The sequence below is a fragment of the Dreissena polymorpha genome, chromosome 9, assembly GCF_020536995.1.
Source record: "Dreissena polymorpha isolate Duluth1 chromosome 9, UMN_Dpol_1.0, whole genome shotgun sequence".
Lineage (NCBI taxonomy): Eukaryota > Metazoa > Mollusca > Bivalvia > Myida > Dreissenidae > Dreissena > Dreissena polymorpha.
The window spans coordinates 99,800,088-99,872,176 of NC_068363.1; the positions used below are offsets into that span (position 1 = coordinate 99,800,088).

Sequence of the window (72,089 nt, forward strand, 5' to 3'; positions counted from 1 at the left end):
ACAGAAATTCCAGAAGGCCGTGAATATATTATACAAGAATATATCAAATGTATTGTCTAAATGTGATAATAAATGTTGCGTTATGTTGTTTTGTTCTGTAACACCTTTCAAAACATGAACTTGGTAAAATAAACTTGGAAATTTGATTTTATAGTACGATTTAAACCACAAACAGATAACGAGAAAAGCTACCTTATTCATCCGAGAGGTCAACTTGTATATCTTGATTAAAGAGTTGCATAGGTCTGTTAATTAGAACTCGTTAGGAAAATAGTCCAATGTACCAATGTCACATTCCACTTAAAGTTTACGTCTTACGCCCTTACATGAAAATAAAAGTGAATAAACAAACATGGATTACCAATATATCATGTGATTGATTACCTCTAACTAAACATTAAATCTGGTAACATTGTAAAATGTTTGCCGATACGCATATTGTGTACTATTTAGAATATTGTTAATTAAATAATATATTTTGTTACATCGACATTCAAATTGTATTTGATGTAATGTCGGATGGGCAAAGATATCACGGTTATTAGAAGTTTTCATCTCCACATACAAAATAACCAACATGTGTGTGGCTGTCTGCAACACATCTAAGGGGTTGCGTAATGTTTAAAAAAAACAAATGCGCCACATATTTCAATAAATGTTCAATATTATGCTTGGTTTTGTTCCTATGGCAATGGTGTATATGATAAAAGAGACTCAATGACCAAAGAAACAGATTGAGAGGGATTTAATGCACGTTTATGTAAAATGTGAGCTTTTCTAAGAGACTTATTATCTGGGCACGTACACATTTTTGAATGAGGGAAACGCCGTCCGACGATCGAGTGGTGTTTCCAATGTTTTCTGAACTGAAACGCCATGCTTCAAACGAAAATAACCCACAATGCCGTTTGCTGACAATTAGTTTTTGACCTTTGGTTAAACAGACGCCGTCCGGCTGCATTTCATTGTTTTTCATGTTGTATATTACACACAGTATTGATGATAACAAACAAGCAAATATTTGGTATATATCATGTGGCAGATATTTACAAACCTGTTTGTTCAAGTTCTACCTTTCAACATCAACTGTATGTGTTTTATACACGTTTGTAGGATTCACAAGTATAACCACTGAATATTGCTCATTGTAGCATTGTTCAATAGTATCAAGTAAATTATAATAACATTATAGCTGATGTAAGATTGATTGGTCCTACATATACTCGTTTTTTTTATTTCAAACTGATTATGTGCATTTAGGTTCTTTTTTAATACACGTGTATCGTCCAATATGTATGTTCTTCTATTTATTAGCCTCCCTACCAGCAACAAAATAAGCTTCTTGATCATAGTTTCCGATTCCCAACCAGTTGCTAAACAGTAGATCATTGATGATGAATGACGCTTCGAGGTTGGAGTTTGACAAAAATCGAGGGAGAATAGCCAAGGTATGTGTTCAAACGAATGCAGTAGTCATATATATATATATATATATATATATATATATATATATATATATATATATATATATATATATATATATATATACAGAGAAAGGGAGAGAGAGAGGGAGAGAGAGAGGGAAAGAGAATACATTTATTATTTAATCACCTGCGTTATGGGCTTGGGTGCATCGGTTTTCTGTTGCATTTCTTGTTGAGCATGGCTTGATTTTCAATCAACTAGTTGATAGTTTCAAGCATGAGCAAAAATTGTCGCGCTAAAATCCTCAATAACAAAGGAGAATTCAATATGAAGGTCACATGCAAAACGTTTAAAATGTAATCTTTACATTGTGTCGAAAGCAAACTCGTGAAAGCGCAGACGACTTTTAAACGTAAATATAATTATGAGACTCAATTTGCTATCAACAATCAGTTCAAGGTAACAATTCAATATCAAATACCACATTCAAGATTCGTAGAATTGAGAAAATAGTCAAATTTGATGTGATATTGTTGAGACAGTCCTTAACACATCCAGAGTATTACTTTGTTAGCATTGGTGGATTTTCAAGTATGTTGGAAGACGTGATAACTAATACATATCGCGATCAAGGATCGAATCCCTTACTACAAGATAATGCCAAATCAAGGTCAAAATACATACAAATAAATCAGTCCAAAACATATTATCCAGTGCATTACTTACTATAGCGTGGATAAATGTTCATATAACTCGACAAAAGTAATTGTCATAGTACGACGACGTTTTCCAAATCTTAGGCCTAAAGTAACGGTCATAATGTACGTTCGAATGCAGAAGCAACATCCAATATCAAGACTCATACGTTGGACATCAGTTTATAACACGTATACTTTATCATAACCTAGATGCATTTTCTTATAAATTTGCTAAAGTTTAAGGATCATACGACCATAGTTACCATTCCAATTTATGGTAAAATGTGTAATAAAACACAAATTGTCCTAAACAGTTTACATCAAATACCCGTGTGACAAGCATGATTGAATTTTTAAATAGCTTGGAAAAAAAACTTGGGGAAAAACAGGTCCTCATATTTAAGGTAAAAGAAACAACTTTAGGTCTAAGAGGGAAAAAACAAGCCCCACAAATTCGTTCAATACACATACAAAAATTCCGAAAAAAATGACAAGGATGAAATTGGAATTGTAAAACCTTTCATCTGGATTGAAAGGGCGATTTCACAATAAAATATGAATGTCAAGTCAGAGAACATATATTTTTCCAGCATGTTTTGCTTTCTAAAAATCTTGGCAGTTCTAGTTGTCTTCGTGCGATGACATGCCACGCGCATAAGTCTTGTCTATACGTTAAAAGTCAAGCTTTGTTCAATGTGAAAGATGACTTTTGTCAACAACCTAAATTTGTCAAGTATGTACGCATTTTCGAAAAGCTTATGATAATCATTAATAAACAAGAGTGTATGACAGGGTTTTACGAAAAAGATACGCAACCATACTGCCTTTTTCTGGTTCTTGCGTGTTGTTTATGGTAGGGGAAAGTATGAGGACCCTTGGCGCAAGACCGATGTCTTGGTGTCTTCATCACCTCTTTAAACCTTAATTTTAGACAAATCTACACATAACATAATCAGCTATAACCATACCGTAAACATTTAGTATGATTTAGAAAACCATGTGAATTACACATTTGCCACAAATTTATTTCGAAAATAAACACAATACACACACAACAAAAGCGTCACGCATACACAGGACATCAACGGAAAACAAACACATTACTCAAACCACACCGTCTACAAACCCATACCCCAAAATAGCGTAGTTAAATCAGAAGTACTCGAATAATATATATATGCATAAGACAAACATTTTTGAAACAGCTGCAATATACCATAATCAACATCTAACTAGACACACCTAAACGAAAAGATAAGAATATCCGTCTTAAAAAATAGAAAATAAGAATAACGTGCTACCTATAACTTTCAGTACATAAAAAAACAAAAATGATTGCACTTTAAACACGATTAATGCAGCAAACATTTAAACATACTTAACTTTAAAAAATTATACGCATAATTATCTCCAGGACGTAGATAACACAACACGTAAAATTAAAAATCGATTTAAAGCTCAATTGAAATGACGGATGGATCAAAATAATCAAGAACACTTAGCTGCGTCAGACTTAAGCCAACATTCATCCATTTACCTCCAAAGTAAAAGACTCGGTTCGTGGTAAGATCCCAACTCACATGAACTAAACAACTGGACTTTAAATAAAATATAATTTAATGTTCTCCACTATCTGATAAATCTTTCGATCTGTGCTTTAACTGACAATATAACGTTGCAAACGTCTATACAATAATATGTGTGTTTCAACAAATCAGGCACACTGGTTTTCAACAAACAGTAAACCGACCACACACGCAAACTGGTGGGCTAATCCTCATCAGGCACACTGGCCTTCATCAAAACGGTCAACTGATCACTCAAGCAAACTGTTGGGCTTATCCACATCAGGCACACTTGCCTTCATCAAAACAGTCAACTAACCACTCAAGCAAACTGTTGGGCATATCCACATCAGGCACACTGTCTTTCACCAAAACGGTCAAAAACACTCAATCAAACTGTTGTGCTATTCCATATCAGGCAAACTGGCCTTCATCAAAACGAACAAATGACCACAAAAGAAAACGGTTGGGCTTATCCACAACAGGCACACTGGCCTTCATCAAAACGGTCAACCGACCACACAAGCAAACTGTTGGGTTCAGCCGTATCAGGCACACTGGCCTACATAAAACGGTCAACCGACCACTCTAGCAAGCTGTTGGGCTTATCCACATCAGGCACACTGGGCTTCATCAAAAAGGTCAACTGACCTCATAAGCAAATTGTTGGGCTTATCCACATCATGCATACTGGCCTTCATCAAAACGGTCAACCGACCACACAAGCAAACTGTTGGACTTTTCCACAGAAGGCACACTGAGCTATATCAAAACGGTCAACTGACCACACAAGCAAACTGTTGGACTTTTCAACAGATGGCCCACAGGGCTTCATCAAAATAGTCAACTGACCACACAAACAAACTGTTGGGCTTATCCACATTAGGCTCGTTGGACTTAATCCAAATGGTCAACCGACCACATAAGCAAACTGTTGGGCTTATCCACATTAGGCATACTGGGCTTCATCAAAACGGTAAACTGACCACGCGAGCAAACTGTTGGGCATATCGACATCAGGCACACTGGCCTTCGTCAAAAATGGTCAACTGACCACTCGTTCACACATGCAAACTGTTGGACTTTTACACAGCAGGCGCACTGGGCTACATCAAAACGGTCAACCGATCACGAAAGCAAACTGTTAGGTTATTCCACATCAGACACACTGGCCTTCATCAAAACATAACTTTCTTTGACAAAATGGTCAACTTACCACTCAAATTAAAACAAGAGATAATAAAACATATAATATTATACAAATGACAAAAATAAAATTAATACAATAATACTTATTACAATAATACTTATAATATTAATAATCACAAAACTTGAAAAAGCATACCTTTACTGCTCTTCAATATACCATTCGAACTGACCAGTTACTATGATTTTAAATTCGCCAATAACTAATAAACCTTTCGAACTGTCCTCCTACAAACGGTCAAATGGCCACATACGCCAACTGTTGGGCTTATCCACATCATCTGCACTGGCCTTCATAAAAACTGTCAGCAGACACCAACAGCAAACTGTTGGGCTATTACACATAACGTTCTTTCACAAAACGGTCAAATTACCACTGTAATAAAACATGAGCAATAAAACAGAGATAATATACTCAATTAATGATAATCTTACCAATAATAATAATTATTATTATAATACTCGTTTCAATATCACTAATAACAGTTTAAATAACAAAGCTTGGAAAACATACCTTTATTGTTCGAACTGCCCTATTAATGAATAAATAAACTTGCAAACATTGTAAATTCAATATCGACGTGCGTTTAAAGACAATTTCAGTCAACTGACCACATAATAAATCTGGCTTCCTCAATGCTTTCTTTCTCCATCTCTTATGCCCGTCAAATACATACCGCGAATAGCAAATCAGTAGATTTGAAACACGTTTAAAGCCCAAAACGAGAATCCCGTGCTTTTCGCGCTAAACTCTAAACAATAAAACCCGATACATCATTACCGTACTTTCTCTCCTAAATAACGTGAACAATACCAAAACGATTCCGTATTTATCAAACATAAAATAATTTCATTCATCAATTGATATGGCATTTACTGAAACGTGAAGACCAACTATGTTTCGACTCTTCAACACATGGGCATACGTACTGTAAATACGCGTTCCGTGCGCTCTTTGAATGTCCTCTTTGCATTCGAACTAAAATGAAGCATTTGTATTATCGGTATAGTGGTCTGACATATCAAATAACATTGATCAAATAAATTGAAAACTAATAAATTGTATTTATTAAACTAGCTGCCTTGCATTAATTCCTATTATTTAATGCAATTGAAATGTCATAGCTATTACAAGAACTTATTGCTAAGGTCATATATTGCAATTTGTTTTTACCTTCTTAAGGCTGAATGACTGTTTGTACATACTCAACTGAGTTCGGGTTAGTTAGGTTGACATGATGGAACAACAGTTGTCTATAGGTCTATAGATCTTTCCTAAACTTGACGCACATGTTTATAGTTACACTATCTTTGAAAATTGCATATTCAACACAGCCTTTCCTGTTTTTGTTGAGTTATTTCACTTGAATTTTATTTTGGAGTGGTTTCCTGCTTTACGTGCCAAATATTTTTCATCCGACCTTCAACTAACGTTATACATATCTTGTTGACCATACATTAAGGCGAATGTTGCTAGCCGTCCGAATCGTATTGTTTTATTATTTACTTGCATTGTGTTAATTTTAAGTCTGACATGTTTCAGCCTTTTATTACCATAGTTACTTAGTGTTTTGTAGACACACAATATATAGCAAATTCAATAAGCAGCCATTCTTCATCAGACTACATTATTTAGAAATTTCCATTAGCATCCAATGAACTACTTTTACGCTTAGCCTGTTATGTTTGAATGAATTAAAGGGATTCGTTCGAAAATTTAAAGATGTATTAAGGAGCTGTGAACATTATATGGATTTTATAAAATAAAGAGATTGATAGCCTTTAATAAAATGTTCTTGTGCAGATCAAACATTATTTTTGATGTATTTATTAGACTTGTAGATTGAAAGTTAAGAGTGCAAGACCTTTATATCTATTGACAGTATTTTTGGTGTTTTTTCCAGTTGTATTGTATTTATTATGTATCTTTTGATGATTATCTGGGGTCTAATTTTGAATTTATTGAAGTTATTCACATGAACATGCAAATAATTTTATATAACTCTCTAGACATCTCCCAGGGGAGGCCCCTTCCTTCGCAGAGGAGAGCGGGCAGCGAGAGAAGCGCGCTAGCTCTAGCGAGCTCTATCGCTTCGAGCTACTCAGCTCATATAGCTATCTCTATGCCTCTCTCTCTTCTCTCTCTCTCTTCTCGAGCTCTCGCTATGCTTCACTCTATCTCTCTCTTATCTCTCAGAGTAGGCCGCGAATTACAATCCAAGTACCAATCATGGGATTTCAAATAATCATGCAGTCTAATATTACTAATTGTAACTTATATTAGTGTTGTATTGTTATTATTTTTCACAGCCAAAAAAATAGATACTTTGGAAATGTTGAGAAGGACCATTGTTTTAAACCGAATTGACGCTGCAAAAAGTTATATTTTCACCGAAGAAAATTACGGAAATTATGGAAAGGTAACGATTCTACGCTAAATTAAATATGTTGCATAAAACGATATTGCATAATTCGAATTTTTATCTTTTAATACATTTTATAATAATAACAGTGAAAAATACGTTATGTACATTAGATAAAATGGATGTGATGTTACTTGATTTATTAGCACGTTTCTTTCAGAGTGGATGTTTAGACGAGTTGATGCTTACTTCTATTCAGCTCAACCGTTGTGACTTCGTCAAATTATTTCTAGACAATGGGGTCAGCTTGGAAACATTTCTTACCAAACAAAGACTTCTTCAACTCTATAAAATGGTACTTATTAAACGGAAGCACATACGTTTGGCTTACCCGTTTTAATTGTATGCGTTATATATATTGATATCGATGATTTAAGAGGGTAGTTATTTTCAAAACGTAAATAATAAGGCTTGTTTTTTTAAAGAGGTCTTAACCGGGCGTGCTGTGGTCTTTGCTTGAGAATATAAAGAACACAGTAGACCAGGTAAGTAGTTTTGTTAGTTTCATGTCATTTCAAGCTTAATTATAAATATTGCAAATACACGTGTTTAATTATATAATTATAAGAGCTGATTAGTTCATTCGGCATAGAATCAAATTAATAATAGCTGAAAAAGTTTCTTAAAAACGTAGAAAGAGATAATTTGTTATTGCTTGATTTCCAAGTTTAGACTTACGATGGTTTTGTTGTCAAAATAAACATCTTTTTCTAACAACGGATACGTTCCGTCTTTACATGAAAGGCCTTATATTAACATATGGTATTTAAAATAAATTCTTAGTGAAAATTGATTATTTATGTATAAAGCCATTTAGATAATGCGTGATACTTATTTAATCAATACAAGCGTATCATTGGTTATATCGCGCATTTCCGCATACTACCAAATACAATGCTTTCCTGTGTGGAGTGTCATACTGAACGACTAAGCCATTGTAGTTTTAGAATAGGCCAGTAATAAACCAATCACGATAAAAAACTATTGAATAAACATACATAGTTTACTTAAGTTTCAGTTTCAGTTAAGAAGCTGACAAAATAATTTTTAAAGAGTCCAATTTTCGCCAAGGTTATTAGTCTATAACGCTAATATTTGTTTCTCGAATCCATCAGCAATTTAACATACGACATACATTGCATATGTTTGCGCACACATATTGTTACATAGTTTTAAGAAAAACAGAAACACTAAACGTCACACAATAGTTTCGCGTTTAAAACCCTATATGATTTTGTTAATTTTATACGATTATTACTCGAAAACGAACACATTATTTTCACTCAAGGTCGACTTCAAAAGTTATATTTCACTCCATTGTATTACATTTTTAATCTGTTACAAAGCATTTTAGTCAAAGTGTGGACTGGTCTTTTTGATGACTAAGAAATTAAAATTAAGTTTCGGCGTTCAAGATCTTACTTTTAATTTTTTGAATATTCGAATACTTGTTTTTATTATATATTTTATTTTTGCCATTCCTGTTGACATTAAAATCATAATTAAAATGTATACGTCTACCAGAGGATATTCAAGTTTTAACACGTTTTCAAAGAAGGCATTCTCCATGTTTTCTATATAAATGATACAACGAATTCCATGCGCCGGTGAAAAAAGTGTCACTATGATTGTGGGAGTAAGATTATGGATGTTGACACCAAGAGATCATTTAAGGCAAAGTCTTTAAATAATTGTTGAAAATTGACCCGGTTAAGTTTTTGTTTTACTTCACGTAACCGTGATATGACCAACACATAGTCAGACTAAATTTAATCGCACACGGACAAAACATTGTGCATTTCAAATATTTTTTATGTTTTTATTAGATATGTCGACAATATCAGACCCAAATTCAAGCAGTGGTCAAGACATCGTTAAGATCAAAATGTTGATCCAGTCACACTAAGATTGAAACAAAGACTATTTAGTGTTTTCAAGTTTGTTTATCTTTCAAAGATCTGATTTTAATGCAAATTGGACTCAAATGTACGTGTTTTAGATGGTTTTCATATAAACAGTGTGACCAAGATTCATCAATATTGAGTCGTGAATGCCTCATCGAGAGTTGGGAAAGGTTTACATTAGACTTGGCCTAGGGACTTAATGTTGTACTCCATCCCGAACAAGGCCTGAATATCAGCGATGCAACGAGTAAAATTTCGTTTTCGGTTGGCCTAGAATAGTTATCATTTTGCATGTTATTTATTTTTGGGTCGGGTGCGGAAACTTTCTAAAAAAATATACATGTACTTCCAATTGATTAATCCACCCAACAATAGAACAAACACTTCCAGTGAATATGAACAACTTATATCTACGAAAAAAAGTTTATGTAAGCTGTTCTGTATGGGATCTAAGAATTGTTAGTTTTCCCAAATTAATGATAATGTAAACATTTGCATATTTTCATTATTATGTTAAGATTAGTTATTAATACTTTTAAAGTTAAAGTGTATAATTGTTATTCTATGGCATGTAAAAAGTTAAAAGATTATAACTGTACAATATAATTAAAATTGTTAGACTGACTATTTTTCGCAACCACATGTGGATTTCGGAATTTGCTACATATTATAAACAAAAGATCATGTCAATGAGTCAGAATTTGCTGTAAGATTCTTTTACAAAAACAGAGTCCCTCATCATGCAGACGTTTAAAAAAAATCTTTAAATGACACTAAACGAATTTTAAGTTGTGTGAGTCATGCGTGCATGCGTGCGTGCGTGCGGGCCTGTTTGTGTATTTACTTAAAATGTGTAGGAAGTATGCCACTGCATTGAATAAAAGGGGAAATTGAAAAGAATTTCTCTACTGACAATGTTCTGGAGCTTCATTATTGTTGTATTTTAAAATACAGAACGAGACGGAGAATGACTTAACCCTTGACGTTGTGAGGATGCTTTTGAAGAATCTGATTGGTGACACTTTCGAACTTAAGTTCTTCAGTACTGCTGAAGAGGAAGCTGAAATAAGTGGGATTCACCAAAATGACGGAAGTATAAACCCTTGTTAAATTAACCTAACCTAACTCATTATTTTTATATATTATTTTCTCTGCTGGAGCTTTATTACAGAAGCATGAATAAAACTAGTCAATATCATGTAATTTTAGTATTTTGATACCTTGCATCTTGACAGATTTTAACGTTGTGATATTTTTGGTCATTTAAAGTACATAAAATTATTATACAAATTATGCGCACATGTATGGCCAACGATTTTGTGAATATAATTACTCAACCAATACTTTTTTGAACACATTTAAGTGTTTAAAAACGTATTTTCTTCGTGAATATGTAAAATTACTATAATTCATAATTGTTTTTATCTAAACGATAGAATTTAGACATTAAGCTTTTATTGATTTAAGACAACAAGAATGTTCGTCAGGACTTCAAAAATCCAGCAATTGATTTATTTGTTTGGTCAATACTCATGGTCCGACAAGACATGGCAAAGATATTCTGGATCCAAGGGAAGGTAATTGTATTAATTGTATAAACCGCCATTTAGCTACATGACGTTTTTGTTGAGGTGAACCATACTTAAATTTTATCCTTATATTTGTGTTAACAATTGCGGTGGAAAAAACTGCTCATGAAAACCCTAATTGTTTCGTACAGAATGCCCTACCAAAAGCTCTTGTTTGCTACTACTTGCTGAAGAAATTAAAGAGAAAGATAGACAAGACAAACACAGAGTTGGTCAACAAAATAAAAAAATGCCTCAAGTAAGGGTATTGTCTTCGTCTACATCAGTTTGTCCTATATAAACCACAATAAACAATAATTAACATATAACAGATCTTTTTAAAGTCTTCTCATACTGAAACAATTTGATATTATGATTTTAGTGAATGGTCTTACATAGACGTGGGATTACTCAGCGAATGCAAAGCAATCAACTAGCAGAAGACTCAAGAACTTCTAGTCCATGAGGTGTCTTACTTGGGGGAGACATCGTGCTGTTTATTTTGCTTTGAATTCGGACAACAAGAAATGTATATCACAAAATGCGTGTCAAACCCTTGTGAATAATATCTGGAATGGGAGATTGGCGGATACTAGTTTTTTTAAGGTATGTGTTTTTGTGTAAATAAGTTATATATTAACTGATTTCAATTTAATACTGTTGAAATAAGCTCTTATTAAACGTTAATTTAAAGTTCTAGATTAAAGATGACAGAATAACATTGTTAACACGCATACTTCTTTTCGGTTGGTTATTGATTGTATCGTGCTAAGGTTTGGATAAAGTGAATTTCATTATACGGTTTATTTGAGTGTCCTAGTTGTTCTAATTAGTGTTTAATAAAAACAATCCACAGAGTATTGTTATTGTCATAAACTGGGAGAGAAAATTATGGTTTAATACTTAGCTGAACTATACTTATAATATAATTTCAATATATCTGTTTGACATGGACTTTTTTGTATGTAATACAAGTAGTAATACATCTTATATGTATGTATCTATTAAAAATGTATCATATAAAAAGGGACACGCTTTTAATAAAATAAAACTCCTAGAAGACAATACGATATATCAGTAGTAATTCGAAATCGAAAATTAAACTCTTGTTCATTGATTTGATTTAATTTTAAACGAAGAGTATGCGCCATTATCTTTATTTCAGACCAAACATTCAAAAGTACAGAACAACAGAAGGAATTATTTCGATGGGAAAACTCAAAAGCGAAGGCTTACCTGCGGCAGCTAGAGAAAACAGCGTTTAAGATCTTGTATTGTAAAGTCGACACTTCAAATCAAATGTAAGTTCTCAAATGTTGACACTTCAGTACCCAAATAGTATTGTTTTGTACCTATATTAATTATTTTGAAAAAAAATCATTGACTAATGCGCTTTTATACAGTTTTTTTTTAATCTATACTTCTACAGTACAGTGACAAACTTGTGTAAATTTGTGATTCGTATAGTCGCATCTTGGATGGTATTTTGAGAGGCTCGTAAATATCTCTATCGTTATTATTATTTGTATTAAAATGAAATTACATTTGAAAAAGCTACATCTTCTTGGTTGCATAAAAAAAGAAAACATTTATCATTAATAAAACAGTATTTAAATAAGGAAATGAACACTTGATTCTTACCATACGTCTTAAAATTTTGTGAGGTCAATTTAATGCTTCAAAATGTCTTAAACTAACAAAAATAAGGAACATCCGTGATGCTTATGTCATTAGCTTCGTGTCAAAAGCTCGTTAAATTTGATCAATGAATTGCAACGAATTTACAAATATGATGGGTTAGGCATTAAACAATGCGTGCATGCGATATCGTACTCTCAAAAAAGGAAAATAGCTTTTAAAACATGGATTGTTTTATTTAGTCATACATATTTTGCAACAGCTTACAGGTTTCAACACAAAATACAAATAATTTTTACAAATTTTTATGCAGACATATATAAATATTATGTTCTCATATCAGGTCAGCAATACTACTTTTGCAAATTAATAATTCTTTTTAAATAAAATTATTATCGCCCTTGTATATGTGCGATTATTTGAATCTTTGACATATCAAAACAAATGCCCATGTTTGCTTTATTTAATTTTACCAAAAGTAGATGATCGAGAAGTACATAGAGTAATCAGATGGTCATTTTAATCAAATTTGAAACATTATCTTAACTTATTATTTTTCAATAACTTAAGGTTGATTCAAATTGATGAGCAGTTTCAGCAGCTGCGATCCGCTAATCTCGAGATGAAACAACAGGTTTGTTTTTAAATAGTTTACATTGTCTCGACTAAAATAAACAAATATTCTGAAGAGAGTAATTTACATCTTATTGTTGCATGAGAATTGAGCTATTCGATTTGATTCTTTATAAACCTCGGTTAAATACTAGATCATATAAACTTATGTTAGTTTATAAACGAGTACAAAACTATGGATAAATGTTGACTTTTTAATGCATGATGCATTTTTTGTTTAAACCGTAGATTGACATTTTTGACGGATCGTCGATGAGCTTAGTAAACGCACAACAGGGACTTGCCATCTTCATGACACCCGTCTGCAGCCCAAAAATGTTGGTTATAACGTTAATATAATTAAATGGCGTTGAACCTGAAATCGTGGGCATTATAACACTGATAAACCTACATATAGATTTTGATGTATCAGTGTATCTAGACAACCAGATAAATAATACATGTCATTGTACATGTATCTAGACAACCACTTAAATAAGACATGTAAGTGTATCGTGACAACCACTTAAATACGATCCGTCATTGCACCTTGATAAAAACATAAATAAGACATATAAGTGTACATGTATATAGACAACCACATAGATGAGATATGTTAGCGTATCTTGACAATCACTTAAATAAGACATGTACGTGTATATAGACAACCACAGTAACCGTTATAATGTGTATGTGTATTGATCAAGTTAGCTTTGACACTGTTTGTATACAGCTGAAACGGTCGGTAAGTTTTTTCATCTTTATAGCGTACACCGTTTCATTTTAAATCATAGAATATAGCAATAGCATAAGTCTCGAGCATTTTTATAAACTATGTTCAATTCATTCTAATTTATAATAAAGCTTATCGCAAACGTTTAATGTTCTACAACTGTGTCAAATTACTTAATGTTATTTAATGTATGTTACATGTATAATGCTTATTTATTGTGGAATTTAAAAAGTTGTGTTTAATTTACTATAACCAATCATGCACTACATTTAATAAAACGTTATTGAATTAAGTGTTTGATGTTTGCTTTAAGTAAACTATTGATTTCTTCTGCCGATTATATTTTCAATATGTTAAGCTCATTCTTCAAATTTACTCTGTTTGTAATGGTCCTGAAAATGGTTTGTAAAGCTCTTGTGGTTACATGCCTTACATAAAAGACAAGGGGATGTAAACAAGAGTATATGAGGAAATGTTTCTCTTTTTAAAGTAAACTTTATACATATTTTTCGGATGATTATGCATATAGGTCAAGTTTTGTCTACCTATTTGTTCACTTATCACTGTTTGAAATGGCCCTGATTGATCATTTAGCTACTGTAGTATACAGATTTGTCGACTTGAATGATTGCATATGAAATTGCAAATTTCTATTATTGTTTGGAAATTAACATTAATTTTATTTTCCGTTATCATTTTTGTTATGTGTACATTTTAAGAACAGAACAGAACAGACATTTTATTTAGACTTATACATAAGTACATCGTCTTTATACATACAGTATAAAAGTAAATATGTCACGTTTTCATTACATATAAGTTGAAAACAAATATATATAAAAAATACACACACACAAAAATACAAATGAAGAAAACGCAAATAGTACGTTTTTAAGACAACTATTGAAATTGGTATTTGTGTATTTTTGATCCATCACATATAACCGTTTACGTTTTTAATCAAGAATGCGAAAAGTACTTTGTTTGTATGCATATCATGTTACGATCATTAAAAAATCGAAGGCTATGAATTTGTATAATACATTGTATACTATGTTGTATCGATTGTATTTTACTTTGTTATAAGTCGCCAACATTAACCATAGTTCTTAAATGACTGCATGTTTATACTAAAGTACCAGTATGATGAATGTATAAGTTTTCGTACTGCGATCGTTTTAAAAAGATCCCACTAACTCACTGTCATGTAAGCCATCTATCACGTGAAACATGTGCATATACAAACCGAGTATGAATATAGAACACAACGCAAGTTTGTTATATATTCTAATATAGTTCACAAGTACAAGCTTTAATAAGGAGTATGATATTCATATGTCTAATAGTCTTTTTGTGTTATCAATAGCTATATATCATGGCTTATACATTTTCTTACTTCCTCTCATTTAAGCATATGAAGCATGTTTGTATTTTGAATTAAAGGTCAGTTATATGTTTACACAATTTATCAATTGGCCATATTGTTCAACTACACTGAACACACATATCAAAAACATATATGGCATGAATTTAAAACATTGGTTTTATTTCTTAGACAGTTTTATGCCTTGACATGTGCGATTTAAGTCTTATTACTAAACTGTTGCATTGAATCAATTCTTTTCTAGTTCAATTTTCGAATTTTATAACAGCTTAAAAAGTACACGGAAACATTTTATTACTATCAACATAACTGGCGAGCAAGTATGTAATGAATCAGCGTATTTTAAGGAATGTGTTCGAGAGTTGAGACTCATACAACACCTGTGTGTCCTTTATTTAACGAGACACAAGTTGGAAACGTGTCGAGCCAGTTCTCGATATGTCTGTTATGTTATAATAATAAAACAATAAACTTGACTTTGGCCTTTGAGCTTGGGACACACGTCACTGTGCACACCATGTCCTGTGCAACATGATTGTCATGTCATGAACGTTTTTAATTGTTGGAAAATGAATTTGTATCAGTTGTCGCACGCTAAATGGTGGCTATATTTAAGGAAGTACCTTGACGTGTGACCTGTCGATATGAAATACAGTCCTTATGAGCAACACCTCATTTACACGTACTTTACACGCCAAGTTCTTTAAAAAAAGTCATGAAGTTACAACCAACCTAAACTTCTAATAAGACCTTTGCCCGCGAAATCATTACATTTTAAGCATGTTATTCAAATATTGCATGGTGAATGATGTAGTGCAGTTAAAACAAGGATAAGTAATTGCCGAAAGTTAACATTTTATATCCTAACTAGAACATTCGGCTACACGTCGTCGCTAAGTAGTGAACATACATGGAAAGTTAAATTTCTGTGATGCATTATGGAGTCACATACCGCAAAAGCTCATATAGACGGATGCACACATATCACTAGTCTTTATTGAAGGTACAATTCAGCAGTGACTGAGTGTTAATAAATAAGCATTTGTGAGAGATTGGAGATGTTTTTATTTGGATTTTGTTGCACCGTTTATGCGCTGCTAACGAGTTTGCTGATGTACATGCGGCAACGTGCATAAGCCAGTTTACAATATCGTACGATTATTTAGAAAACCAGTTAAATTGTGGCAAATTGATCAGTGGATGTTACACATTTTAAATTGATAACGCACCTGTTTATAGAAAAACTCTAAGTAAAACTGCGATATGCTTGGAACTCATAATATCATTGTGTAATCTGCACATAAAACTTTTTGATAACTGGTGGATATAAGACATGAAGTGATTATATCGGAATCGTAAATGTACTATAGACTAGTTATCTTGAATTGTATCAATTTTTATGATAATTAGTTAAGTATTAAAATAGCCACCAAACTGACCGATGTTCTAGCGTTGTCTTAAACCCACATACAAAACAAATGGCGACGAGGATTGAGAAGAGTTTTATTTCGGGAATGTTATCCTTTCTTTCAAAATGAAGTATTGTGCATAAAATTCTGGATATTACATCTGTGATAATCATGGCAACATCCTTAATATGAAGTATTAATCCGTTTGAGGGTAACACGGAAACATGGACTTCTTATCAAGAACGCCTTGAGCAATATTTCATTGTGAACGATATTGCAGATGAAAAGAGAGTGGCTGGATTACTTACAATCCTAGGGGAAAGGACATATTGTTTTTTTCATGAGTTTAACATCACCGGCAAAGCCGTCGGCGAAGACGTAAGAAGGAACTGTGTGATTTGCTTAGCACTCACCTTAATCCAAAACCACTGATCATTGCCGAACGTTTTCGATTTCATAAACGAAATCAGGCGACAGGGGAATGTATCAAGGACTATGTAACGACATTAAGGAAGTTGGCGGAATTTTGTAACTTTGGCGACAACCTTAACGACACATTAAGGGACAGATTTGTTTGCGGTCTTTGTGAGGAAACAACACAGAGGAAGTTGCTTTCAACAGTTGACCTAACAATTCAAAATCGTGTGCAGAGACAACATCGGGTTTTAACAACATGATCATGTCCGAATAATAACAGAAGAAATGAAACACATATTCTATATCATTCTGATTTAAATGACGCGACATTTACGTAAGATTTATTCAATTCAATTCAAAATTATTTGTTTTGACTACGTTTTTAAAGTGTTAAATTTGAACGATTAGCTTGGACTTGCATTCGTACATCGATCAGTTTCTAGTACTTATTATATCTGTTCAATATGTGTTATTTATAAGTGTCTGATTAAATCATAATTCAATACTTAAAACGATCAACATACGCCGTCATGTGTGCTTACTATGAAAACCTTCGATATATATGTCGAACTTTACAATGACAACAGCTGATATCGATTCTTTTGTTATTCACTGAAGCAAGTGGTATTCGACTACGTCACTTCCGGCTTGAACAAAAATGTCGACTCGATCGCGAAGTGCGAAAATTTGGCATAGTTATCGGCATTATACTCGCTGAATACGATGGTTTGAATCGAAAAATGGCATTGATATGCATTAACACATTATAATCTCACATTAAATTAGTATATTTAAGGTTTTTAAAACCTCGTCCGTTGATCTTTAAATCTTCACACGAATATGTTCAACACTATCATCTGATTATATAAATAAAACAATTCCAAGTATCCTTCTTAAGCTTCACGGAAAGAACTAGCGCTTTGGGACATAGATGCCCTTGTTTAAAATTCTACCAAGAGCAATGAAGCGTTTCTAAGCAAAAATTTAGCCCACAATTGCTCCTTTTTATCCAGGTGTATACACTTGATATCAATTTTCTTCTGCTGCGCCCAGTGTTAACGAACAACGTTTTTTTGTTTGGGGGGCTGGAAGCGGTACGTTAAGTTGTCTAATTTCGGAAAACAAATGTGTAACGTCTTATCAAACATTAACAATATATCTAACAATAATAAAATCAAAAATGTATCACAGATACAACTTTCAAACAACCCTTAATAACATAATAAATTCACTTAAAACGTCTTTAATCTATTATTATATTGCTTTTAACAAATCTCCATGCCATGGTCAATAAGCCATTAAAAAGCCTGTATCACCGTGTGATATATAGAATTAAACCTTATGCAACACGTGTGTGAGTATTACATACTCAATAAAGGACCCACAAGTACAAAAAAGATGACATTGTGTTAACATTACCTAAAAGTTTATATGATGACCTCATCTTTCGTCCTAGTGCATCGATTTATGGGATTCCATTTCGTGATTTTCATGTAATTTTATGTAATAACAAGTATATTCTTAAACCTTACATCATGTTAGTTGATTAGTTTAATTATTTAGTTTAAAAAGCTGTAATAGTCACTTCATTATTGGTTACGCCTGTTGATAACGAATCGGATAATGGGTATATTGATGAATACCTACGTATGTATTATGTAGATGTAACCTATTACGACCAATGACAGATAACGCTTAATAAATTAAGCATGTATTCAAATAAGACGGTGTACATTAGTGTATTAAAGCATTTAGTTTAAAAGAAGGAAAACACTTTTCTCAATCAATTTTAATTAAACAAAACGATAATTAACAAAACAGTGTTATGTTATGTGCATGGAAAAACAGTTGAAACAAATAGAAATACTTATAATCAAAGACTGATCGCAAAATAGAGATAAATCTGTGTCTTAAATTATTAATCCGGAATCCTAAGATATAATTTTGTGGTGAAATAAAGCTACAAAACAGGACGTATGATGGTTTTGTAAGCAATCTTTTGAATATTCAGTAAGAACAACATACTTTCAGAAATGTTATATTTTGTGTAATATATTTGTGTGTGTCTTGAATTATAACGGCAATTTAAATAATTCCTGGCTGGTTTTGTTCATAGCTGTTCGTTGAGTTTATTTATTAATTGTATTGTTATTGTGTAATACCTTCTGTTTATTTGAGTTTGAATATTCGTTTAATATTTGGTTAAAAATCAAACGTTTGAATTAAATTGTTCGATACAATTTTTCATTTCCGGATTATATTTTTAAATAAGGCGGTTGTGTGCGAACGTTATCCATAAAATGTTTCAAAATTGTTGTTAAGTTTATTAAAAACCGATTATGATGTTGAAGGGGTGGCGAGAAGAGTGTAGTCATGTTACATTAATTATCTTGTACTGGCATAAAACCTGATCAATATATATATCGTTCATTTTAAGTACAGTCGGCTTGTTTACTTGTGATACTTCGTGTGCTTTACCTTCATCTGCAAGTAAATGTTAACAACATATTAACTTCAATTTTAATATAAATGACTTGGCATAATTTGCTTTCGTTCATGATTGGATGTTTTCTTTGAATGGTCTCCCTTGGAATAAGGAAAATACGCCATAAATCATCGATGCCAACTAATCAAAATAAAAATAAAACGTTCATGTTCTTAATTCACACGTATAGACGAAAACAAGTGTTATTTAAAATTTTCTTAGTTGTATTATTGCGTGCTTTATTTTGTACCCGAATACGCGTTTCTGTGTTCATGTCTTTAGACAGGTAACCAAATGAATTACAAAAATCAAATTATTTTAACTAAATAATTATTTATTTATTTAAATGAATAAACTTGAAATTTAACATATTGATATTTATTTATTTTTTCGTTCATTGTATAACATGTGATGACGCGTTATTCATTCTTTTACCAGCTACCGAGATAAGGCACCGCCTATGTTTATTAACGATTGCACCAAATACAGCAAGCTTGATATAGTGAAGAAAAATATAACATGTTTCGAATCGTCATCTGAAAAATATGCGATTTTGTAACCCACAAATTCCACACTCTCGTATTTAACATGATTATTGATCATGGTAAATTTTAGTATTCGTGTGTCAACATGGGTTAATTAAATTGTAGTTCCCAATTTCTATAATCTAATTGTTTAACGGAATAACATAATTCTATCATCAAAATATCAATTGCATAAAAAATGGTATTGTTAACAACTGTTATCGCTTCAGTCTAATCTAAAACAAATCTCTCTTTCATTTTTACATTACGTTATTTCTGATTTTCTTGTTTTTGTTAATTTGATTAATTATGGATTATCTAAAATCGCCATTGTTACGAAACAAATTTGAGTATATTGTTCTTTGATATTTTTCTTTACAAAACGTTGGCAAATTGCCATACTGACAATCGGTGAGCACGCGCCTTTCACTATTCATTGTCACATGAGAACGAGTGCAAATGTTTAAGTAATGTGTGGGTATACATATCACGGGCAATGTCATATTAGTTTTAAACAATATTAAGATAAACATAGACAAGGTTTGATACGACGACACATGATCGGATTTCAAAAGGAAAAACTGTGTACAAACATTGCATAAAGATTAAAAGTAACATTGAGTACGTTGTTTAATTAAATAGTATCATTTGAAGATGGTGAACATATGAGAGAAACTACAATATAAGGTTTAGGTAAAATTATGCATAAGACCCGGAAAGTATATACATTTCGTTATTGAGTATCGAATAGTAAGTTCTTATCCCAAATCATTTTAGAACCAGGGATTTATTATTAAAAACAAAACCACATTTTTGTACAAAAGTTATGATTATTATATATTAATGCATTGGAAATTGATTCAATACTTGTTTTTAACGTCCGGATCGTTTAATAGCCGAAATTGCCACACTTCGTATCCTCACTTACCAGATGCGGTCGGAATATCCTTTAATTACGTGTATTTTTAGATTCTATATATAATTATAAGCTTAAACTTTTTGTATTTGATAAAGTTAACTTGTATTACTTAATAAGAGCAAGAGGCTGTTTTAGTTGAGGAGTACTTAACCTTTAACACATTCTAAAACTATGTTCTTGTTACAGTACAGAAAGTTGTTTTCTTCAATATAAAGAAGTGAAACTCCAGCTGCTGGAGCAGTATTGCATTCTCATTATACACAATTAGTTGATCCTTTATTTAAGGCAAGTGACTAATTGCCAAAACAGTGCGAAACAGCACACTACGAAACAGCATACACAAATAGAAGAATAAAGCTAGGGTCACCGCCTTGGAACGGTCAAGAACTTATTAAAAGTGATATTATTAACAAAATGTGTTTTAACAAAACATTCACATGCGAGTTATACATTTTGGAAAAACAATAAAATTAAACTATTCAAAAAGCTGACAAGAAGCGATACGTTTCTAAACGGCTAATAAAACAGCCAATAGCTTCAGGTGGGTGATTTTAATAAGAGAACTTTCAGAATGCTTTAAAGCACTTCAAAATATGGAAAAAAAAGTTTCAACTGGCTAATTAAACAGTTAATAATATGTTTTCAATTGCAAAATCAATGTCATGTCCCCTGCATACTGAGTACACACCTTTACAACTGACTTATGTGTTGTATATAATATATTTCTGTTAGTTAAATATGATCAACATTATGTTAATTTGGTGCTTAAACCCCTGAAAGAACATAATTATAGGATGCATTTCTAAAACACATTTGAATATTATTGTTTTAATTAAAAAAGCAACGCAAAAGGTTTACTGATAAGCGCTTGGGTAAACACTTTCAAAAGTACGAATTTGGTTTTCCAACTTAAAATGTCCTCTCTCTATTTATATGTTCGTGTTGTAGGATTTGTGTTATGAATTCTCTTGTTAACAAAACCATATATGGTGCATCTGATCATATATGATCATATCTAACATTAAAAAATATATACGCCTCATAATTGCATTATGGGATTCGCTGAAAAACACATGAAAAAAACATCTTATTAAGATATCTTTCTCAATCTTCCTGTACAATAAGGTAAATCGCCTTATTGTATTTACTGTTATCAGTTTGTCACTATTTAACCAATATTTTTAAGATAACCTTGTGTTGATTTTAAGTTTATGTTCAAAAGACCCTCTATTGATAATCCCATAATCGAAAAAATTGACCTCCGCCATATTGGCTTATCACGTGACCTTCTGCCATTACGGTACTGAATAATCTGGCAGATTTCAGCGTACTAATGACTTTGCAAAGTGGGAATTTACACAATTGAAACATGTAACAAAGTTTCGATATTTATCACATCGTTTATAAATAACAGTTGATAAACAGCATACATGCTAGATTTATAACATATATGTCACTGCAACAATACTTAGTGACAACAAAAATCTATAGTCGAAATAAAGTTTGTGATTTTACGCAAATTAGTCGGTAAGATATCAGGAAAAGGCATTTTTTTAATTAGAAAATATGAATATTGTATAGTCTAAAACTTGCTTTTTATTAGTATCTCTTATATAAAAATCGCTTTCAATTTTATACAAAAAACTCTAGCCGTATTTGAATTTGTGGTTTTAAATGAACTAGTATTATTCATAAGTGAAACTGTTAATGATGTCAGGACATGGTATACTTTTTAATTGAAAAGTACGTAATATCAAAGTATATAGCCTGAACGAAATTGTGTTTGTGTTGCCCACAATATTAACTAAACTAATTCCTTTCTTAATTCAATGTTCTTATTTAAATCTAATTTTAAGATAAAAAATGTTCAACATGAAAAATATTGACGCTTTAGTAAACTAAAATAGTTCAAATCATGTTCCCTTCGTTTCCTTAACTTATTAATGTCTTTATTTTGTGTAATAAAGTATACATTTAAGATAAAAAAGTAAACCACGAACAAAAGAAGTGATATTTTGTAAATAACTGTAAATTTGTAATTTTCAAATTTAGAAAGATAATGGACTTGAAAAAAATGTGCGATAGGGGCCCGATAGCATTCCCTCAATGGGAGGCGATGTTGCAAATTTGGATTTAAAGCCTTAATTGGTATGCGTGTGACACCACCTGTCTGCTTATCTGTATATGCCGTTATTAAGATAAGATAGTTTGCGTCACCTTCTTATAACATGTAAAATGAAAATCAATACTCGGTGCTGATTTTTATTACTCTTAACAGATTGCAGATGAACCTTGTTTCTATGAATCACCTTATATTACACCGATAAAAATATTTGCATGAAAAAAAACACGAACTTTTATGTGAAGATCAGATCGATAACAAAAACTTTTTTAATTTTCAAATATATTCGATAAAAGCGTTTCATTTTTTTATTCAGTAGTGTAATGGCGGCAAGTGCGAGAATCAGGGGCGGTAATCCAGATGTTATCGATTCTGGGATTGTCTCTATATAAAATATTTCTGACAAGATATTTTAACACCATGAAATCAAAATTGTATGTGGAAAGGTACACTCTTTACTTCTAGCATTTACTATATTCATCAAACGTTTTACAATATAATAAACACTGTGAAACTTCAGCTGCATAAGCGATAATAGTAAAACATTTTTGAATTACGAGGTCTTTGCGACACGTGACTGATAACAACATAGCGTGATGCAAGACAAGTGACTGATAACAACATAGCGTGATGCAAGACAAAAGCACAAGACACAGCAATAAACCCAACACGCAACAAATAGAAATGAAAAACTGCTTTGGTGTAATTCACCAGCGATATGCTCCCAGCACATTGATAAAACAAACGTAATGTCTATGCAGTATGCCAGTCCAGATACATGTTGATGCCAAGCTCTCAGTCTCAGCGAACAGTTTTCTGTCTGCCAGGTCTCTTCTATTCAACAAAAAGCATTTTCCTCTATATCTTGCACTGTTTAATATATCCTTTAAACCAACTGATCTGCTGTGCGTTTACTAATTCGACCAGAACATATTTTATTTTATTTAAACTAATCATATCCAATCGTTATATACAAACACGTTTTCGCCACTATTGTTAATATGAAATATGTTAATGCAAAATATATTTAACATTTTTTATTAGAGTGTTATTGTTTTCTTTTCAGTATTGTTGCAGACGCGCTACACTACAACATTTATGAACATATAATTTATATACACTCTCGGAATTACATTTTAATTTGTAGTGCAAGACATTTAAAACTGAAAGAAAGTCATGAAAAGAATCGCACCTATCCTATTGATAGTGTCTGCTTATTGTAAGTTTGGTGGCGGTCTCTGGCCGACCTATATAGCATCCAATGGTTTGACGTGTTACCTGTGTTCAGCCGGGACATACTTGATAAAAGACTGTTCTTTTGACCTTGAATACGCAGTTTGCAGCCCTTGTCCCTCTGGAACATTTTCCACAATCTATAACCGTGCCCTATATTGCCAACCATGTTCAACCATTTGCCCGAAAACTAACTTGGAAACCGAGAATCAACATGAAATAAAAACGACCGAGTGCACCAGGACATCGGATATTAAATGCGAGTGTCGTCCCGGACTTTTTAGGGAAGAAGGATATCGTGTTAAGTGCATACAAAACAAGGAAACTGATGAAACACATATATTAGTACATAATGGGAAAATAATTTAGCAAAACAATATGTCATAGTTATAAGGGTTTGAAGTTTTCTACTGTATATAATATAAAGGGAATGTATATGAATACAGGTTCTAGCACTGTACTTACCGTACTTATTAAAGGCACCGGTCACTCTGACACTGTCTGCAAGCGGTGTGAACCTGGTCAGACATTTTCTGATACGACGTCGGCAAAAGATCCATGTCGAGTATGTACAAAATGTGACGGTCGCTTTATCGTACAGAATGAGTGCACACCGGACCATTGACAACAACGGGTTTGTTTTGTAGCTATAATGATACACTATTTTAATCAAGTACAAATAGGTAGCCCGGAATATTTTTAAAAAGGTCATCATAAGAAATCTGATGTTGCTTTTATCCCAAATACCGTCAGTTGACCTCCATCATAGGCGAACCTTTAAATTACTTCGCTGAAGGTTTTAGTAAAGTAAAAACACAGCTTTGTTAATATATCATTTTCATAGCCACATGTTTGCCTATACAACACGACGATTTCGGGAAGTTAAGCCTCGGTCTCGGTTTCGGCACAGGCATCCCTGCAATTTTGGTCCTTGTCATTTTTGGCGCTTACTTGATAGCTAGACGAGGGAACAAACGTAATAAACGAAACGGTTAGTATTGGTTGTTTTTTAGGTGACTATATCTATGGCTGTTTTAACACTAGCACTATACATTTTTCGAAAAGTCCATCAAATCAACATTTAAGCAATTCTGCAACACCTTCAGATGTACACGCCTCTTAAGTTGTCATGTCTCTATTACACAATTATATTGAATTTAACAATCTATTGTACAATTGTTGTGCCTCTTTGTTTTAATTAAAATATTGCTGAAGAATTGCTACAGATCAATTCTAACAAATGTTGACTTCACGGTGCCTATACCACGTGACTTTTAAAGATCTGTGTTTGGGGAATAAAGCGCGACCAAGTTAACATTTTGAATGATGTATTTTTTAATATTTCACCATTGTTAATGGGATAAAGTGGAGAGCACGTTCACTCGTGAGCGTTTTCTATAGGTATCATGATCTTTTCAAACAAATAAGTATATTTCCAGTAAAGTGCAACCGCGCGTTTGTAATATGAAGTCCCATCACTGATCCGACATTTTTCTAACCGTTCAAACAGGCGGTTGCACTTTACTGAAAAAAAAGTTATGAATTTTGATTCGAGATACGGAGCTGGAACGCTATCGGACTGTGCTTTAAGCAGAGTTTGGAATACTTTGTGGTTTTCCTCTGATCCATAGCGTTCAGTTAGCCGGAAATTTCTTGAACTTCGAGAGTTACTTACAACTACAAACATTACTAAACTCGGTTATAGAATGTCTAGAGTTGGTTTATATATATATATATATATATTTATATATATATATATATATATATATATATATATATATATATATATATATATATATATATATATATATATATATATATATATATATATATATATATATGCATGAAGACGCACATGATGATATAATGTGTTGCAACTAGTTTATGTTTATAATTTGGTTGTGCATGCCTGCTAAAAAGGCCAAGGCACATCAAGGGTGATTTATATTTTTAATTGGCTAAAGATAATGGAAGCTCTTGTTTCAATGCAGATGAAGCAATATAGTACAAGGTTAGACTCTCTATTCAATAGCTAAGGTGCACCATTTTAAGGCGAAGTGTGTTGCGCTGAAATGCCCGATGAATATGGCTACCACCTCATGATGGCGATTCAGGCAGTATTGGATATTGTATGAATAAAGTAGCTGACGTTGTTATCGATGCCATTTTTTGTTAAATCAAGGCGTCAAGAAAGGCTAGAAGAAAACTAATGAAACATTATTACATGCTTCTGATCCGTGAATTTTCAACTTTGATTGCTTCAACTTGGGCAGTTATAAATGAACAGTTCAAACTATGTGAGGTCCAACTTCGGAAGCTCGCACGCTATATATCCTCACCTTGTAGACTACAACTTATGGAGTTCTGAATACATAAGCCAACAAGTAGGCTCACTTACGTTACATCATTAATGTAAGATGTGCAACCTTTATCATATTCTAAATATCATAATATTGTATCCGGTTTCATTGTGTGTATTTTTTTTCAGCAAATAACTCATTCAGCCCTGATGACATTGAACAACCGCGCGGTATGTACATATAATTTAATAATTTCTTATTTTATTCTTGATGAACCAATTATTTTGTTAGTAATCATGCTTTCGCATAAAATCACCAGTGTCATAACGCAACGGTTTTATCTATAAAAAAGTTATATACACAAAGAGTACAACAATGAGGAACTCCTTCTTCAAAAACATACCATTTTGGTTCATGATAGTTGTGAACATGAACAACAATGCGGTAAGTTAACTTTAATGAAAGCTTTTTAAAATGCCAGGTCTGTCCAGACATTGATTGTATGTTTGACTTTAATCTTCATAAAGATCAATTAAGACGCTTGTTAAATAAATCCGCAATAAAACACGTGTAACATGTTCATATTTAATTATTAACGAGATAGCCGTCGTCCTTACCAACGATGAAGGACGAAAACCACTACAATTTCAACGAACACATCTACATGGTATTTGATTGTTTTATTTTCCGAAAATAATACACTTATCCCGAATGGCATAGCACAATTGACACATTTAAGACGTTTATAACGTACATGTAATTAAACAAGTTTAATAAAATGTCATTCAGTTTCTGGAAAGCTCTATTAACAAGTAATTACCTAAAATAAATATGTGTAGTACATACAGATTTGATACCAACTGGTTTCAAACAACTATAAGATATATAAATTGCCAAATTGGGTGGCTGATTGCCAAGTTACATTTATTGCAACAGTAAGATGCTTAATAAACAATCTGTTTTTCAACACGATTTAAAACTGATAAAAAAAAATATTTTATTTTTAATTTCAGCAGGGATGAATTTCGTCCCCAATGGCATTCACCAACCGAGCAGTATGTTGTTTTTATTTTAAAGCCAATTTTCTTTGAAACAAGCCATTTCGGATATTTACATGTTAACGTTAAATGTTATCTGTTAAAATAGATGCAACTACTCACATCATGCGAGTCCTTATATTGTCTGTCATTTGCACAAAACTTCGTAGGTGTTCTTCTTTAAATGGGTTTTGTGACGAGAAGGTTTCGGTTCGAATAAGATTCACGTTTCTTCACGGTTACATTACAATAACCTTACTTTTCGTAGCAAATAATATTAAGATGTTTATTAAATAACACAGTAATTTATTTTTAGTGTTAAAATGATTTATTTGGCTTTTTAAGAGCATTTAATATTAAGAATATTAGAAAGTGTCGAGTAAAATCCTGCATATATATTCGGCCTATTTCTATGGCACTGCAGAAGAAATTGATATTATGTAATCTCTGAGTTCGGAAAGCAGAAAAAGGGCAATCGGTAGGCATTGTCAAAGCGTAGTGAATTCGGTAACTTCGGTAGTTTCCTGATCATTCCTTTCCGTTGGGTGGCGCTCGGTTAATATAGGTATATGTAGACTCGCAAATAGGCAATTTCGTCATTTTTCTGCGGATTCGAGCGGGATTACAATCAAAGAAAAATGTACGGTACTATAATGAACAGTGCGCTGCAGCATTTGGGTATATACGTTAACTTCAAACGGTGCTGCCCGGGCTGCAAAGTTCCTGTTGCTAGCAGAGAAGACGTTAGGACGTTAGAAGTCGTACAAAGGAGTGGCAGAAGCTCAACCTAAAGCGTTGGATATCAAACATAGAAGCTTCATTGGAGGCAACAGCTTCATTGAAAGCAACGGTCCCCTGTTTGTCGCACTATAAATATTCGCGGCGACTTGATTTCTTTTTAATTTTCTAATCAAAATGCAGACAGCCTGATAAAAATCATTTACTTATATTGTTATTTAGTTAATAGACTTGCGAGGGCTTCGGAAGGCACATCGTCATTGTGAGGCCGCTTATAGCGCTCGGTGGCGGCCTCATGAAGTCGGCTTCGCGTTACAGTTTCAATACTGTATTAGCCAAATGTAACTTGATTACACTGAATGCTTAACTTGATGACACCGTAATGCTTATTGTAATCTTCTATATTAATAAACATCAAGTGCAAATGTTTTACTGTACCCCTTAAAAACACATCTGAATTGATAAAAACAAAAACAATTGTGACTTATATATTTTTATGTGTATGCATAGTTTTTCATTTGTTACGGGCATATATGTCCAATGTATAATGTTATAAACTCTTATAAAACCGTATTCATAGAACTGAATAACGATCGGACCACTTGTGTGTACTTTTGGCTTAACCAAAATATGGTTAGTTAATCAATTTACACTTTTAATATAATACACGGTTAGCAAAGGAACTGGAAATACCCAGAGAAACACTAGTTTTGCTTCAATAGAAAAATTTCTGGCTAAACACTTGAAGAGATTGATTATTTAAAAAAAACTGATTTTGTGGAAATTAAACCTAACTGATTTCTTGTTGTTAGCCTTGCGGTCTGATGTCAGTTTGCTTTTTTTGTTTCTACTGCAGTTGAGCCAGAGTATGTCGAGCTCAGCAGCTGCATTCCACCTGGTGAATTTAAGATGTTCTTCGGCAAAATAAGAATTGGTATTGACCTATATGGTAAAGCTATAATCTTGGTTCTAGCTTCAGAAAGCTGAGTATTAATATCTTTTAATTGCAATGTTTTTAAAAAGAGTTATAATATTATGATGCCTTTTTTCTGAAATTTTAACGGTTAAACTCACCTATTACTTCACAAGTGAAATCATTTCAGCCGAAGACACTATAACTCGTGTCACAATCGAAAACCCATTTAAAATCAAAGAACAGTGTTACCAGTTGTTGATGGAGTGGGGACGTCTGCAGCGAAGGGACGTTGATTTGTCGGACGTTGAGTGGTCTATGGAGCTTTGTCGACTTCTTAAAAGTGATATTGATGCGTTAGAAGATTTGCTGAATGATACAAAACAAAACCTGTTTGACGTTCTAGACAGGCGCTTAGATGGCTTTGGGCAACATTTACCGAGAAATGGAGGAACTGATCATTGATGTTGTTAACTGTCAATATGCAGGATAATTGTTGTTGTTTTATGTTATGACCTGTTGAAGACTCGGGTCATCAGTGCTTTTGAGAGATGAATAAAAGGATAAACTATTTAAAGTCTGTACTCACAAACTCGCTCTTCAGTGCAGTTTCTTTCCTTCTGACGCAACTGAATGTTCTATTTGTTGTATAAGACTTTAAACTATGTTACAACAAGAAAACAAGAAAACAATCTTCAGAATTTGCTTTCAATTTTGATAAACTGACCGACACATTTTCTTAATAAAAAAAATAATGTTGTAGATTGTATAATAGGCTGAATAATAAATCATTATATAATTCAGAATATATTATTTTCACAACAAGTGTGTATTTATTCAGTCTTTGGTCTGAGCATATCTGAAGAAAACAGGGCGCAGCATTTGTTTCAGATGATGTTTACATATTGGGAATGTTAATAATTGTATTTGCACATAATCAGCTCGAAGATTCTAAAAGTGCATTAAACACAAGCAATGCAGTTATAAAATCTATCTTTGTTGGAAACCAGATGCTTTTAAAACCATCGTCAATCAAAAGCTACATAATTATACAAACATGAATTTATAAAACAAACAATAAAGCTCAATAAAAAGGGAAATATGATCATTTGCTCATATTTCATATTGCCGGTATGTGATTTAAAACGCGGATTTACCCAATGCGGTACAATTTTACTTAAAATAGTGTTGTATGTTTATTTAAAAGACTTATTGTATTGTATTCCGGTCATTTGTACGTTAGTTTGAAATGATTAATTGTTAAACCGATATTATGTGGGACGTTTTATTTATATATTTATATTGTTGTTAATGCCTACATGAGCTATATAGTACAAATAGCGTTGATTATTATACAATATGAATTATGTGTGCATGATTCCTTGTGATTATTTATTATTGAGGATAAATGCTAATTATAATATTGCGTGTCGTATATTTCAAATTACGTGCAATGTGGTGCTTTTTTCATTTTATTCCACAAGAAGCCTGGCTTTCACATCCATAATGTTTCTGTACCGTATAGTAGTAGTATGGAACCCGGTGAACCATGATTTGTTCGAATAATTAATTATTTAAATGGTAAATTGTTATACCGATATAAATGGAACGTTTTATTAATATATTGTTTATGTATATTGTTGTTAAGGCCTACATGAGCTATATAGTACAGATAGCGTTAATTACTATTCAATATGAATTATTTGTTCAGTATTCATTTTGCCTACGTGAGCTTTATAGTACAAATAGCGTTAATTACTATTAAATATGAATTATTTGTTCAGTATTTATTGTATTGTGCCTACGTGAGCTTTATAGTACAAATAGCGTTTATTACTATTCAATATGAATTATGTGTTCAGTATTCCTTGTACCTACATGAGCTATATAGCACAAATAGCTTTTATTACTATCCAATTTAAATTATTTGTTCAGTATTCCTTGTGCCTACATGAGCTATATAGTACAACTAGCGTTAATTACTATTCACTGTGAATTATTTGTTCAGTATTTATTGTGCCTACGTGAGCTTTTTAGTACAAATAGCGTTAATTACTATTCAAAATGAATTATTTGTTCAGTATTCATTGTGTCTACATGAGCTATATAGCACAATTAGCTTTTATTACTATTCAATGTGAATTATTTGTTCAGTATTCCTTGTGCCTACATGAGCTATATAGTACAAATAGCGTTTATTTCTATTCAATGTAAATTATTTGTTCATTGTGATTATTGATTATTGAGGATAAATGATACATTTAATATTGCATGTCGTATATTTCAAAGTAGGTGCAATGTGGTGCTTTTTTCATTTTATTTCACGAAAAGCATGGCTTTCACATACATAATGTTTCTGTACCATATAGTAGTAGTATGGAACCCGGTGAACCATGATTTGTTCGAATAATAAATTCGTTTGATAAAGTTGCGAAATGCCAAACTTCGTTCATTAAACTTATTTTAAAAGGTTGTACAACTTGTACCGTACTAGGTATCACATTATACTTGCAAAATATTCTTTGTAAAAGGACTTTTATTAATTTAATAAAAGCTGAATTTAAATCACCTTACAAACAGCCTTTATGTTCGGGTCATCAAATTCCAGTTCCTAGTTCACAACAAATAATCGCATCCATTACCCCCGATTACGATCTTTTGGTCTTGTTAGTGCGGTTGTTAATCACCTAGTGCACTACACTTATTTCTAATGTGGCAAACGAGTGTTAAAGTAGATCAGGATTAAGGTTGGGATCAAACGTGCAAACTTTGTGTTCTGGAACAAGTGGTTTACAACAAGACTTGCAGTTTGTTGTTGTAAACCCGTTATTCACATTCACTCAGTGTCTGTACGTGCAATTATGTTTCTATCTAAGGCGAAAGCAAAATTAAAAAGCGATCTTACATTAAAAGGTAAAAAATCTCTTTATTAAATTGAATTGATGAACACCTAAGCACTCATAAAAAGACATAATAACGAAAGTTTTATAATTGTGTATATGTTTTAAATCATGAAACCAAAACGTTACTAGTCCTCAAAAAGACAACATAGGACAAGTTTCGATATTCTTCCGTCAGTTGCATTGTTTGTAAGTGTACCGTATCTTTTCCGAAGGAATTGCATTTATCCCGGTAACTTGCAATTGAATTAATTTACATACATAGTGGCTTAACAGTTCACTTTGCAAAACGTAATTGGGTTTGCCTCTTGTCAGTCGTTCGTCTTCCGTCGAGTGTAAACTTTTAATTAAAAAGACAAGTTCTTTCAAACAGCTGGAACGATGTTAATGGAATTTCACAAGAATGATCTTCTTCCAAAGTTGAAAATCTCTCCGATCGGCTCCATATGTTCGTTGCCAGGACTAACAATAGAATTAAACAAAATTGCCAGGATTGACATGAAGCGCTCAACTTCAATGAACAAGTCAGATATTTACCAATTGACCCAGGTTTTACCCCGCATGACTCGTATTCAACCATGGCATTGATTATGTCAATAAGAGCATTTTAACCACGTTTCATCAAGATGAGTCATTAATGTTGCTCCGCGAAGTGTTCAAAGGTTTTTCTGAGATTTTACCTGGTGAAATAGTTTTTATAAACTCAAAAAACCCATAATCCATCTCAGCTTAGTTAAAGTCAACTTAAAAGTTTTCAGCAAGTGTCATCACAATTAAGTCATAAATGTTGCATTTAGAGTCGTAAAGAGCTAAAGTTAAAGACGCGCACCACATAATGTACCCTGAAGGAACACACATGCCGGACATAGAATAAAAACTTCGAATTCATGGGACATACAAAAGAAAATAATAAAAAAATCTTGGGGGTTTCTAAAATCACAAAGTTTTAAATTTGGTGTGTAACATTATAAAGCGGTCCTCAATAACAAAATCAAATAATTAAATAATTATTGAAATATGTCGATTTGCAACCTGATGTAGCATAACCTCAAATTTTGGTATATAGCATCCTTAACAAATTTTGATCACATCATGCCCTCCTCCAAAACAGGCCACGCCCTTGGGGACACATTGAGCCGTTATCACCTTTATTATTTATTTTATTTATAAACGAAATAAATGATTGTTTATATATAAATAGTTAAACCGAAACAGATGTACGTTTATAATAAATATTTATGTTGCTATTTGAAGATGAATTTGCACTATTCACCACTAATCCAGAAAGTCTGCAATTGCAAATAACTTCTTTCTTTCAATACTCAGGTAAATTGGGACTCAAGAGCTATTACGGAAAGCCATTTAATGTCAATTGTTAGCAAAGTGAAGCTGTTTGACTCCCTAGTGGTACCATATTTTATATGCATATAAAATATGGGGAATTTACAATATTGATGAAGTTGACAAACTACATTATACACTTGGCGAACTAGGCAGATTTCCACTTTCTACTATATGTGAACAACGGTCCTTAGGTATTGGGTTCAAATCTAACAAAATCATGAATCTATCGTGCGCACTCTTTATAACGAACAATGCAATCTTTTCAATGATTTTATTAGCGATAATAATAGCCATTACTCATCTCTGGGGTGTGCATTTGTTAACAAAAACAAGTGTCACGATACAATTTATAACCAACGGAAACAAGATTACTACAACATGGTTAAGACTAAATTCATAGTATGAGATTTATATCAGTACAGTAATTGTGAACCAAATGCTAATCTACATTGAACAACTACGCGGTTATCTAATATCGTTGCATTGTCCAAGTTCGTGGATAGCGTAAGTTCGTGGATTTTCAGTTTGGAATAACTACACGCGCTAGATTTTGACATCCTGGAGACGAAACCCGGAATTGAGTATTGCAAACTATCTTTGTACAACTGAGAACAAAATATTGAAATGAAATGCGTTCTAAACAGGTAAACAAATTGAATAATGTCCATAAGTGTATTTTACCTCCATTTTCCTAAGGCACAAATTTTCAAAAAAATCCGTAACAAAATACATAAACCCTATTTTGCTCACTTTGTTTACATACAGCGTTCTATTGACACTGTATGTACAAAGCCTCGTTCTCGATTTTGAAATGCTATTTAGGCAAAGTAAAATAAGAAGTGTTTCTAGGTATCTGGTTCCTTATGCATTTTTATTTAATTTACACAGGTGGTAAGTGTGTGGCTATGATATTAATTAGTGAAAACATCATTTCAAATGGTAAACAATCAAATAATAACGAAAAATCAACTTTTCTGGAAAAAAATGTTTCACTATCATAATTTATTATGTAACAAGATATTCAACGCAAAATGACCCGAAAGCGGAGTGCATCGCTTTGAACAGCCATAACTTCATCAGTTGTGCACAAACTCGGTCTCATTCCTTTCTGGAAATGTACATATCTTGCAAGATTCCTACAAATGCTGGGTTAAATTTTAAGAAATAACACGATACACAACTCGCGTGACATACTCGTTTTCGATCAGACCCGATTTAAGACTGAAATCTTCACGGAGTAAAGCATAGGCGGATCCAGGGGGGACTGTTTTCGGGTGATCTTGAGTTGGATACCTTGTTATATAAATATTTGATAGTGTTGTTTTTTTATAGAAAATTTGATTTTGCGTTATATTTTGATTATTTATCATTCAAAATGATGTTTTCACTAATTAATATCATAGCCAAATGCTAACCGACTGTGTTTATTTACAGGCCAATCTAACTCTATTGAAACATTAAATATTTCATTAAATAATGTTCTTTATAAATGTTTAATGTTCAGTTACATATACATTTTTAATTGTTTTCATTCATGTATTAAAACATGTTTAGAAAACAAACATTTCTACATTCGGCCTAATCAGCTGTTCTGGAGTAATGACGTCACATGTGTCATCAACGAACTTACATGAATTCAGAGTGGCGGTTCATACTGATGGATGGTGTTTGTTAACTTGAATTTGGAAACCAAGATTACAATTGAATTTCATTCTGTTTTATTATTCACACGGGTAATGATTTAATTTATGCTTTATTATATTAATTTGATCAAAATAAAAATAAAACTGCTTATAAAACTGTTCTATTTGTTATATCCACGAACTTACGATAGACCAGGATATATATATATTTGATAATTAATGATACTTTTTTGGTATATATACAATTTGTATTTAACAAAATAAGCTGTTCTTTTTAAGAATATAGTGATTTGATATTCAATGGTTCTGATCATGAACAACCATGTGGTTTGTTAACTTGTTAACATATTAGCTCTGGTAAATTTGAATTCGGTCGCTCAACTTATTTCAATGGTAAGTCGAAAAAAATCAGTAATACAATCATGTGAAATGCTAAACTGATATTTATTATATAAATGAGATTACCATAGTCCAAACTAAATACGAAAGGCGAAATAAAATAATGTTATAAAATATACAGTAAAATATTATTCTTAGTGCGTACGCTTTTTGTATTCATTTGCATATACAGCACAAAAAGCGTAAATTCTAAATCTCTCTTTAAGAGACATACACCAAAACTTAAAGCCTAATTTATTTAAGAACAAACTTTAGTTTTCACGTAAATAAATATCATTTATCTTCAGCCTTGGAGTACTAAGATCATTAAAAAAAACGTCACGTTATCTTTTTGCCTTTCTCATAATTTACAACTTTATTTGTTTGCAGGTATATCAAGATGATATGCATATAATGACATGTTCATTTTTGTGTGTTTAATGAAAATATAGTTAATTAATCACTTAAATACATTTCAATGGTACTTGCAGTTTATTTATTTTACCCAAACTTGTAATTAATGTATGTATATCAGTTTGTTCTGAACAGCTATTTTATAAACAAATTGAATAACCAAATTATTTTTTTAAATAGTTACACACTAGTGTTATACATAAATAATATTACTTTTTTGTTGTTCATGAACAATGATTCTTCAAGTACTACTGATTTTCCTGTGCCTCCTATCAAAGAAAAATATAATAAATCGAAAAGTGTTTTCCCCTATTGGTGTGGGCAGCACAGGTTTATCTTGTGCGACATTTTACGCACATGCATTAAGCCCCATTTTCCAAGACAAAGATTCTAGCCGTCTATATGCTCTTTAACTTTTGAATCAGGATGCAGTTTCATATAATCATTTACGATTTGTCGGTTTAAAATGATGCATATTCTTATGTACAGTGTTGAACTAAACTTTTATTATAATAACTTGTTTCAATTTTTCAACATTTTGCCAGATCAAATTATGACCAAAGTCACGCAATTATTTATCTATGAAAACAACACTTTATCATCTGTATGTAAGGCTTTTACAATAAATGTTTGTTTATAAACTGATAAACTGAAACGTTACATAACTTTTATAGAGCATGTTGCTTTGATGTCATTGTTAATGGAACATTAACATTGTTATTACTGTACCTTGTTATAACTATGATGTGCAGCTTGCACTCATTATTTCCATAAGGAATCTAATACCTAACAGAGTCAACAATTCTTGTTCAAAGTCTTGACTCTTGACAATAATCTGGAAAATGTTTAGCCCAAAGTGTATGTAGTTATTTGCTGGACAAAGTGTTCACCGATTTTTCTGTTTCTTGGGCTTCTTATAAAACACAAGTCACAATATTTAACACACTTAAAAATCAAAAGATATGGCATCTCGGTACACGTGTATGTTATGTTAATGAGTATTTGAACTAAGATATTTCATTTATTTGTTTAAAAGCAGTTGCCTTTTAAAATATAATACATTTTGTTATATTATAATGTATAAGCATTAGTATTACATTATGATGACAGTACCATATTTCCACACATTTGATCACGCCTTCATACTGCCACAATTACATTCAAGAATGAAATAATAAGGTCATCTACTGACATTTGAAAAAAAACAGCCAGGGTTAAACATGCACTTTTAATGGTATACATCTTATAAAACCATACTGCCAAATTCATACAACAAGTTCCTATCCATGGTCACTTAGCATTTACTTCAGCTTTGACAAGTTTGTATTTCATAATGATGGTATGTTGAACTTATTTAAAATAACAAACACCATGTGCCAATTTCTACGAATTAATCAACAAATTGTTTCCGGGTTGCTTGCCCTTGATCCTGGACCTCCTGGATACTCACAGCTCCTCATGATCAGCAGGTGAATTAGGGGCAATCGACTTTGGATAAACTGGATCAACAAGGGGATTTTACTTGCTGATATGCATGTACACAGCATGTATGTGTTCCCCTTCTTTTCATTGATTGGCACCACGGTCAAATTGTTGGCGAAATCGCTCGCCTGGGGCTGTTGTTGCTCCTTTTTTCAATATCGGTCGCATATTTTTTTTGAGGCATTGTTTGTAAACACCGAACGGATGAGCGCAGCACGCATACGCTTACTTCATGCTTGCATATTAGCTGGAATCCCATACATACCTCCGTGGTTATAAAAATTAAGTTTCGCGTTGCAACGCTGAATAATGCTCAGGTTTTCAAATCGTCAAAAGATGCATAATATAATGGATATAACATAGCATAGTAAATGTTCAGTATTACTGTTTCCTTGAAAGTATCATAAGTACAACGAACATTTGCAAATCTATAACCATCTTTATATATGTAACGTTTTCTAGTAACTTTAAAGAACGTAATTAATTGTGTATAAAGCTGGTATGCATGTTCAATGGGCATGTTAATTAAATCCGTCCACTGATTCTTAATACGCGTATGGAATATGTATTTAGTATGTATGGTGTGTGTTCTGTTAAATTTTTTACTATTTTTGGTGTTGCAATTTAGTTGTGTGATTTTATGTTTGTATTTTTATTGGGACTTTTTTTACAGTTGGGCAAAATGAAACTAACAAATAAGTATAAGTCCGGTTAAATCGTTTATTAAACTTTGTTTCTTAGGATCTTTTTTAATATTTAGTTTAGATAATTTTAGTTGTGTTAGTAGCTACATTTAGATATATATTTTAAAAGATACGCAAACATGTTAACAATTCCCTTTAAACAATGAATTCTGCTATTTGATACATTTTGTTATAAGTCATTGCTGAATTTACTCGGCATTCATAATATCATTTTCATTGATAATTAATGGGGATTCTTAACATACTCGTTGAACTGATTTAAAGTTAAAACGGAAATACGTTGTTTAAAAATATCGATGAACATCTCCAAATGCTTCATACAAAATGCCATGTTTACTAATATAAACATCATTTTTGTTACTTCACGCGGTAAAAATACTAACCGGACCCAGAGACGTAGATAACAGAGATAGGCAGCTCGCCAAATATCGGCAAACTCACGCACGTCGCGGGTTTCGGCGAGATAAGCGCGCATCTGTATGTCGGTTGCCACGGTAGTTAACACGCTTATAAACATTTCTGAAACACGCTTTCGCGTTCCAGTTTTTCTAATTTGAAATAAATAAACTGTTATGTATTGCTAAAATGAGAATGTATGCAGCATTATCACACAATTGTAATGTGTCAATTAAAATAAATAACATGCCGCATTGTTGTATTTAGCGATTTTATTCGGCTCCAGTTTGAAAAAAAAAAAGATTACACCGTAATGATAACCGTTATTTAAAGATGGCCTTTGAAATATGATTAATCCAAATTAAGAAGTGATCAGTATCTTACGACAAACAACTGATAATTGGTTATTTTAATTAGATTTTTGTTTCTCATTTTAATTGCAGTGTTAAAATTTGATAAATCCGAATGCCATTTACCTGTAGTATAATTTGAATAAAGCTCTGAACAATTTGTTTGTTCTTATGCAGAGCATCTATTCTTGGTCTGCTCTAATCGACTGTTCATGTTCATTGTTCTCTTTAATTACCGCTAAATTCAATGCACGATTTTTCCAATTATAACATTACCAGCTAGGGTATATGTATAGAAATCTTCAGACCCGTATACTGCATATTAATCATTAACATTATTTATTAAGCATATCGATCCAGTTATTAAGTCACTTTTCTGTGTCTCTTAACCATGTCTTAGACGGATTTTGTGTCATGGGATGACGAGGATTTAAATCTGGGATGACGATGATTTAAATCTGGATTTACTTCTAGGTATACCGATTATGATGAGCATTATGATAGTGAATTTGTTCAGGACATTACTCAGTCAGTTGTGTATGAGTGCCCAGAATGCAAAAGTTAATGAAAAGAACATATGGATTCCGTATGTTGTAAAAAAGCATCATCTAAACCTGAAAAATATACCCTATTAATATGTACTTTATGATAAAGTAAATGAAATGTGTCCCGGCTTCTACAGAGGAGCCTATGCAACCATTTATGTAATACAGTCTTTCATAAACCTCTGTAGTAACAATTTTAATCGGTGCAATAAAAGAATGCATGAACATAGTTTTTACAGTTTAATGATATTTCATCAAAACTTCATATTTCATGAACAAATATCAATACACCTGGCATAATAAAAATTAAGCAATTTATCAAACATAACACATATTAAGCAAGGTTTTGATATTGCAAATAATATGTTGGAAGAAAACAGCTAATATTCTGCAGTTATGCAGGCAACAAACATGTAAGCTAAAGCATAAGAGCCATTATCGTATGAGGTAGGGTATTAATATTGCTGAAGAAAAATCATAATCACTTAAGAATTTTTCATCATGGTGATTGGACTATAAATGTGACTTAGAGTGTTGACATGTTTTTACCATAGCCATATAAGGAAAAATGCCCCGCCCCCTGGCCATGTTTTTAAAACAACCGGAACCATTTTCGAACTTGTCCGAGATATCATTGGGACACATTGTTTGACCAAGTTTCATGAAGACGGGACAATAAATGTGGCATCTAGAGTGTTAAAAAGGTTTTTCTATAGCCATATATAGACATATAAGGAAAAATGCCCCACCCCTGGTGCCAATGTTTTTCAACCAACCGGAACCATTCTTAACTTGCCCAAGATTGGGACACATCTTCTGACCAAGTTTCATGATGACGGACAATTAAGCAGAACCATTTTTTAACTTGTCCAAGATATAATTGGGACAAATGTTCTGACCAAATTTCATGAAGATTGGACAATTAATGTGGCCTCTAGAGTGTTAACAAGGCAAATGTTGACGCCCCACAACACACTGCGCATGACGGACAAAGGGTGATCACAAAAGCTCACCAATAGCACACTGTGTTCAGGTGAGATAATTGGCAAAAAGATAATAACTAGAAATTTGTTCCCACAAAAAATGGTCCTGAGCAACTTCCTAACAATGAACATACACATACAGTAGTGTGTCCTGCTTCATTAACACATATTTTCATACTTAAATATGTTTTGCCATTGCTTTGATCTGAATGTAAACAGAGGATTTCCAGGTCTCTTGCGTGAATATTGACAATATATGGCTTTTGATCACTTCGTTAAGTATGTAACACCCCACCCTGATAGGCACAGTGATCTCAACTTGATAGACTCCAACGGCAGCTGAGTCTGGTTCGGTTGTTGACGATGACAAACCACACTGAGTAACTTTGTCTTCATACAATGCGGTGTTGAGAGAAGTACCATCCTTAGTTCTCAGTTATGGATTCATCCTCATCGAGCAGGAAACCATCGTCAAGTGCTGTTCGGGATGATGCATCAAGTAAATGTCGAGATCGCTAGTGCTGCTTTTGCACCTCATAACTCAGTCGCTCCCTCCTGGGCCTGGCCAAACTGAAAATACAAATGAGCATGTCAGATGAGCACCAAATCATATGATATTTATTATATGCTATTCTAAATTTAGATGAAAAAAATAAAGGCCTCATGGAATTTATAAAAAAGGCATATAAGCATGCATTTTATGATGTTTCATGATGAATTCCTTTTCTTTCTATCAGCAACCCGACAACTTTCCGGCTGTTCCATTGATTTGTTACTGCATATTGTAATAATGACATTTTTTCCATTAGATATAACAGACAACTGCAGTTCACGTCCCCAAAAGCCAGTTACCTTTAAAATACGATTTATGTGTGTAAACGCAATACACACAATGGTTTTTTTACGAATTAATATATGCAATATATGAATGGATATTTGGGAAAGTTAAGAAAGGAATAAAAGAATCCCTAACTGTGTGCACTTAAATTTAATCCCGATAATTTTAATTACAGTGATATGCTAAGTTTTATTGTTTTTGAAATCAATAATAATGAGGCATTTAACCATATTCATATTATACTTAAATTACTTTATTGTAATAAACATCCACAGGTTGAAATTGAGCTTTAATTCTATTCAATACTAGCCATAAACTTTGTCAACTGTCATCAAAATGCTTGAAATCAAAATTTTCTTATAATCTTTCTCCTCGAATTGCCAGCATGTGTCCATTTCTTTGTAACACATTGATTTTTATTAATTTTTGTATAATTTCAATCATATTGGGATATAATTATTTTAAAATAAAAAGCAAGTTTAACACAGTCTTTAAGCTTTGTTGCAGAAAATCAAAAAGGCTGAATGAAAATGTCTGAAAAACTGGGTCAATTAAAAATGTCATAATTCCATTATTTAAAGGAATATCACAATGAAAATATGGGCAGCCATAACTAAATCTGCACTGTAAAATAATTAAGTTTATGTAACAGGCCATAGTATATGTTTTAAGTTTAAGTGATTACAACTATGAAGGAGTTGAATGGAAATTATTTATGGATTAAAACATGCACCTACAAAATGGGGTGTATAAAATATTTCTTAAGCAAAGGAATATCACTATGAAACTTTGGAGCTAAATAGAGTACAATCAGCACTGTAGAAAAATATCAGTTATTATATGAAGCAATGCACCCTTTTTTTAGCTTTGGTCACTCAAAATATAAAGTTTTTTTGCGGAAAATTGAAACGGCTGTATGCAAATATCTGAAAAACAGGATAAATTACCACTTGCAGAATTTCATTATTTAAAGGGCAGAAATAAAACTCAATTGGCCTTCTAAAATGATACCATATTTGATGCGATCCATAGTTTTTATTTGAAGTTTTAGTCGCTGCAACTATAAAGAGTTTGGATTGAAACAATGTTTGGCTTAAAGAAGTCACCTGCAAAGTGGGGTAAATAAAATATGTTTTTATTTTCTTATGCAAAAGAATATCACACTGAAAATGTTGAACTATATAATTTACAATTAGCACTCTTTAAAAATATAAGTTATGATATGATGCAATGGACCCTTTTTTAACTTTGGTCACTCAAAATATGCAGGTTTTTTGCGGAAATCAAAACGACTGAATGCAAATACCTGAAAAACAGGACAAATTAAAACTTAGATAATTTCATTATTGAAATGAATATCAAATGAAAATATGGGCAGCCTTAAAACTCAGTCTGCACTTTAAAATGATACCATTGGGGATATAATCCATCGAACATGTTGTCAGTTTTAGTCGCTATAACTATGAAGAGTTTGGATTGAAACATTTTTTGGCTTAAAGCATGCACCAACAAAACGGGGAAAATAAAATCTGGTGTAATTTTCTTATGTAAAAGGATACCAATATGAAAATATGTGCGAAAAATACAATAAAATTAGCTCTTAAAAAAATCAGTTATGATATGATGCAACACACCCTTTTTTAGCTTATGCCACTGGAAATATGCATGTTTTTATGGAAAACCAAAATGGCTGAAAGCAAGTATGTGAGAAATAGGGTAAAATTAAAACTTGCACAACTTCATTATTTAATGGAATATCACAATGAAAATATGGGCAGACATCAAACCCAATCAGCACTTTAAAATGATACCATATATAACGTGATCCATATTTTTATTCGCTAAAACTATGAGGAGTTTAAATTGAAAATCAAATGCATCGGCAAAATGGGGTTAATAAAATCTGGTGTAATTTTATTATCTAACAGAATATTACTATTAAAAGGTGTGAATTCATTAAACCGAATCAGAACTTTAATACAAAAATCAAATTTAATAATATCCAGGTCTTATTTTCTTATTTAAAGGTATCACAAGTTTACTGAAATTGGAGCAAAACATGTGTTTTCCGAGAATTTCGTAAAAATGCAGTAATTTTTGTAACGATTCTTACCGTAACCTCCAATGATGTCGCTTGTTTACTGAACTGGTCTGGTGAAAACATTACCCAGCAATTTTAAAATAACATATTCAGTCAATGTCAACAAAGTACTCGCTCTAAATTCGCTCTTTAGTTTGTAGCTTTTACCCGCTTCGCAAACAAAATGGCGTCGTCTTTATTTTTCTTCAAGTCTCGCGAAATCCCGTAACGTGTGAGTACTCGGCACGCTTTATTATATAATATGAGCGACTTTCCAATCTCTGTTATCTACGTCTCTGCCGGACCATATATATAATACCACGGCCCTGTCTTTCGAAATGTCTCAAGATACGTTTAAGTAACAACTGAAATGTGTATCTTCCAAAAATAAATATTTTAATTATCCCCAATATGTTCATTAAATGCAAAACAACTGAAAGATAACGAGATAATTAATGCACATATTCACCTCAAAATTATCATACATGTTGCTGCGGCGGATTATTGTGCACAAAAATGTCTTGCCGTGTAAATCTGTTTTACGATCGTTAGTTCGTTGTTTCGTTCTTTCATTTGATCGATGAATAATTAACTCATTGTAGTATTTCTTGTTCAATGTTTATGCTCATTCACTCCTGCAAGTTATGGAATTTATCGTCAGATTTCCACATTAATGACTCGTTTTTAGTTGTTCGCGAACAGCTAATGTCAGTGTCAAAAATTTCAAGTCAATTCGCTCTTAAATACGATTAACCTGAGAACGAGAAAGAGTTCTATAATTTATGCAAGAGGTTTTAGTTCTTCAACTATATTCATGCACAAATGAAAACATAATGTGAAAATCGTGCTTAATGGCATATTTTTTGAACGGAGCGTATATAGAAAACCAATCAATAAACAATGTTTGTGTTATACGTGTCGCGGATGAAAATGTTTATGAATGATTAAAATAGTCCACTCCCTGCTGCGTCGGAACGGCGTAGTATTTTTGCTCAGCGCAGGTCATTTATAATCTGAGGCTATTAATAGACGACTGCTGAATAACAATGTGATGTGGAGATTGAAATACGCTTTCGTGCGTTTTTTGCGTAACTTCGCTGATAGCGCTTGACTGATTTCTGGTAGTTCAGCGGATGGGGGAATTTGATATGGCTGGTAAATGTTCGGAGGTTCGCAATATACTGATCGCGGAATACGCTCAAGTTTAACAAACCTCACTCATCATCCCGGTACAAACAACGCCGGTCCATTTATTATATAAATGATAGCTTGTTTTAAATAATAGCGGTCGATACTGTTTGCGTTTTTGAAAGGATTTTAAACACACATACAGCCGATTCCTTTACTTATCAAAATAGAAAAACTCAATACCATTTTAAAAAGTGATCACTAGGACCATTTTATGATTAATTTAAGCAAAAATGTTTAAAGGAAAATGTTTTATGGTAATATGCATATAAATTATATTTCATTATGTTTCATAATGATACGTAATTCGCTGTTATTTGGAAAAAAAATCGTGACATTTGGAAATAAATTATCCATATTCGCATAACGCACAATTCATGCGGTGAATATGCGACTCACAAGTGACACCAACAAAACAAATTTCAAACTTTTTATAAATTAAAATATTTAAAAAACGTAATTTTAGTATTTATATTGTTGACGGGGCGGGGATAGATGAGTTACATGTTAATGTCAATACAGGAAAATTAATAAAGATGGAATGGAATTAAATTAAATAAAGCATTTACATTCTTGTGAAAAATATTATAAAGAAAATTAATGTGGTTTGCTTGATAATTGTATTCAATGCTCGTTGAAACCAATACAGTTATTATTATAATTATGTTGTGGTTCATGCTTTGTTAAACTTGAACAAATCGACGAGTTCACTCACGCTTACCGCATTTGGAACTCAAATATTTATATGATTCCATTTGTAAGGCCCTGGCTTGTGGATATGTGTACTTTCATTTGTTGGTTACGACATATACTACGGGCGTTCAAATCATATGTGTCCTCACTGTTTTAGCAATAGGTCACTTGCCTTAAATAAAGGACCAACTAATTGTTTATAATGAGAATACAATACTACTCCAGCAGCTGGAGTTTCACTTCTTTATATTATTATGAGTTTATTTCTTCCCCATTGAAATATATCATGTGTTACTATGTAACACACAGTTTTATTTCGAAACATTCAAATCACACTTTTATAACCGCGTCATGCGAAAATAGGTCTTATGGCGTTTCGGCCAGCGAACCTAGAGTCCAGCCTGTGCATATGGGTAGTCTGATCATACGCGATGCTGTCCGCTATAAAATCACTCAAGATTTTATGGTCTCATTATGTATCTATTGGCCAGACTGAGACATGCGTAGGCTTGGTGGGCAATAGCTATGATTGCCGCATAGGGAATAAGACACATTTTTCGCATTACGTGGGTCTTTTTAAATCTCATTGCGGGTTGTAAATGGTATATTTAATCACAATGCAATTCGATATAAAATTTCATTAAAAAGCATACAGCAAACTGGCAAATAAGGGTAGCCTGTTCAGGCGTTCAGGAACGATTTCCAGACGTATTGACCGAGTACGGCAAACATTCGTGGTTAGATAATTAAACGATTTTCCACTTAACGTGACACTATACCATTTCGGTAGTGTTTTTTTCTTCTCATATTGAAAGCAAAACTGTTTTTATCGATAGTCAATTATGTCTTCCCCTGACGATTTAGTGACCGAGTATAGACCCTGCAATTCTGCGATGGATTTAACGCGTAATTTTAACTGGGTCACAATTTGCGTGTATGTGTCGTTTAAACATACAGAGAATAGTCCGGAATTCCGAACGTTGAACAGTGTTACATCCTTTACGCTGTGCACAGACACAGTGATGCAGTCAAATTTCAGGGGGGTTTCTTTCCAATCAGCCTAAACAATATTCGAATGTATAAATTCTTGCCTGCTGGCGTTATGTAGAGGTCATTTATGGTGAAAAACTGGGTAAAACAGCTTCGACGAAAAAGCGTATCAGTGTTCTTTACCGATGTTAACGTCAGAGACTGGATGACACCGCGTGAACTACCAGATAACAAGAAATTCATAAACAACAAAGTAAGGGTTAAAAGCGCTGTCTTTATGACGACCTAATGCGTTAGAAAAAGTACTGTTCGCATATTGATTTTAATTTTATTTTCATGAACTTGTTATTGTTTATTTTGAATTGTATATGGTGTAAAAACAAAGTTTTGAAAAAGCAATTTTCATCATGAAATTATATTCTTAGTGTGATAGGTATTCGATATTCACACAATATTGATTTGATATGATGGTGATTGCAAATTTAATATTATATTAACTGGAACTCATTATACCATTTTCAACATATGTTTAATGCTTTCAGCACGTCTAAAAAAGAGACACGTTGTTGTTATTTTGTTTAAGGGAAAGGGAAAAATCGCTAATAATATTCATCACAAGAAATGTTGCACGTGTTGAACATTCAGCTCATTTGTTTAACAGAGAATTTTTTAAATGCAACATTTTAATATCCGTTTTGTACAATTGTGAAGTGTAAAATGTTGTACGTTCCGATTCTACAAAATGTTAAAATGTTTAAAAACAAAAATGTAACGACTTAAACTACAGATCTGAACATGAAGATAGTGCATATATAAAGTATACATCTTCATATACCTAATATTGTAGTCAAAATAATAATTAAAAGATAATAGATCCATCTGAAAGTAAATTGATGACAAACTACATTAGCATGTTGAATATTTTTTAAGTTGTACGATCGGTTTTAGTAATCTGCTACAAGTAAGCATCTGACAAGTTTACACTATACAATTGTACAGAATACAAGTTGAAGAATCTCAATTCAACATTTTACATGTACAACGCATTTTCAAGTCAACCGGTGTTAGGGTACAAATTGTCATTAGTTGCAGCCACAGGTGTTGGGCGCGTGGCCAAGTCACTTAAACACTATCAATATGTCATAAAACAACATTTTTCATTATTTTGACAAAAATATCTGATATAATATACATATACAAGGTAGGTATCTCTTTACAAAGGAAAATCACCTACATCAACATTTTAAGCCATTAAGTACCTGAATGGCGGTCGATTTTCGTAACCTATGTACCATTTTGTTGGGAAAGGTTGCCTCGTGACGAAAAATGACCACGAACGGCTACTTGCCAACATAAACTACAAGAAAACACTTCTCGAACTCGTAGAAATGCTAAGTCGGCTCTCGTCTGACCGAACTTTCAGTGCCGATTTTTACAAGAGTTAAACTATCGAAATATCCCAGCTACCGAACTTAAAGCTTAACAATGTTTATGTAGGTGAGATTCCTGTGTCAAGAGATACGTACATTGTATATATATATATATATATTATATCAGAAAAATAGTTTTGGTCAAAATGATGAAAAATGTTGTTTTATGTCATATTAATAGTATTAAAGTGGTTTGGCCACGCGCCCAACACCTGTGCACCAGAAGAATCATTGTTTACATGTACAATGGTTCCCGGCCCGTAAGCGAGGCATTGGTTCCTGGCTAAGACGAAAAATAATTTTGTCGCTCCCACATCGTGTAGATTTCATGCTGACTTTCCAAGTGTGCAAATGTCAACTTGTAACATTGCAAGATGTAAAGATACCCGATGACTAATCTAGACGTGTTTACATGCTCACAGTGGAAATCGGCAGTTCGTTTAAGTTACTGTTGCAAATTTGTATACTTAAGCATTCACCTGTGTAAAGAAGCGTAAGAGTTGTGACAGTTTTATGCGTAGTGTATGCGATTTAAAAATAAAAGTAAATGTATATTTTACATTTTGAACATTTAATTTTTTATTAATTGAACAGTTTTAATTGGACCATGCACAAGATGAACATTTGAGGTGTCTCCACCTTTAAAATTATTATTGCTGAAAATTGAAACATTAAATATCAAACATTATTTATTTGAACGGATATTATTTGACATATATATATATATAATCTATACTTGCAACATGGAACATATCAGCTGAATACTCAACACGTGATAAATAATATTGGTTGTCTTTCCCACATGCATATGCTGACAAACAGTGCACAGACATTTCGACCTGTGCGTTAAGGCACACTCTTTATCAATTTTAATGGGTTGTGTTCATTTCAATCTTGCGATTTAAAAAGCTATAAGATAATTATGAAAAATGGATTGCGTCTTATATTATGCAATAGCGAACAACTTCAGTGCCTTCAGCGCTTTGATTAATAAAGTGTGTAAGCTTTAGGAACTAAGTAATAAACGGTTGTGATATAAATGTGTTCATGGCGTTCTGTGTCCTCGTATGCATTTATTATACGTATACACTCTTATTCTTACTTATTGCAGCAAACAGTTTATAATATCGATATATGTATAAATATTACTTTTACAACCAAGTAGTACATTAAAGCAATTTTTATAGTTGGCATGTGTTAAAAAATAATATTTGTATAATTGTTTCTCGGATTTTTTAAATTAGATTCTAATTAAAGTTATATAAAAAATATAATTATTCATCAATAAAAGGTCATACACATAATTAAAACATCCAAGGCTGTTTTACTTAGTTTATTTAGATTGCATGTGGTTTTATTTTTTATCGTTTCATTTGTTATAAATTCATTCATTAAAAGCAACAGGTCTAACACGGTTTTACATATTACGAAAACATTGAGCTTCAAATGCAGTCTCCTATTTAAATATCGATAACATTTACTCATACAGTATTACTATAAACGGTAAGTTCCATATCTACGGTATACCGTTAGGGCCATCGTGGTTACACATTCAAAACCAGAGGGCTACAATGCGATAGTGCGTTGTCGCCATCGTACTATTGAATTGTCGCCATCGTACTATCGCGTTGTCGCTTAGTCGCCATCGTACTATCGCATTGTCGCAATCGTACTATCGCATTGTCGCAATTGTACTATCGCATTGTCGCCCTCTGGATTTTAATGTGAAAAAACGCTGGCCCTAACGGTTTTCCGTACATATCCACCCACAGTTGCGTGGATTATTATCTATCCGACTGAAGTTCAATAACTGAATTTAACGTTTCGTAAATTTCCAAGGTGGTTCTAAACCTAGTGCGGTTGAAACACTTGATATTGAACTTTCTACGTTTTATTCAAAGTGTATCTTATTTTTCGTCGTGTTGCCATGTAAATAATAAATGTTTTGTTTAGCCAATCAATAGAACAACCGTTGTTATCAGTGCATTTTCGTTCAAAGGTGAATATTCTGTTTTTCGGAACACCCCGTTAATGTACAAGTTGATACTTTTTATCCTTTTTTTGTTTAAGCTTCACTACTCACCCATGGACCGGTTTCGGCGTGATCTTTTGTTTAATATTTTCATACAACTTTTCCATATCACTGTCTGTACTGCAAGTTTTAAATTTGAACTTCACGCATACGTTCGGGGGTATTGTGTGATGTCACTTTCCAAGTTTCATAGCTGTGAATGTAATTAAGCAAATTAAAAAAAATATATTTACGTTTATGTACAACAACTTGTCTTTATCTTCCACATATATTGAACAAAACTAAACATTAGGTCCTCACTTGATTACAAAACCATTGTTCTCTGCAAACAACAAAGGGCGCGTTGAGGAATTTACTTTTCACAAAGTGTATTGGTCCATGGCTAAACGTAACACTGGAATGAAAGTACCCAAAACTGACAGGAATTTTAGTTTCACATAAAACTAACAGGGTTTTAACAAAAAAAAGTTTTATGTTTTGCATTTTAATTAAAAATCGCAATACAATTCGCAAAAGTGAGATACATAGAAAGGCCCATCACGCATATACCGCGTAAGTTCACAGGACTCATAATGTGCAATCATTACGTAACAAGTTATTTAACAACAGCAAAGCATAATAAATAAAACAACAAAAACAACGCGTTTATCAGGTTTTGCGGAAGACTTTTGGCACAATTTATTTAGATTAATATTTGATGACCTAGCAGTCTCAATATATGTAATTTATATCGCAAGTTGTCTCTGTTGCGTGATTGACATTTAAACATTATTAAACATTCATACTTAAAAATATAATAGAACAGTATTGCATTCGTATCAATCAGTAAACCGTGTTCGAACTTTCCTGTTCAGTATATGGTTATCATATGGCATTCTACGCCACCATACACCTGATATTTAGTTTTGGTTTAAGTTCAGGAATTAATACATATTATAAGCTGCGTCGTTTTTTTAAATATGTATTTAAAACATTGTTTAAACGTTCCTTATTAAATATCACTTGGCACACCTATTAATTGTTGATTAATTCAGCGTATAGTGGTCGTTAAGAAAATTGTGTCTACAGGGGTCAGTACGTGCAACATGTTATCTTGATGTTCTGCTTAAGTCATAAGAGTATTGAGAACATAATGGGTCGGATTGCAAAGGCATGCGTGATAATAGTGTTACCTTCATGGGTTGGAGTGTACTGTGGTTTACAATACCAATGTTCCTGTATTTCGTATATTTAAGGGACCTTATCACGTTTTTGTAAATTGACAATTTTGAGAAAAAAAAAGATTTCAGATTCGCATATTGTCGCTGTAGCTATGATATTTGCGATGAAACAGTTATACTGAACACTTACCATTCTCTAAAATATCCATTATATGCCTCCTTTGACGATTTAAAAACCTGAACATTATTAAGCGTTACAAATGAAAAACAATTTAATAATTTGGAGAGTTCTGTTTATATCTGTATATTTTGTGACACTAAGAGGATTTCTTATATAATGTTTAAAATACACCAATGTGCGAGCACGGATGCCCGCGTGGTGTAAATGCAAGCCATTTACTCCAATGTCCATTAGTTCGAGCTCAGTTTTAGATTACTTTTTTTTTTAAATTTATTATTTGCTTTCTGCTTGAACTATTTAGATCCAAGTTAACATCAAACAATTTAAAGCATTTAATGGCACACTTGAATGCATGCCCAAATATGTATAAAAGGTTTTTTTTTAATACCCAGTTAACGAAAATTATGTTTATCGACTACTTGCAAAATTTACTTTATTTTTTAGGTTAATATATTTTTTACATGAGTCATAGTATGACCTTCGCCGGTGCGAGTTCTCTGGTTTCCCAAAACCAATTTGCAATATTTCGTATATAAATACCCGATTCAAACCTATTAGTTGAACAGAACAGAACAGAACAGAACATATTTTATTCACGTAAACTTTACAGTTTTTTGTGTTATATATATATGCATACATATAATAATGAATACAACAAGATTATACAATGAAGTATGGGTCATTATTTAACAAATCTATTTAGCAGGATGAACTTATATACAATCAATATTCATGCTTATTTGGTACAATGATTAATTTCATATGGTAATAAATATGTATTGTTGGAACAAAAATAGCTTATAATCAAATCACTAGCTGTTATTGTAATGTATTCTTTCAATGACTAGTCTTGAGTCTTGTATACAATGACCAGTGTTATAAATCCGTCAATGCTACGTTGCGAATTTTAAAAGCTTCAGATATATATTTACTTAACATAAACAGTTCAGATTTGTTGTTTGTATTAAACAGTTGTATCAACTTAAACATACTATGTCTATTTCTATAATAATGTTTTAAATAAATTGGTCTTAAATGAGCATATGCTGTACATTTAAACATCAAATGAAATTCGTCCTCGATCTCATTGGTAGGGCAGATTTGACAAATACGTAAATGTCTATCCAATTTTTCGTATCTACCGGTGTGTATTCTCAAGTTATGGGAACATATACGTAATTTCGTAAATACAACTCTGAGATCTCTCGACACAATGAGATCTAGATAAGATTAAAATCCATGTGGCAGGTTAAGTGTTTTATACAAAGTTAAAACTCCACTATCTGTAACATTTTCTTGCCATTGTTGCAAATTTTCATCAATTAGCCTTTGCCTAAATGTACAAATAAACTGGTTGGTATTTATAGGTATGTCACTACACCAAACATAGTAACAACCGTAACGTGTAAGAAGGTTCTTAACTTTACTAAACCAATTCGTTCTATTTATACTAACATCGAACACAGCATCTTATCAACTGACTTGGTAATAATGTTATCACTATCCTTTAACTTTAACCAGTATTTTATAATACGTAAATATCGGTTTATATACAATGGGTATCTACCCAGTTCACCGTATACAGCTACATTAGCTGTAGATTGTCTAACACCAAGCGTAGCTTTGCAAAATTTTAAATGCAGCCATTCTAATTGTGATGATTTGGTAAGCACCCCCATACTTCACACCCATACGTAATAATAGGAGAAACAAAAGCATCAAATAACTGCAGTGCTACTCTTGGTTTACATTCGTATTTTTTCAGATTTGATAATAAATTATTCAATGCTTTTAAGCCTTTTTCATATAACGTCTGAGAATTAAGATTAAAATTACCAGTGTAGTTCAATGTAACACCTAAATAGTTAAAGTCATTAACAACATCCAAGTATTCATCAGCATATATCCATTTTTCATTATGTTTTAAACCACCTCGTTTGCGAAATACTACAACTTTTGTATTCGCAGTGTTCACTTCTAATCCCCATGTTTCACAGTAATTATGCAAATGATCTATTGACAATTGTAAATCTTCTGGGGTTTCACCAATAACAACCATGTTATCTGCGAATAACAAAAGAATCAAACACATATCCTGTATAACTATACCTTTGCTATTTCTATTTTGCAAATACATCTCTAGATCTTCTACGAAAAGAGAAAACAAGATCGGGGAGATTATCTCCCCTTGCCTCAAGCCAACTGCTATATTAAAGTAATCAGAATAGTTTTCGCAATGTCTAACAAATGACTTAACAGCTTGATTCATGCTGCGTTTTATACGCAACACTTTACCATCCACGTTAGCTTTATACAATTTTAACCATAGGGCATTGAGATAAATCGAATCAAAACAACGCTTCATGTCTACGAAACAGCAATACAAACGTTTATATGAATTAACATAATTTTCAATAATTGAGTGCAGTACAAATACTGCGTCTACTGTCGATCTACCCTTTCTGAATCCAAATTGTGCATCAGAAATGGTGTTATTTCTTCGCACCATTTTGATATACGTTGGTTTAGTACACATGTAAACAACTTAGCAAAATTACTTAATAGTGTGATACCTCTATAATTTTTTATATCAGACTTGTCGCCCTTTTTATGTAAGAGAACAATAATACCCTTGGTCCATGCAATTGGGAAATTTCCCGTGTTCAAAATAAAATTGAATATTACTGTAATATGACCAGCTAAAATATCACAAGCTTCTATGAAATATTCATTTAATAATTTATCTGTACCTGGCGATTTCCTTGTTTTAATTAATTTAATAGCTTTACAAACTTTGTCATATGTGATTGGATTATCAAGCTCTCCAAATATATGCGAAAAATCATTAAAATCGTAATTACTATTAAAATCCTCAGCTTCAACATTTGAAGCCTGGTTTATATCAGCAAACATTTGTTCAAAATGAATGGTTCTTGAAATCTTCAAGACGTATATTACCATCGTTATTATTTGTTTTTTGTGACCGAAAATATTTCCAAAAATCTTTTGTTTGGTCTACTATGTTTCAAATTTTCAAATTCCTTACAACGTTTGAATTTAAAAGCTCTGCGTTTTTTTAAAACAATGGTTTTATACAGACATTTTAATCTACATAGTTCAACTCTATCTATATCACTATGCGAATTATTAAACACATATAGGGCATTTTTATACAAAAGCTTAGCCTCTCTACAGTCATGGTCGAACCATTTATCTGAGTCAGATATGACACATTTTTGAAACTGTGGGTACTTTACAGTGTGCTTAACGAATAATGGATCTGCCACCTCACGTACAATTTCCGAAAACCTATTTACCTTATAATAAGCCTTATTATATCAGTGCGCGTCATTGTCACAACTGAATGATAGACACTCATTGTATAAACAGTCGTGCTAGAGGATGGTCTTGCCAAACTGTGTGTAATACAAAACAGTGATTTATGAGGATTGAATGTTATTTAATAAATGATATAGATATTTGTTTACTTCAAAGAGAAGTCGCGGTAAGTGGATTATAAACACTTTTTATTTTTTATTCGATAAAAACAGGCGGTCAATACAGCGTAACTTTGGTTTATGTTGTATCGATAAGTTGAATGGCCTTAAAACACTGTTTGTTTCCACAAACCCGGTCAAAGTAATTTCGGAATATGTATTTCATTGAAAATTCTTGAAATATTTTTTTTAAGTTTGTAGATTTGGAGTTACAAACAAGTACAAATAAACAACTTATTGATTAACCTTCATTCTCTTTTTGCATGATCTTGTTCAGCACAATATTGCTTTCCATATAATAATTGATGGCAAAAATGCCTAAAATCTCGATAACAATATATTTAACACTAAATATTTTGCACTAAGGCTTTGAAATGTTTTTAAAAAATTGTGTTAAATGAAACCTGCACTATATTGGATATCTCAAGGCAATGCTATGTTTTAGTTTCAAATATTCCGCCAGGAGTTTATTAGAAATGAACAAACGACAGAGCTTGGACGAACGTAGATATCAGACGTCCGACCCAGCCCTGTCGTATGTTATCTTTATTATACATATCATCTTAATTTGTTCCTTCACTAAATTTATTACAAATCACACTTTTGCGTACATTTATTTTCATTTACGCAATTAATGACATATCTCGTTTTACCGTATTTCCGTGACTAAATACAGCAGTTAAAGCTACCCTCTGTCGACTTTCGGGACAACAATTCTTACATGTTTTTTGACAGCTAAATATCAGAAAAAAGGTCTGATAAAAACACTTAAATGAATCCGAAAAATATTTCGGATTGTGTGTTTGTCATGTATAAAGTGAAACTTCAATTTCAGGAATAACAATATTATCCATTTAAAGTGTCGTTTGATTTCAAAAAGCTTATTTTTTTGCTCTGAGTGGTTAGCATTCGATTCTAAAGTTTTCAAAAAGTAGCGCGGTTTAAATCTAATTAAGATGAATGGGTGTACGAAAAGAAATGAGAAGTGAACACCGTTGTGTCTTTAATATTTTTAAGAATTGCTCTAAAGTTGTAATTTAGTTTTGTGTGTCGTTTATTATAGCTTTGTGTGATGACATCTTTGAATGCTTAAAAATTGTCATCTATCAACGTTGAGGTTTCAGTCGTCATCGATATTTAATGATTCCAATTGTGTGCTACGTTTAAATCATGATTATGATTTTTGTTTGATTTGTGGCTTCAATTTGTTTATCAAGATTGGCTAACACTTATTGTGGACGCCATTTTCTTCAGGTTAAGTCACGCAACCGGATTCTTTTCAGATATACCAAATCCGCCCTGGACAGCTATGATTTTAATGTTTGGCCCGGCGGGTACAAATAACATACCATAGAGCTTGGTCGGACACCGATATAATGGCACGATGGCCGATTTTAGACGTCCGACCAGGCTCTATTGTATGTACTTATATAAGTTATAAAGTAATCTAGTGATATAATAATGATGGTATTATAACATGTACACGTTCAATATGTCATAGTTAACTTCATTTACATGAATATTTCAGAAAATAATAGTATTGCAAGGCAGGATGTTTAGACTGTTCACGGCATTAGTCTTAATTTATTCTTTCGGTTGTGACGAGAGAATATACTATGAGCATAACAACATGACATGCGCAATGTGTCGTCCGGGGTCACATTGGGTTGGTCATTGCTTGACAAGTGGGGCGTCCGCTGATTGCGTCCCCTGTCCACACGACCAGTACAATCCTGCCTTCAACAGAGCAATTTACTGTAAACAATGTAGGACAAGTTGTTGGAACCAGAATCATGAGCATGAGAGTGTTCAAAGAGAAGAAATTGTACAAGCCTGTACAGGAATCTCAGACTTAAAATGCCAATGCAAAGAAGGGTACTGGAGGGAGAAGGGGACCAATAACATTTGTCAGCGTGTGTTGACGTGTGGTCAAGGACAGGGTGTTAAAACCAAAGGTAAACCAATAACTTCATATGTGGCTAACAAGAGCTTAATAGTGCTCAATAAACAAAAACATTTGGCGAAATATGAAATATTAAATATAGTTGATCCAATTTACAATGTTTTCGACTGGTTGACATGTATTTAGAAAATCAAAAAATTGGATGGATTCTAGCTCTAGATAAAATGATTTATTTGAATTTCATAACCTGGACAGATGGGTATTCGGTTAAACAGTATATGTATATGTAATTAAACGTGGAAATAATGGTATAAAAACACATACATGTATTATTCAGTATAGCCAATTCTATTTTTAAATTGATATTACAGCTACCCCAAACAGTGACACAGTTTGTGAGGATTGTGTTAATGGAGAAACGTTTTCAAATGTTTCATCAACAACAGAACAGTGCCTTCCATGCTCTACATGCGGCACGGATGAGATCCTTCATCGATCTTGCACCGCAACTGAGGACACTATATGTGCTGTCCGGACTACAACTGGTGCTGACACTTAGCTTTTATTGATTATCGTTTCTTAGTTACATTTTAATATTAATATTATAAAAGTCGTGTCGTTTGATAATTCTTTATTTCGTGTTTCCGTAGGTTTGAATGAATTATTTTGTTATTTATAAATTAATCATTTATTTTGTTTCCTTTAGAAAGTATTTCGTTCGCTTTTTTTTCATCCACCCGGTAATTCATCTATACTTCTAACTTATTTAATTCTATATTACATCCCCCTTTAAGTGTGTTCTTTATTTTGATATGGGGCCACATTATAGTGTTTTATTTCATGATTTAGGTCGCAAGGAGCTGGTTATTGGTCTGGTAATAGGAATCTCTTCTCTGGTCCTGGTGTTTGTAGCAATTGGTGTTGGGCTTTATGTCTTCTGTTACTGTCGAAGTGCTAAAACTGATTCAGATTCAATTACGAAAGGTGAATGTTGCATTATATCTTCTTTATACTTTAAGAATCATATTTCGTACAATTAGACGTGTTATTTGTCGTTCAAACACAGCTTACACGTTTAATGTTTTTCCAACAATATTAACACTATATGAAGAAGACAGGAGTATAAATGGTCCTCATGATGAAGTGTTCTTATGATCCTAAGCGTTTAAACCTTCGTATGTATAAATTAAATATAATCTAAATAATGACGACCAAAATAAACACTTTAAACGTCTCGTCTAGTCAGTTGTCTAACATTAGTTATGTTAAGTTCTTGATAAACTCGATAAATAAATGTTTCTTCTCAAATGTGTATATATTTTCAACAAATGGGTGTAATTGCTTCATTTTATATGTACTTAAAGCAAATCAAGATGATCTTCAATTCAATGTCTCTACGCACGAAGTCGTCAATGGAACTAAAAACCGAGCTTTTCAAGGACAAAGACCTCAGGCAAATGAGATGTCTACACACGTTTTTATCGATGAAACAAAAGCAAATGACACTGCTATTCGTGAGCAGTCGGTTAAAGCTATGGTAAGTAACGCCTGCAATAGAGGTAATGCCAGTGGATCTGCTTCAGAGGCAAATGGAGCCTCTGTCAACGATAATGTTTCGCACACCGTTAATGCTCACGACAATGAGAACGATACTGAAGCGGCTATCGTTGTAAATGGGCCAAAATATGTTGATAATGCATACATAGGCAAGAGAAAGGCTGCACGTGTGATCCCTGATGGAAAGAGAGCTGGTTCTAAAAGTAAGACATATGAATTATTATCATTAAACGAAATATTTTAACGATAAACCCTGTTTCATGTCTTGTGCGTTTGTGTGGTTGTTAAATTCATATGTGTACTAAATCCAGTTAAATATAATCGAATGCAAATGTGGTTGATCTTATATTTGTCTATTGTATTTTAAATATTTACGGTTTTCAAAACAAGATACGTAATATAATTGCGCATGTTTTAGCATTTTTGAATGTGTGTAGTAGAAACGTAATATGCATGCATACATTAATACATGCGAACGTCTTATAAAATTAGAAAAACTAAAGTAACTACAGTGAATTGTGCAGTTTCAAAAATAGACGCCTAAATGATCAGAATTTTACTTATATATCGAACCCGTGAAATATATCTAATGAAAATGTAATCAAATACTGTACTTTTGTAATCGTTTTTTATATAATAGGCAATCCATCAAAATATTGTTTTATATATTTTTAATAATGAAAGCAAATTACTTGTACTTATGCTGTTGCCTTTTCCTGCTTTTAGCCAAACTATCCGATGCTTCCGACCCATATCTTTTTTGTAAGTACCACCCACAGGATACATAGTACTTCTATTATGCGTCAACAACTATTTGCACATCAATATCTAATAGATTTTTAACGTCTACTCGATTTAATGGTAAACTACTGATCCAACAATGAATCATAGAGATTTATGGAATCACAAGAACATACTTAAAATTAGAAATGCTGTTGTTTGTAAATGTTTTAAACAAAAAATTGCGTTAACTTCTTGCAATATGCGATTTCATCTTAAACACATGAATAATTCCCATTGGAGTTCACATGTTTTCGTATTATCATAATTTAATTGTGAATAATTTTATGAAAAAACATCCAGTGTAATCTAAATGATTAAATGTTCAATTTGTGCTCATTTATGTTCTTTCAGTGCAGAAAGTCTATTGCGAATTGTCTGAAAAGATGGATGGCAATTTCAGGATGTTCTTTCGTAAAAATGGAATAAGTTAATATTTTTATTCTCATTTGCCAATTTCTATGTTTTGGTAACACGTATTTTTTCCCTTATTTTCTACTGCGGTTTTATATATGGTTTTTTAAATCCTCTTTGTGAATTTCAGTTAACTCGTTCTGTATCTCGTTAAAATTAAACACAATTTTAAAGGTCAAATATTTGCAGGTGTTCGGTAAATGTTTTAATGTTGAATGGAAACGAAACAAGAAATATCCTGTCAATCCTTTACATGTAAATCATATTGCGTTTTAGAATCAATATACAATAATATTCTTTGATGAAGGTGACTTTACTATATCAACTATTGAGGAGGAAGAGAAGCGAGTGAGTGAGCAGTGCTACAAACTTTTTCGTGCTTGGGAACATCATATCAATGTACGTGAAGTACCAGCCATGAAAATCCCATTGGAACGTATCAGAAAGTTGACGTCAATGTTTCGGGAAGACACTGCCATGAAATGTTCAGTTACATGCCTGGATATATTAGAACGTTATGAAAACAAATGGTCTCGAAAATGCAGACATACAAATACGCGCACATAGAAACGTATTATTTATTATTCTGTTTCAGATACATATATTATATATTATGTTTGTTGCTTGTTACATTTTAAAAGAAACAAATACGTTTCATTGTGTATTTTTGATTTTGTTATAGTTTTGTCATGAAATTTAAATTTATGTGTTAGGTCATTGTTTTATATAATGTTCTGGTAACGACCAGTTGACGTGTCTAATCCAATTTTCTAAGGTTTATAATAAACTTGGTCAAGTCGAGTGCTCAACTGGTCATAAACAGTGATATTTGTTATATAAACAGTGATATTTGTTTGTGAAAGTTTTTACAGAAATAAGTTGGTTTTTGAAATCAAAATACTATGTACTGTGATCTAAAATTGCTATGCTAGAACGCCGTTGCGAGTATATATGCTTCGAGGATCACTGCTAGCAATATTCCATGTGTCTACTTGTGCTCTTGTTCCATTTTGTACTTTATTATATCTTAGTGTTTATGAACATCATGTCAGGACATGTAAAATGCTAACGATATTCAGTTCTATATTGTGTTTTGTCTTTAAACTGTATTAACGTAAATCGTTGAACAAAACATCATCTTAAAGTGGTATTGTTACTCAGAGCCCACATGGGATTAGCTCCCTTCAGGAAATCACCGCCAGAAATAGGATACAAACTTCAAAAGGCGACCTTTGTTTTGTTTTTAATTGCGGTTTAAAGCTCATAGTACACTTGCATCATTGTTAAACGCCTCATGCGATAACTCCCCATGAGTAAAAATATATATATCGCTCTAACATAGACCGCTGTACCTTCGAGTTTCAATTTTAATGAATATGATGACGATTGTCAAAAAACGTATTGAGCAAAATAAAAGATTACGTTATAATCTTATCATTATAATACTAGTTCAGATAAATTGAAACTGTCACAAAACATCATAATGCCCATTTATAAAGGATGCATATATTGTGCGTGACACAATTGTCATTATTGAAAAATATACATAGCTCCTTCAGACATATGTAATATGTCAACGCGCTTGTTAAGACGTCAAACACTCCACTGTTTTTGTCTTCATATTTATCGATGTTTTATACATCAAACACAAATGGTTTACGCATTACCTCCGCTTTCCTATACATAACAATTTTAGTACCATACTCTAGCTATAGGTGTTCACGTTCCAGTGTACAAACCCGATCTTCTCAATACTTTACAGACTGTTAAATGTAACAAATGTTTCTTTCCTTTACTTTACAGTTCAATAAACTACTTCTTAAAAGTACAAAGTGATATCAACTTTATTTAAAAGCTAGCGACGTTGTACGGTAAAAATAATACACCTTCTTTTCCATAATTTACAGCTAGATAAAATCATGACTCCAAGTAGGGTAGTGTTAAAAACTACACACATCATCTCATCTCTACTTGATAGCAGGTTTTTACTAGTTAGCAGTTCTAAACCCTTTAAGATGTTTTCATGTTAGTTACATTACTAATAGATTATACTGGTCAGCTGTTAAACACCCCTCTAGACCTGCTAGCTATTGGCATGTTCAAACACCTCTTTGCGTAACCTGGCAACCACCGTTGAAACGGATCTTTACAAATCTTAAGATGCAAGCGTTTAAGTTTATAAACAGATTATATCAATAAATCAACTTATTTGTCATTCTGCCCTCCTTAGAAGGGATTCGGCTTTGAAATGAAGATATCCTTGTTTCAAATTTTACCAAAAACATTGGAACTGTTCTAAACAAACATTTTACCCACATTTGCTTCTCTTTACCTGGATGAATACAATAGAGCCTGTGAAGAATGAACAGGATATTCAGCTCTTACCACTTATGGTCGGGGATTGGTAGGATAATATTAAATTTTGACTTGATTTTGGCATCGGAAATAACACCTATCCTATATCATTGTTAATTTAACTATTTGCACTTATTAGCAAGCTTATCCACGATTCTCCGAATATAGCAGTTTTTATGTTACCCTTTCAAAACACTACGACGAAAATTGTGTTCCAGTTTTAGAAGACTTTTTGCAATTTGTGTTTTAAGTATTCTATTTTAATTAGACTTAATCAGTTTGATCTGTTTGATCGTTAAATAATTTCAAAAGAAACCGCCGTATATTAAAATTTTAAGAATTTTACAACGACAAAGGTTGCATAACTTAAACTTGACAACCTAAGTAGTAAACCAGATAAACGACACGACACTTGATATGGGTTTTATTCAATTTATTACCTCTCGGAGATCTTTATAATTGTCAGATCGACCGTGTTAATATTTCATACAAACGTCACGTGTCGCGTGTATACATAGTTCGCATTAAACAATACGTGAAACGATTATATACGAATATGTTGAAGTGAATATACTGTTTTCAAGTCTTGTTGACAGAGGGCAGAGTCTGAGGTTAACATAATATTTTCAGGGCCGCCAAACAAGGTATACACCGGCACATAAGTATACCATTGATACAATTGTTGTATTATATACCCGACGTCTCAAATGATAGTAGTCATTTTCAAATGAATGTTATTGGTACGCGTTTTCCTAATCTTCTGGTAAAACGACACTAAAATAACGCTGCTGTTATTGAAACCTTTTAAACATAAACATAAATCGAACACATTATAAAAGCAACAACGTTTCACATATAAAACTTATAAAATATACTGAATAACATAATTATTAAAATGATCATCCGAAGAAGAAAGATAACGTTACGTTTGAACCCATCCTCGAACAATTGTTTAAAACTAGAACTTAAATGACCTTTCAACGGCCATTGTGTTTCCAAAATTGGCGATGGATTTCCGCTGTATTAGCACTTAAGGCAGTTGTCAAATTGCCGACCAAGCGTGATAAATAAATTTGTGTTTTTGCGGTTTATATCAGCTCCAAAGCGCCTAGCCATAATTATCAAAGAACTTAGTAGAAGTTTTGTTATGAAATAAGTAAATTAGTATTATGGAATGAAATTTAGGTAAAAATGACATAATTCATGGTGAATTCACATTTACATTTATGACTATTACTTTAAATTCTAACAAACGTGATGAAAATGTACTATGAAATCAGTCATAATCACAAAGCGCTATTAACAACTGCAGTTTAGAAACAGGCATTAAGCAGAATGCGAGTAATACGAATGCAAGTTACCAAATTATGACAGAAGCTGGGGCACGTTTATTTTCCATATGTAAATTACATTGAATTAATAATATACTGTATCAAATATAAGAATTGTTCTTTGTCCTGAAATATGCGGTGTGCACATCGATTACTTTTCAGCAGGCGTTGCTCCCAGAAGTGACAAACAGAGCGAATCAGCATATAGTCTTCGATGTGTAAATGATCAGCTCGCCCGTTGTTTATTCAAATATTGACCTCGTCAACAGGCAACAGTTTGTACGATGTATATTTGTAAGGACCACATTTAATTATCAACAGTTCGTTATAGATTTAACTATTAAATGAATACAATTACCACATAAAATTGCAAAAATGATTTATCTACCCCCTTGCTTTTATGTAAAAATCAGCCTGTACATTATTAGTTAAGTGTTGTTTTAATTTGCCAGTCCTGTAAACACATCCAAGAACATTCACGTGGTTCACTATCGATTACTGGATAGTGCAAACATAATATATAAGTCAGGAACACCTCTTTTCGTTACCTGGCAACCACCGTGGAAACCCCTCGTCCAAAACCATACGAACACTATATAAGTTGATATTGATTCAATTATATCTTCTTTACAAATCTTAAGATGCAAGTAGTGAAGTGCATAAAAAAGATTATGTAAATAAATCATCTCATTTGCCATTCTTACCCTCCATGGAAGGAGTTGGGCTTTGAAATGAAGATACACGTGTTACAAATTCCAACAAGAACTTTTCTGGGCACACATTCAATCCACTTTTGTTTTACTTTACCTTAGGTGTATACCATTGTTCCTGTAAAGAATGAAACCAATGTTTTCTTTATAGGCACAGTGTTATCACACGGCTTATGATCGGGGATGGGGAGGGAGGATGAAATTGAAATATTGAACTAGCTGTCGGGATCGGACTTAATACCTTACCTGTACCTTTGTACCATTTACTCTCGACAACTATAAAATAGCTTCTCCGTGATACGTTTGCAGTCAATATTGAATATAACGATTTCATATTTACAATAACAGTAACAATAATAAAACGAAACGAAAAATGTGTTCCAGTTTTACAAGACTTTAAAGACAAGCGATTCATGTTTAATGTGTTCAATGTTTAATCGACTTAATCAGCTAGATCTTAAAATAAATCTAATAGAACCAGCATTAGAATTTCAAGAATTCAATATAGACAATGGTAACTTTACTTAAACTTAACACCCTTAGTACTCTACCACACTGAACGAAACTTAATATGATTTGATTCAATTCTAAGAGATCTTCATGATTGTCATTGTCAGATCGACAATGCAAATATTTTAAACGGACGTCATCGCTGGCGTGTTTTATATCAAGTATAGACTAATTATGTTAAAGTGTTTTGCAGACATGTTTACATAGGATATAGTCAGCGGTAAACATCAAAAGTTCAAGGGTCTGCAAAAAGTGCTTACACCTAATGATAAGTCTACGATTAGTAAATTATATAACCAGTGCCTCTAATGAGAGCAGACATGTAATCATGCATGTTATTAGTACGACTGTTGACAATCCTCCAGTAAAACGAGCCTTACATATCGCAATTTTGTAACCTTTTAAACATAAACAATAAATGATCTAACACATTATAAAATCAATAAAGAATACATATAAACAATACTAAATTACAAGCTTATTAAAAATTTCCTCGTACGCAAAAAATATACCTGTAAGCAGTCGTTTGTTTAATAAATCTAAAATTAGTTAGTGGCTACCATACCGGACAGGTGGTTTTTCTTCCGGTTACTACTTTTTTATTGCAAAGCACCATACCAAACCAAAATGTATTGCCTTTCTGTAAAATATTAATGACTGGAAATTGCAACTTTATTTTAAACTTCCAACTTTCGTGGATCTAGTAAGTTTATTGCATTGTAGTTCTGGGTCATATTTCGGGTCCTCACATAGTGCAGACTCAGGCGCGGAAGAACCTTATAAACTTTGAAATACACACAGTGTCTTGAGTTCAGTGTGGTTATGTTATAAAATAATATGGCGAATACTTCGTTATTTTGAAACAAACAAAACATTTGATTAAACTCAACTTCACACTCATTTATAACTTATTTTGATAATCACATTAAGAAAATGATTGGCATTGTAAAATATTTAATAGCTATGAATTTTAAACATAAAACATTTCATCGAATAATATCCACATTCAATATATTTAACCGTTTACTCACACTATTGACGGCATTCGGGGTTTACTGTTTTAAAACATAATTATAGTCTATCAAATTTTATAATATAAATTGATGAGCGTTGTTTGCGTATGAATGTTTGATGAATATGTGTATGCTCTATATATGTGTTAGATATTTCATAAAATAGTAGTCTCGATTAAAATGTTAAGTTAACATTTTTGGCACTGAGATGTTATCAATTGTACAAATTGTCATAATTTTTACAAATATATGAAAGTATTATAACCGTAAACAGTAGTAAATCTGTTCCGAACCAAAGTTGGTTATCACCAACCAGATCTGTGTCACCATACACTTTTATGTATTTGGGTTAAGGAATAAGTACATAAGTTTAGGTTATTGGTTATTAAAATAAATATGTATTTTCAACATGTTATTGAATTGAATACTTACTATCGAATGATAAATTAAAATATAAAAATATGGTTTAACATGTCATACACCATATTTTAAATTGCATGTAGGTCTCAACAATAGAGTGGTGACGAGTGTTGACGTCAGAGTTTAAACATCTCGATAACTTATTGTCGGACTATATATATATATGATCTACCTTATTGTTGCAATTATCATTGCAATACAGATAACTTTTGATACTTAACGGATACGTTTTACAGACTTTGATGGCATATACTCTTTATACATTGGACAAATACTGAGACAATAAAATTCAGATTCAATCATACCAGAAGTGCACACTTAACATTTGACGTTCGTGCCATTAAATCATCCTCTCTTTATTCCTAAATAATACGAACATGATTTTCGGAATCTACGCAGTGCATCTCTATGCTTTCATTATCTATACAATGCAAGTAGGTTTCAAAACGAAATTCTCTTTTAAATGTGATATAATAATAAAGCATATTTTGAGACTATATACATCAGACCAAATTTGAATGTAAATGTCACGGACTCTTGACTTCAGCATATACATGAAATACATTTCGTGATATGAATGCAACCACAAATTACTGAAGCTAATCGAATACAGTGAAGTTTTTACAGCATTTCGCCAACATAAATTGCTAACAATATTTATTCAAGCATCATCAATAGTTCATTATTTAATACTATATTGATCGAAGTAGTATTTGACCTCATAATTTTACACAAATAGTTAAGGGCTCGTTCTTTACGATGACGTAGTGCAGCAGCATTTGATGTTTTTGATGAACTCCGCATACGAACCCCACATGATTAACAATGAATTAGGCTTGTTTTAATCGGCTGCAACGAATGAAATGGTTTCGCACGACGGATAAAGGTAGACCATAAATCCCGACCTGTGAATTAAATAGGTGAGTTAAAGCTGTACTCGAACATATAGCATACGGTGTTAAAAAGATTTAATGTAAAAAACTGTCATCATTTAGGAAAGTTCATGTTCCTGTATCTTTAAAAAAAATCAGTCTTAAAGTTGAATTTCATATGACATTTCATTGTGTGGCACAGCGATAACGTCTACATATAATCAAGACAGTAAAACTTGAGTATTTTAATGACTGGCTGTGATATCTTTTGCATTTAATCATGGTAGGTGTGCATATGTGAAAAGACCTTTGCGGTTATCGGTTTAGTAAATACTTGTGTCATATTTCGCAATTAAACCAGACGGCGTTTAATGATAAACCAGCTTCAGTTTGCATATTACATGTTTACTTAATATATTTAATTCGCGTTACGAGTGTTTCAAGAGTGAATAAAAGTACGACATGTAGTTGAAATGTTTTGGTATTAAGACAATCGGGCATTTAAAATTAATTGAATCAAATCGTAAAAGGATTACAATGGTGAAGTGGATTTAAACATTTGCGAACAAACTGCCAAAGTGATTATTCAATGTGATTCCCTAAGCACTGTGTTCAAACCAAACTATATCAAGTGGAATATATAATTATGTCTTGTTCGTGTAAGTTTCAAATTAAGTATATTAAGTTATCGGCTTTTGGAAAAGTATGTTTTGCTTACTTCATCACGAAAGGGGTCATACGTGGCACGTTACTACTATGAATGTATGGGTTAATTGAATATAATTATGTACTGCCTATGTCTTTATTGAGAATACTTCCTAATATAAAGGACAAATAACCTCAACATTTGCTAACATGTTTTTCTTGAAATCATAAAAAACATGGGTTAAATCTCATGTTGAAAATTATTTACCAGTGTAAATCATAACTGTTTCAACTTTATAAATTGAATGTTAAGAGCAAACATGAATGTTTGTTGGATACAAGAACTCTTTCCAACAATGTCATTTATTCATTAGGAGAAATTCGATTTGAAAGCTTTAAATTGTACGATACGCGGGAACAGTTTCTCTTTCTCACATGACTGGAACACAATGATACAAGAGTATAGCACAAACCATTTTAATTTTATCATACATCACAGATAATACACGTAGAGTATCACAATGTATCTACATATGTAAAAAACCGTCATCTGCCATGCGCACACATTGTCTGCCCATTCATGAATAGCAATAGAAAATCAAATGGTTTGCACTACTGAGTGGTACTAAATATCTAATAACAATAGCTGGTTTGTTCTGGAAAAAAAATGGTTTCTCAAACGTGTAAAACGCACTATGAAATTTATTTACACGAAGGAGTCATGTTCTTGTGACATGTATAGTCAGCAAACAATACTTTGCAGGTAATTACGATCGTATTACTTCTCTTCAAAGCAGATGCAACGTTAATAAATTAAAACATTAAATTTAAGTTAGGATGAAAAAGTTCCAGAAATAAAGATAAAAGAGTAGGGCTCCCACGGGTCAACAAATGTCTTCGGGTCGGGTCGGCGGGTCAAAATTTGAAAGTACGGGTAATTTCGGGTCGGGTCGGGTATTAAAAAAATCATTTTTTTTTGTAAACTACAATAAAACATTTATTTTCTTTAAGGTTAAACACATCAGATACATTTAACAAATTACCGTTGGGAAATAAGACTAAATTACTTCACAAAAAAGTATTCTTTATGCAGAATTACCACATTCTTTATAGTAATACATAAATTTATTATAATTTGTGCTTGATAAAACCTCAATTATGGGATATATAAAGACAATGTTTAGCAAAATAAAATGCATATGAGTTTAAATAACCCTTTCAATAAAAATGTGATGTGCTTTCTCTATAAGAATGTAGGTGTATCTATTTGAATCAAAATGACTAGAGCAAATTAAGAATATAAGAGATCATGGGAATAGAGGTCTATCTTATTTCGATATGTAGTATTATTATTTTTAAATTAAGCACACAAAATAAAAAGGCTAAAATGCAAAATATAGACTGGTTAAAAACAAATCCTTCATAACTTTGTTACAATAATTGTGAAAAAATGTAACTTGATGTATCAAACTGTAAACAAGATCTTATCTTGTAAAACGTATTCACACAATGGCTGCCACTACAACTGACAGCCCATATGGGGGGCATGCATGTTTTACAAACAGCCCTTGTTTTAGAGTAGAAGAATATATGTGGTGAGCACATGTTTAAATGCTAAAAATAATGCATCCGAAAGAATGTTTGCTGTTTCTTGGTATTTAAACAAACAATGAGGTTGTGCTATGGTGTTAACCAATAATGTCAATACACGCATGCAACTATGCATTTTCTTCGTTATAAGACATTTAACAATATATCTCGTTGCATATTTTTTAATGTTTCTTAATCCTGTCACTCGAGATGGTACGTGTCTGCTTATCACAAATTGTATTAATAATGACCTACGTGATGGCGAAAACCTTTTATAAGTTGCGTTCGGTTATAGTCTTATTAAAATTTTAAGTTTTATTTTAACAAAAATGTTAAGAGCGTCTCACATAGGGAACCTTTTTCTAATACTGGCCACACTCATGTGTGGATATCGTCAATACGTTTTGACACATGACGTTTTTGTTATGTATTCATAAAGGCAAATTCAAAAGTTTGTTCGCACATTTTCGAGAGCTTTGAGCACTAAGTCACGTGTTTATTTTCGTGTTTTTTTTCGACTGTTTATAGTTGTGATTGCTGAACTTCGGATTTAAGCGCAAAGAAAAATGTTCTCTCTGTTGTGTTTATAATGTGTTTTTATTTTGAGTTATGTTCACTATGTGAGTATATATATCGCATATCAATCAAGCCATTTTTTTATTATGGAGGTAACTTTTACATACGTATTAATTATATATTGTATTATATTCCATAAGAATGTTCAAGCTAATTAATAATGGTAGAACATAACATGAAAAACTTACGAAACGTAGATTAAAGGTTCCTTGGTTAATTCATATGTGCTATTATAATTATGCTATTTAATTATTTATTCGTTATATAATATGGTTAACGTGTTTCTTTTACGTTTTTAACTAAATACATGAATGTGTATAAGCCTTTACTATTCGAGTAATTAAAGTTGTCATTTATATAAACGCATCAAGCTATACAGGGCTTCTTTTGTCAAAATTTCCTTTTTTATTATAAATATATATAATTGGTAATATATAAACAGTTTTATAGTATAGCTGTTTAAATGGTTGTACTCTCAAGTTATATACACATTTGATTGAAACACCCGTTCTTGTGGAATTTTCTTTCCAATTTATTTTAATTGGCAATTTAGCACATACTAGTTTATTGTTTATGTTGTTAGTGCTCAGTAATGAAGACATTTTGCACTCCTATTGATTATCTTGTTAGTACACAGGCAAGTTTTTAAGTATTGTATTTTGTTTATAATCCGTTGAATCCAAAATGTTCTCGCTTCTTGTTGATATTCAATACTTCTTCGAGGGCAACACATGAATTTTAGTCTTTATGAAAACATAAAACAATACGGTTCATCCACATGAAATTCATTCGTGTATGAATGTGTTTAATATAGTTCTATTTCTAATGAATTTGATAGTAAAAACAATATTGCATGTATATGCTACGAGCTTTGTTCACTGTTGTTCTTAGTTGATGATAGTTCTCACGTTCTGTTGAAAGTTTATGTGACCCTTTACGCATCATACGTTGTCAATTAAAACATGTTTTAAAGTCTCTGTTGCAGCGCATGCCCTGTATAACATAGTATGCTATTTTAATTAAACATTTAACAACGCACCATTGTTTGTTTGATCACAGGTTTTGTATTTGCATGTCTTTGAGCACTGATAGTCAAGCGTTCTGGCACTGCCCTAATGTTTGATCATGTTAATGTCACAGCTTGCGACTTAACCTTTACTCTAACGTTGACGACTGAGAATATCAATTTACATTTAAACAGAACTGCTTAAACAATATACGAGGTAGACATTGCCGTTCTAACATCTGACTATTCTGATCCCTGTGCTTTTCTTTCGTTTTTGTGTGGAATGCACATGAGTATTCCTGAAATGTGTGTGTTTGTGTAGAAAACGCCTCTAAAAGTACGTATTGTATAAATCGCTTTTCAGCGTATACTGTAAAAAAGGCACTGCATGAAGTATTGGCGATTGTTTTTCTCTTGATTTCCACATTATTTCAATTTTCAAACAAAACTATTCCACATCGACGGAGGGTGTTCACTAGTTCATGTTTACCTCATTCTGTTCGAGATGTAAGCAGCGTGTTAAAATGTGTGTGATATGTCTTTGTTTAATATGTTTTGGGCATAGATTGTGTTGGATTAACAACAACAACTCTTTTACTTTATTTTCTCGATGTTAGAATATAGAGCTCAATAAAAAGTGTGATTGTGGCACATAGCATAACTATCGGTATGCAAGCTCCTCAATTCTAAAAAGTGTGATTGTAGCAAATAACTAAACTATGCAAGCTCCCCAATTATAAAAAGTGTGATTGTAGCAAATAACCTAACTATGCAACTCCTAAATTCTATAGGAGGAGGGGTTTTGTTTGAAGATAAGTAACTCACATTTAGTTCTTAAGAACGCGTTTCCATTAATGTTGAACGAAAATCAAATACACATGAGGTTTAATTATTTTACGGAAAAACTTATGAATGAATTAATAGACTTTAATATCAAATCAATGTTTCCTTAAATCATGGTGTTTTTACGTTAGTTGATTCAGTTTTGGTGTTCGATACGAAAACAGTATTCAATGCCACAGAAATCATAATCCTCACAGTTAACAATACAACACTGTTTTGAATCTTATGGATAAAACAAGCACATTTTTTGCGGCTATTTGTTGTTCTTGTTTTGACAATCATTTTGATTCTAATGATTTGTCTCATTTTTGCATACTTTATATTTTAAGTCAAATATGTATAATCGTTCAAGCGTTATGCCTTTATATGTTAAATTGTACAGATTATCTTTGACTACGAGGAAAATGCCGCGTTTCAAAGCAGTGTCATACAAACGTTACATATTGTCCGACATTGATAACCTTTTTTCGTAATCTTATCGTAATCTACCGGTAGTCTTATTTTAAAATACATATCGAACGATATTATAATCTATATTTAAACAATTGCGAAATTTCTTAAGCTTACAGATACACGTCATGCATAATTATAAGTGAATACCATACATTATGGGTATGTTTTGGTATTAAGCATGATTAATTAAATCAATGATGTTATCAAAATGGTACAAACCTGTACCACGCACGCGGTGTGACGTAGGACTGGTATCATATGAATACAATTATTGTAGAGGTCTTTATACTATCATCATAAAAGTTACTGAAGTATTTCTATACTCTGCACCTGGTACTCTTTATCAATCCTATGACCAATCTTATAATGTATTTTATCGAGCACATATTGCATAAGACTGCACTAAAAGGTCGCCTGTTATTATCTAGGACGGCAGTTCTACTTTTGAAGACACCCTTCCCATTCATTGTAATTGTACACGTGCAAGACGCGTACTTAAATCGAAGTCGAGCGTGATTTTTTGTATGCATGAATATTATTTATACATGTTTGTTATTTAACCATACTATATATGTGAAATATGGAATACATTATTTAGCTTCGAATCTCTTTGGTGTCAAACAATTATCG

The 72,089-nt window shown here is 32.5% G+C and overlaps 2 protein-coding genes across 5 annotated transcripts; both read left to right on the plus strand.

Moving 5' to 3' along the window:
• Nucleotides 1-25,094: 25,094 nt before the first annotated feature.
• On the plus strand, nucleotides 25,095-31,696 carry LOC127844522 (uncharacterized). Its single transcript, XM_052374792.1, has 6 exons — nucleotides 25,095-25,256; nucleotides 26,754-26,795; nucleotides 27,170-27,232; nucleotides 27,579-27,620; nucleotides 29,197-29,289; nucleotides 29,444-31,696. The coding sequence occupies exons 4-6, from the start codon at nucleotides 27,584-27,586 to the stop codon at nucleotides 29,716-29,718; spliced, it is 405 nt and encodes a 134-aa protein (XP_052230752.1). The 5' UTR covers nucleotides 25,095-25,256; nucleotides 26,754-26,795; nucleotides 27,170-27,232; nucleotides 27,579-27,583; the 3' UTR covers nucleotides 29,719-31,696.
• Nucleotides 31,697-54,355: 22,659 nt separating this feature from the next.
• Nucleotides 54,356-60,279, plus strand: LOC127844523 (uncharacterized). Of its 4 annotated transcripts, XM_052374794.1 has the most exons (9): nucleotides 54,356-54,489; nucleotides 55,765-55,899; nucleotides 56,010-56,436; nucleotides 56,756-56,929; nucleotides 57,234-57,368; nucleotides 57,749-58,144; nucleotides 58,668-58,703; nucleotides 59,076-59,150; nucleotides 59,443-60,279. In XM_052374794.1, exons 2-9 carry the CDS (start codon nucleotides 55,858-55,860, stop codon nucleotides 59,700-59,702), a joined length of 1,545 nt encoding a protein of 514 aa, XP_052230754.1. In that variant the 5' UTR covers nucleotides 54,356-54,489; nucleotides 55,765-55,857; the 3' UTR covers nucleotides 59,703-60,279. The 4 variants fall into 4 exon arrangements, with proteins under 4 accessions (XP_052230754.1, XP_052230753.1, XP_052230756.1 ...); XM_052374793.1 differs by lacking the exon at nucleotides 55,765-55,899; XM_052374795.1 differs by lacking the exons at nucleotides 54,356-54,489; nucleotides 55,765-55,899 and adding an exon at nucleotides 54,937-55,016.
• The last annotated feature ends 11,810 nt before the right edge of the window (nucleotides 60,280-72,089 follow it).

Coding starts and splice junctions, on each gene's coding strand:
- LOC127844522 (XM_052374792.1), top strand. CDS start 27,584: ATGAATTTCGTCCCCAATGGCATTCACCAACCGAGCA. Junction 27,621..29,196: donor TGGCATTCACCAACCGAGCA/GTATGTTGTTTT, acceptor TTTCTACTGCAG/TTGAGCCAGAGTATGTCGAG. Junction 29,290..29,443: donor AATTGGTATTGACCTATATG/GTAAAGCTATAA, acceptor AAATCATTTCAG/CCGAAGACACTATAACTCGT.
- LOC127844523 (XM_052374793.1), top strand. CDS start 54,427: ATGAGGATTGAATGTTATTTAATAAATGATATAGATATTTGTTTACTT. Junction 58,145..58,667: donor AAAGAGAGCTGGTTCTAAAA/GTAAGACATATG, acceptor TCCTGCTTTTAG/CCAAACTATCCGATGCTTCC. Junction 59,151..59,442: donor CTTTCGTAAAAATGGAATAA/GTTAATATTTTT, acceptor TCTTTGATGAAG/GTGACTTTACTATATCAACT.